The following is a 67960-nucleotide window of genomic DNA, read 5'->3' on the forward strand; positions in this document are numbered from 1 at the left end:
CTGTTTAAAGAAAGGAGAGGGGAGATAAATTATTTTGTTTTCATGCTGCTGATAAAGACATACCTGAAACTAAGAACAAAAAGAGGTTTAATTGGATTTACAGTTAGTCCCACATAGCTGGGGAGGCCTCAGAATCACCGCAGGAGGTGAAAGGCACTTCTTTCATGGTGCTGGCAAGAGAAAAATGAGGAAGAAGCAAAAGCAGAAATGCTTGATAAACCCATCAGATCTCATGAGACTTATTCACTATCATGAGAATACCATGGGAAAGACCAACCCCCATGATTCAATTACCGCCCCCTTGGTCCCGCCCATAACATGGGGGAATTCTAAGAGATACAATTCAAGTTGATATTTGGGTGAGGATACAGCCAAACCATATCATTCCGCCCCTGGCCCCTTAAAATCTCATGTCCTCACATTTCAAAACCAATCATGCCTTCTCAACAGTCCCCCAGGCTCACTTCAGCATCAATCCAAAAGTCCACAGTCGAAAGTCTCATCTGAAGCAAGGCAAGTCCCTTCCACCTACGAGCCTGTAAAGTCAACAGCAAGCTAATTACTTCCTAGACACAATGGAGGTACAGGTAGTGGGTAAATACAGCCATTCCAAATGGGAGAAATTGGCCAAAACAAAGGGGCTCCAGGGGCCTATGTAAGTCCAAAATCTAGTGGGGCAGTCAAATGTTTAAGTTCTGAAATGATCTCCTTTGACTCCAGGTCTCACATCCAGGACTTTCGCTGATGCAAAAGGTGGGTTCCCTTGATCTTGGCCAGCTCCACTCCTGTGGCTTTGAAGGGTACAGTCTACCTCCTGGCTGCCTTCATTGGTTGGTATTGAGTGTCTGCAGCTTTTCCAGGTTAATTGTACAAGCTGTCAGTGGATCTACCATTCTGGGGTCTGGAGGACAGTGGCCTTCTTCTCAAATCTCCACTAGGCAGTGCCCCAGTAGGGACTTTGTGTGGGTGCTCCAACCCCACATTTCCCTTCCGCACTGCCCTAGCAAATGTTCTTCATGAGGGCCTCACCCCTGCAGCGAACAATTGCCTGGGCATCCAGGCATTTCCATACATCTTCTGAAATCTAGGTAGAGGTTCCCAAACCTCAATTCTTGACTTCTGTGCACCCTGAGGCTCAACACCACATGGAAGCTGCCAAGGCTTGGGGCTTCCACCCTCTGAAGTCACAGCCTGAGCTCTACGTTGGCTCCTTTAAGCCATGACTGGAGCAGCTGGAACACAGGGCACCAAGTCCCTAGGCTGTACACACCATGGGGACCCTGGGACCCAGCCCATGAAACTACTTTTTCCTCCTGGTCCTCCAGGCTTGTGATGGGATGGGCTGCCATGAGGACCTCTGACATTCCCTGGAGACATTTTCCCCATGGTCTTGGGGATTAACATTAGGATCCTTGCTACTTATGCAAATTTCTGAAGCCAACTTGAATTTCTCCCCAGAAAATAGATTTTTCTTTTCGATCACATTGTCAGGCTGCAAATTTTCTGAACTTTTATGCTGTTTTCCTTTTAAAACGGAATGCTTTTAACAGTACCCAAGTCACCCCTTGAATGCTTTGCTGCTCAGAAATTTCTTCCACCAGATACCTGAAATCACCTCTCCCAAGTTCAAAGTTCTGCAAATCTCTAGGGCAGGGGCAAAATGTTAAAAGTCTCATTGCAAAAACATAACAAGAGTCACCTTTGCTCCAGTTCCCAACAAGTTCCTCATCTCCACCTGAGACCACGTCAGCCTGGATCTTACTGTCCATATCATTATCAGCATTTTTGGCAAAGCCATTCAACAAGTCTCTAGGAAGCTCCAAACTTTCCCACATTTTCTTGTCTTCTTCTGAGTCCTCCAAACTCTTCCAACCTCTGCTTGTTACCCAGTTCCAAGTTCGCTTCCACATTTTTGAGTATCTTTTCAGCAATGCCCCACTCCTGGTACCAATTTACTGTATTAATTTGTTTTCATGCTGCTGATAAAGACATAGCAAAAACTGAGGGGAAAAAAAAGAGGTTTAATTGGGCTTACAGTCCCACATGGCTGGGGAGGCCTCAGAATCAAGGTGGGAGGCCAAAGGCACTTCTTACATGGCAGTGGTGAGAGAAAAATGAGGAAGTAGCAAAAGCGAAAACCCCTGATAAACCCATCAGATCCTGTAACACTTATTCACTATCACAAGAATAGCATGGGAAACCGACCCCCATGATTCAATTACCTCCCCCTGGGTCCCTCCCACAACATGTGGGAGTTCTGGGAGATACACTTCAAGTTGAGATTTGGGTGAGGACACAACCAAACCATACCAGAAGGGTAAACAGGACTTTGTCTTGCATCTTGGATACCAGTTCAGCCACAGTGGATATGGTACCATTCAGGGTCGTGAGTCACCCATTCAAGACCCTAGTTCCCAGATGACATTTCTAGATACACCTTGGGCCAGAAGGAAGCCTGCTGCTGAAATGAAGAACCCAGTTCAGGGAAGATTCATCATCTACTGACTAAAGAGCCCTTGAGCCCTGTAAAAGCAGTGACAATATCCAGGTAGTATACCACAGGCCTTGGGTGGGTCTCTGAGACATGCTGGCTTCAAGTGAGAATGAGCATATTCCCAGCTGTGGTGACTACAGTGAGGGACTCCTTCTGCTTGAGAAAAGCAAACAGAAAAGTAAAGGGATTTTGTCTTACACCTTAGGTACCAGGTTGGCAACAAGGCAGTGGAACACCAAGTGTGCTCTTGGGGGCCCTGATTTCAGGACTTGGCTCTCAGACAATATTTATGGATCTGACCTAAGCCAAAGGGTAGCCTACTTTTCTGAAGACTGTACCCCAGGCTTGACAGCATTCACCAGAAGCTGACTGAGGAGCCCTGGGTCCTTAACTGAGCATCGTTAGTAGACTGGCAGTACTTCTCAAGAGCTGGTGGTAGTGGTGGTGGCCATGTGATGAGGCTCCTCTGACTGTGGAAAGGGGAGAGAAGAGTGGAAAGTTCTGTGTCATGTGGTTTGAGGGCTAGCTCAGCTGCAGTAGAATGGAACACCAGGTACATTTCTAGGGTTTTTGATTCTAGTCCTGTCTCTAGGATGGCACCTCTGGATGTGCAGGGGCCTGGGGAAACCCGCTGTCCTGAAAGGCAGAACACAGGCCTGGCTGACTTTGCCATCTGCTTATTGTAGACCCCCAGGTCCTTGAGCAAACATAGGCAGTAGCCAGGGAGTGCCTACAGCAGGGCTTGGGTGAAACCTAGTGCAGTGCTGGCTTCAGGTCTGACCCAGTGCAGTCCTAGCGGTGGTAGCCACAGGGGTGCTGCTCTGGCACTCCACCCCCAGCTCCAGGCGGCTCAGAACAGAGAAAGAGAGAGAGAGAGAGAGAGAGAGAGAGAGAGAGAGAGAGAGAGAGAGAGAGAGACTCTGTTTGGGAGAAAGTAAGGGAAGAGAACAAGAGTACTCCAGAGAATTCTCCCAGATCTGGTCAAAGACCATCAAGGTGTTACGTCTACGAGTCCATAAGAAACAGCATTACTGGGCTTGGGGTGCCCCCAAAAGCAGAAACAGCAACACCCAAGTTTTTTCAAATATCTGGAAAGCCTTCCCAGAACATCTTTCAAACATGAAAGAGAAGAAAAGACATTCTCAAACAAAATCTGAGGGATTTCATGAATATCAGACCTGTGCTACAAGAAATGCTAAAGCAGTACTTCAATTAGAAAGGAAAGAACATTAATGAGAAGTAATAAATAATCTGAAGTTACAAAAGTCACTGGTAACAGTAAGTACATAGAATGACATGGAATATTATAACACTGTAACTGTGGTGTGTAAACTACTCTTAAGTAGAAAAATAAAAGATGAACCAATTGAAAATAATATGTCTAACAAATTTTAAGGCATAAACAATACAATAAGATAGAAATAGAAACAACAATAAGCTAAAATGCAGGGAGATGAAGTTGAGGTACAGAGTTTATATTAGTTTTCTCTTTGCTTGTTTGTTTATTGATTTATTGATTTACACAAACAGAAGTTGTTATCTACTTAAAACTGTTATTTGATAGTATTTGCAAGCCTCATGGTAACCTCAAATTTAATAACTTATAACACATAAAAAAAAGAAAAGTCAGAAACTAAATTATATTACATGAGAAAATCACCTCAAATGAGAAAGGAAGACAGAAAGGAAGGAAAAAAGAAAGAGAATAAAACAAAACAAGGGGGAAACAAAACAAATGACAAAATGGCAGGAGTAAACCCTTATTTATCAATTATAACATTGAATGGAAATGGACTTATCTCTCCTAGCAAAAGGCATAGAGTGGCTGAGTGGATAAGAAAAGTAAGACCCAGTGATAGGTTGTCTACAAGAAACACACTTCACTTATTTCACCTATATCACCTATAAAGACACGCATAGACTAAAATAAAGGGATGGAAAAAGATACTCCATGCCAATGGAAACCAAAAAAGAGCAGGAGTAACTATACTTATATCAAACAAAATAGATTTTAAGACCAAAAGTATAAGACGACACAAAGAAGGTCACTATATAATGATAAAAGGGTCAATGCAGCAGGACGATATAACAACTGTAAATATATTAAAACACTAGCACACCCATATATATAAAGCAAATATTATTAGAGCTAAATCAAGAGGTAGATCCAAATACAGTAATAACTGGAGACTTCAACACCCCACTTTCAGCAGTGGACAGATCTTCCAGACAGAAAATCAACAAAGAAACATCAGACTTATTCTGCACTCTAGTCCAAATAAATCTAAGAGATATTTAGGAAACATTTCATCATATAGCTGCAGAGTACACATTCTCCTCCTAAACACATGGATCATTCTCAAAGACAGACCATATATTATCTCACAAAACAAGTCTTAAAACATTTTAAAAAATGAAATGCTATAAAGCATCTTCTCTGACCACAATGGAACAAAACTAAAAATCAATAACAGGAGGAATTTTGCAATACAAAAACATGAAAATTAAACAATATGCTCCTGAATGTACCATGCATCAATAAAAAAATTAAGAAGGAAAATGAAAAATGTCTTGAAACAAATGATAATGAAAACATGACATATTGGAATTTATGGGATACAGCAAAAGCAGTACTAAGAGGGAAGTTTATCATTATAACATCAACAAAAAAGAAAAAATTCAAATAACTTCAAATAAATATATAATGATTTCAAACAACTCTATAGGGAAAAAATCTAATAATCGGACTTAAAAATGGTCCAAAGATCTGAATGGAAATTTCTCAAAAGGAGACATACAAATAACAAACAGGTATATTAAAAGGTGCTCAACATCATTGATCATCAGAGGAATGCAAATCAAAACTACAGAGAAGTTATCTCACCCCAGTTAAAATGGCTTTTATCCAAAAGTCAGCCAATAACAAATGCTAGCAAGGATATGAAGAAAAGGGAACCCTTATAAACTGTTGGTGGGAATGAAAATTAGTACAACCACTATGGAGAAGAGTTTTGAGGTTCATCAAAAACTAAAAATAGATCTATCATAAGATCCAGTAATCCCACTGCTATGTATATACCCAAAAGAAACGTAATCAGCATATCGAAGAGAATGTGGACTTCCATGTTTATTGCAGCACCATTCACAATAGCCGTGATTTGGAAGCAATCTAACTGTGCATCAGCAGATGAACAGACAAACAAAATGTGATACACACAATGGAGTACTATTCAGCCGTACACAACAGTGAGATCCTGTCATTTCACACAGCATGGATAGAACTGGAAATCGTCATGTTAAGCGAAAAAAGCCAGGTCCAGAAAGACAAACTGCAAATTCTCATTTATTTGTGGAAGCTAAAAATGAAAACAATTGAATCCATGGAGATAAAAGGATGGTTACCAGAGGCTGGGAAGGGTAGTTGGGGGGCCGGGGGAATTAAGACAGTTAATGGGTACAAAAAATAGTTAAAAAGAATAAGACCTAATTTTTGGTAGCACAACAGGGTGACTACAGTCAAAAATAATTTAATTGTGCATTTTACAATAACTGAAAGAGTATAATTGGATTGTCACAAAAAGGACAAATGCTTGAGGGTGTGGATACACCATTTACCCTGATGTGATTACTAGGTATTGCATGCCTGTACCAAAGTATCTCATGTACCACATAAATATACACATACTATATAGCCCCAAAAATTAAAAATAAAAAAAGACATTTTAAAAAAAAGAATCACGAAGACATAACCAGGTTTATTTTTTAAAAAGGTCTATTTGGCCCTTCTCCTGTACTGATTTTCCCACAAGTGGTAGAGGACTAAAGAAAAATCAAATTATTTAACATAACAAATAGGGCCCTCTAGGAGAGAAGCAATCTAAAGGTTGTGTCTCTAACCTGAGGCAGATATTTGAGAGGTTTCTGCCAAATTGAAACCCCACCCTGCTACCTAAGCAATTAACACCTAGGCAATTCACACACAATTTCTGATAAACTACCTCAATTACAATTTTGAGCAGATCACCTCAATATGTGTCAATTCTAGCCCTACAAAAATCCACAGGTGAAAGTTGGCAATCATTCATTGAGGCCTCTGAAATTTCCTTACTTGTGCCAGTATTCCATTTAACTACCAAGTCAGGTGGGACTGATGCCAGCTTATTTGTCATTCAGTGTAAGAGTGAGGATTTTCTCCTGATATAAAATCAAGGGATAGAATCTTAGAATAGGAAGGAATTCGTAAAACTAAGAACTTACTCTTAAGAAAGAGATCATGTCCCTTCAAACAGGAGATGTTTTGCTGAGTTTCTTTGCAATTCAACACCCAGATTGGCAGGCTCGCCTGCCTTCTAGTTTGACACAGAACATAGAGGGAGGGATGAGTCAGGAGGCCCTGAGACGCTGAGCAGGCTGGAGGCAAGGGACACATTCTGACCCTTTCTCTCTCCACATAGCTGTCCATTGCCCAAAGGACATGTCCTGCCTGACCCGGGAGTATTTTCCCTCTCTATGATACAAAAGCTTTGGAAATGGCCTTCTTCCAGTATCAGGAACAGTTCTTTCCGAGAAAGAGCCCCTTTTACCTAGGAAGAAAAATCTCCTGCCAGGGACACACTTCTGCATATAGAAAACAGCCTGCTCCCCACAGACTTGGCTGCTGTCTTGGTCCATCACCGCCAGTAGGTGGCTGCCTGCCCCTGTTAATGTAATAGGTCCCAAGTGAAATGGAATCTTCCATCTTCCCCTTTTCCTACAGCTACTCTTACATCACTGTAACAGGGGCATTCCCTCATTTTCAGAAACATTCGCCGGAAGAAAAGAAAAAGAACTTCTTATATAACAGTTTCCGGAAAAACTAAAACTTATACTCATGTTTTACTTTTAATTGGTGGCTTTGTACTCTTAAAGGAAACTGATGAAAAAAACCTGCAAGGGAACAGAAGTCGGATGTATGAAGAGGCAGAGCAGGTTAATGAGGAGTGAAGAAGAGAGCACAGTGGAGATTTCTAAAGGAAGACGAAGGAAACTAATGTGATATGGGAGTGAAAATTGGGATCCAGAAAAACAGGGGGGCAAGGGCATGTCAGATATCAGAATCGAAAAATGGGTACTATGTACAGGTCTATTTCACTTCAGTTTAGGAGACAACTTCCCTTCCAGATATTTCTACAAGCTGCATTTTCCTGACTGAATATATAAACCAGATTTTTCTTTCATCTGGAGGGTGACTATTTTTCAGTGTTCTCTGGAACACTTCCCAGAATGGCATTACTTAGACTGTCATATTTTTGTAGGTAGTTACTGAGGGGTGGGGGCAGAGTTAGCTCTCTGCTCTGATATTTACATGTGTGCAAAGATAATAAAATGAAGTAATAACTGTATTTTAAGCCTTCAGTGAGAAATACTGACATTTAAGTGTTCTTAAATGTTTGTTCAACATTCACAACTACAAATATTTTCTTCTCTGTATTTATCTATAAAGACTAAAGTTCAGAGAAATTTGGTGAATTTCCTTAGATCACACAGAACTGCTGTCAGAATCTAATGTAGAATCCTACATTACATATTATGGGAAATGTTAAAAGTTTCATATATTAGGCTACTATTGAGTTTTTAAAAAGCTTTGATTCCAAAATTAAACAGATGTCTTCCTGGTCTTCTTTTAATTGTTGCATGCTATCATGTTTTGGGGGGCTAGTTTTTACCTATTTTTTACCTTAGATAGTGGAGAAAACTTCACTGATCCAGTTTTACTCTTCTGTCTTATAAATTGTCCTAAATGTTACATTTATTGCAATTTGGTTATTTGTGCATCCTGAAGAACTTGTGATTTTCATGAAATTACTGTTCTACATAGATGAAATATAAATTTAATCAGGAAGAATACACTGATAATGTAAAACAACAGAAGAATTATTGGCATACCTTTCCCTATTAGGAAATGAAATGAATTTATAACAGTAATACTAAAAACAATGTGATATAGGAGAAAATAAAGTTAGCAAACTTTTAAAGCATATAATTTCACCAAATACATGGTGAAATACATTTGAAATTATATTATCTCTAGTAATTATATTTAGGAAAAAGATATAGCTGATGTTAACATGGTGGAAAGAAGTTTTCAATAAATTATTTTAAAATGATAATAAAGGCAGAAATCCAATTGAAAATGTCACACTGCAAACACTAATAAAATCTTGATAGAACAGAGAATTGAGAGTGATATTACATTTTAAATAAGAATTCCTGGGGTATAATTTTATGCTCATAATAGCTAAATTTTTTAAATGTTGTTTTTGTTTTTGTTTTTGTTTTTTTTTAATGTACACAAATTTCTAACTTTTTCCTGTGAAACAGGGTATGGCTATAGAGACTTGGATGGCAAATTATGAAATAAAGCCTGGTGTCAGGATTTTCTTACCTAAAACAAAAAATGCAGGAAAGTTAGGTAAAATGTATAACACATAAACCACCACCAATGAATGGAAGGGAAATAATATTTGAAAAGAATTAAGACATTGATTAGAGATGCGGAGTGTGATGATAACATTTATGTGTCACCTTGGCTAGGCCAGGGCACCCATGTTTTGGTGAAACATTATTCTAGGTGTTCCTGTGAAGGTATGTTTTAGATCAGATTAATATTTAAATATTTGAGTAAAGCAGATTATCCTCAATAATGTGGGTGGGCTTCATCCAATCAGTTGAAGGCTTAAAAGAAAATGATTAATTTCCCCAGAAGCAGGGGGAATTCTGCCAGCAGACCACCTATGGGCTCCAACGGCAACTCTTCTCCAGGTCTCCAGCCTGCTGAATTACACTGCAGATTTTGGATCTGCCAAGCTTTCACAATCACGTGAGCAAATTCTTTAAAACAAATCTGTCTCACACACACACGTGCACACACATACACACACACACACACACACACAACCTGATGGTTCTGTTTCTCTGGAGAAGCCTGACATACACAGGTCGGGAAGCCAAGCCATGTCCACCTCCTAAATTTCTCCATCCTCCCCTCTAGAGGACAGAAGACTGCAAATGATACAATTTTTGTAATTTGTCTAAGGCCCTGGTCAACTCCCAGTTTGAAAGCAGCAAATCCAGATGTTGAGTGTGTAGCCAGAGGAAAGACTCAAGAGGCCCGTGTGCAGTTTGTAGGCTCTCCCTCCCTGCTACCTCAGCAATTCACACACACTTCCCAGTGAAATCACTCCATGAATATATGGTGTCAATTATAGGAATGCCTCTCAAACTCTACCAAAATTCATACCTTTGAATAAATAGACCTCACTAGCTCTCAGGGAACAGTAATGTTATTCTTTCACATTCCTTAGCTTCCATGGGAATTCTTCCTTTTGCTAACTAGGCAAGGGTTTTACTGTTGAATGGAAGAACTGTAAAGATCATTATTCAAAGTGACAGTGAGAAAATATTTTAATTTGTTAATGTTTGAACTCTGATATTAGGAATAAATCTGTGAAATTAAGGTTGTACTGCTGTTTTAATGCACCATTAAACATGAGGTTTCTGTAAGCAGTATTAAGTTCCAATACAAAATGGCAGCTCTACCTATGCCCTGGAGTCCCAATGTATGAGGATGGGGTGATCCTGGGGAGTAGACTGTTCTGCACAGTAGGGTGTGGGCAGATATTACATCTCTGTGTCCATATCACTGTGAATCCCAAGGAGCCCATGCCTTGACTGCACCTGGAAACTCATTCTCTTTGTAACAGACCAGGGATAAGGAACAAACTTGGACAACACTAGCATCTCTTCTTGCCAAGAAGTAGCTTTTTTGCAGCACAAAGAGAAATCTCCAGAACTGGTAGGAGTTCTCCATAGATCAGAAACCTGCCCTCCAGTCTTGATTGCTGCCCTTGTCACACTTGGTCCCAGGGGACTGTCTTTTTTGTTTAACTTCTGCTTTCTACTTTTACTTTTCTACTCTTTAGGGAAACCATGAAGCCAGAACCACAATAAAACAGAAAGCAGCTCTGTGTGAAAGGGCAGGACGATAAAGGGAGTGAATGACCAAGGAAACCCTGGTGATATGAGAGTGCATCCTGGAATGCTGCAAGCCAGGGAAGGAATGTACCAGGTGCCAGGATCAGTCAATATACATCATGTGTCTTCTGCAGTTCAAACTAGATGCTTCTCCTATCTCAGGAAAAGCAGCAGCCACCATTCCCTGACTGCATATAAAGAGGACACATCTTTGAAACGAGGAGTGACAATTTTTCAGCCTCTCTAGAATTCTCATTTTCTCAGTCTCCTTCCATTGGAGGTCAGTTACTGAAATATAGGACATAGTCCCTAAGAATTTTATAGAAAGACAAATATTATCATCTACAACTGTATGAAGAAAAATAGGAAAATACCTACTGTATTTTAACTCCTTATTTGATAGAAGATATTATCATAGGTGCTTTAAAATTCATGTGTTCCTTTAATATTCACAACTATAAAAATATTTTGAAACCATTTTATTTATGAGAAAACTAAGGCTCAAAGAGATTAAGCAGATTGATCAACAATACACTTATATCCAAGCAGAATGAAATTTTGGTGTCAAATTCTTTAATGTAAGTGATGGGTGATTTTGTCAGTTTTGTATTCCAGATTTCTGTTATAATTGCTAAATCTCCTTTTATTCATGAATTATACACAATTATACACAAGTCTTCCTTGTTTTCTGAATATCCATGGTTCATGTATTTTCACTTGGTGTTGACCAGTTTTTTTCTTTACCTTAGGTATTGAGAAAGAAAGTCTCTGATTGTTTCCCACTTTTATTTTGTGAGGGATGTTTGTCAGTCTTTATGTCCATAGTAATTCGGTTCTTTCTGGATTGACAAAGACTACAATATTCATGAAATCAGGAAGAATTACCAAAAGGTCTTCTTATATCTAGCACTACAAGAAATTAAGATGGATTATAAAGCTGCAGAAGAACTGTACTAAACCAGTGTGACAACAATGGAAGTTAACTAACAACAAATAAGGCCAAAACTTCCAGGTGTCATTATATCATCATCATTAATTATTTTGGTGAAGGATTGAATTAGTTATCTCTTACTCCCTAACAAGTTAACAGAAACTAGGCAGCTTACTAATAGTCAAAGTAGTATTAATTAAAACAAGAATAAATTATAATTATAAATAATATACCATGATTTAAAATAATATATTAAATATATTAATATGATTTGCTAGTACATCAGTTATATGAAATCTATCCAGAAAAAAATATTGACAAAGGAAATACTATGCACAGAAAAGGTAACCCATGTTCTTTCTTTCCCCCATCACATCCTATTTTTTCGCCCTCTTCAGAGTCACTAACTTCTCTTATTTACACTTCCAGCTGCTACAGTGTGGTTTGTTCTGATTTATTTTACCATAATAACTCTCATAAGCTTGCCAGTGTCATCTGTTTTCCCAAGGTAGTGGACAGTTTCAATGTATACCTTCTGGGAATCTACTGATAACTCTTTTCAGAATATTAATTTTCTTAAACTTTTTTTCCTAGTATTTTCTCCTGTTGTCCTTCTAATGTGTGGCCTTTCCATCTGTTTCTTTGTGGCTCTTTTCTTTCCTTCCTTAACTTTGGAAGGTCCTCAGAATCATGTTTAAGCCATTTTCTCCCTCAACACTCTCTCCCAACATGAGCTCCTCCATTTCAGTTACCGATATGAACCTCTAGCAATTGCATTCTTTATTAATTGCAAACTCATATATCCAACTGGCAGTGCACAATTGTGCTTAGATGTCCACCAGTTAGCATGTAGAGGATATCTCTGCGTTTAGTTTTATTTCCTCACATGCCTTGGTCTACCTTCTGGGGAGATAAATTCATTGGTTCTTTCTTCTCATTATGGCATTAGACATAACTGATATTAAGTATGATTACTGTTTTTAGGTTTCTTTCCCTACAAAAAACAAAGATATGAGAGAGCAGGAATTGTATTTGTTATGTTCACCTGGATATCTTGAGGGCAACATACAACTTAATTTAGACAAAGTTCATTTTTACTTATAATTTGAACGTACTAAGCATGGATAAAGGAATCGTACCATCCATTCTTTAATCAGTTTGCACAATCAGGTTTGGAGTTAAATTTTAAAGAATAAATAAATAAATATAAGAATTTTTCTATAATAAAAATTTAATAAACAAGGCAAAATAATAAATATAAAGAACATATTTTTGTTACACAATTCACAATGTAAAAGTTCACATAATATAATATGAACAAAACTAATTTAAGTCCTATAAATAGTTAACTAAATAAAGATTTAAATAAATAGATGAATAGATCCATCAGCATGGTCATCTGTAAGGGACTAGTGCCCATACAGATGAACAGGATGTTGCTTAACACTCCTGAAAATACTTGACATATTTGATTCAACTCATGGCATGGTTACAGCAGAAACAAGAGTCTTTGAAAGAACACAACTTTGGAAGTGTGAGCTGCCGTATTAGTCTATAAGAATCATTTCCATGTTGCACCAGGTCTTATTCCTTACTCTTCAATCTTTTTTGCAAGTTGATTGATAAAGAGAAGGATCTCATGATTTCTGCTCTGACAACCTCCCAGGCACAAGGGCTGTATTTCTTCTCTGTCAGATAGAGAGTGATTCTTCGGAAGTATTTCTTCACAGCCAGGATGGAGTCCTCGTACATCAGGTGAGTCTCTGTCACCCCCACTTCCTGCATCACACAGGACTCCAGGTCATTCAGCTGCTGGTCAAGTTCGATGTAGAATTCATCTAGAAGGGTCTCATTGAAAGCAGCAGATGAATTCTTTGTGTTGAAGAGGTTGAAGGTCTGCTGGATTATCTCATGGAGGACAGAGATGGCTTGAGCCTTCTGGAAGTTTTTGTCATCAAACTCCTCCTGGGGTAATTCAAAGTCATGTCTGTCCTTCAGGCAGGAGAAAGGAGAGATTCTTCTCATTTGTGCCAGGAGCACCAAGGGCCTCCTGTAACCCAGGCTGTGGGTCTGAGGCAGATCACAGCCCAGAGAGCTGAATGGCTTGTAGCTGAGCACCACTAGGGCCATCAGTAAATAAAAGGTCAAGGCCATTGTAGATGTTGCGGATGCTGCTGAGCTGGTTCAGATGGATGACCCTTAACTTTGGGCTCCAGGATCTCTGAAGACTTTGGTTTGTACACGGCCTTATATAGGGAACATACTCACTTCCATTTTCTGAACGCTACTGCATTTTTTTTCTACTTCTGTTTTTGCTTTCCTTTATGCACTCTCTACATGGGCTTAAGGAAGTGTTTCTCAACCAGTTTTCTTTTCATTACTGCATTCCCTTTCTCAACCTCCAGAGTCCTGTTTGATAATTTTTTTCTAAGTAAACCCCTCCTGATAATTTAATAACATAGATATATTAAGTGCATATATGGATGTACTGCATTCCTATCCACTTTAAAAAGCAAAGTGGACAGTTTACTTTTTTATGCAATGCAGCATTAAGTACAAATTTTATGCTAAAAGTTAAATATAAAAACTATTGGCATTTAACTTTATAAAAGTTATTTGCTGAGTGACTTCTAGTATATTTACTTATATAAATATTAATGAATCAAGTGAAACATGCAAAGTTATAATATATGAAAATATATAATACCAATATAATAAAAATACTTATATAAAAATATGTAATACCAATAGAATAAAAATACTTAAAAATCTCACAAAACTGCTAAGGGCCTATTTAAAATTAAATTATTCCTATAACATTTAATTTATCATACTTAACTTTTAGTATTGCTTCATATAGAAAATAATTTTTACCTTCACTAACTGCTAGATTTTCATCCAGATATTGTCAACATATTTTTCTTTTCAGCACTTGCTGTAAGTATTGATGTTTGAAAATGTTTTATACAATTTAATAATAAAATAAAAGCATTTGTATAAAAGAGTACAATACACTTGAAAGCACTGAGGATCAAACATAAGCTACATACCCAAGACAGCCAATGGCAGCCTATTCATATGCCAACGGAGACCACATCACATGGTATGACTCTGAGATTGAGCACATGGTGGAGAGAAAGTCCACCAATGACAACCATCTATTTCACATTGGTTTGCAGCATTAATCTCACATACATTTTGTGTATCTTCCATGAACTCAGTATCAATCTTTTTCATGTAATACATAAGAAAACCAAGTGAAAGAAAATAAATACTAAAGGATAAGGTTTTGTTAGAGTTCGGCATTGAGGGGCCATAAACGAATATAATATCTACAATATGTTCACACCACAAGAACTAAGGTTTGTACCCTTAGGAGCAATATCATCCCCAATGAGAATACACAATCGAGAAAACATCAATTTAATTTTTCAAAACAATTTTTGCATTAACGTTTAGATTTCCCAAAGAACCTGGGGACATCCCAATTCTAGTTCATTCTTATAAAATAAAAAAAGCCATCTGTTTCCTAAGGTCAGTAATAATATCTAAGTATGATAAAGTAAATGATGTATACAATTGTTCTACATAGCACGCAAGATACCAGATATCTTTCTCATTTCCTTTTTCACAGAAAGCAAAAGTTGTTGCTTTTTTGTATCCCAATAAATGAGAACAAAAAGAAAACAAATGTATATCTAAATGTGATAAAAATGTAAGAATGGAAGTAATATCCCACCGGAGAAAAAAAACTAAAAAAATATAACTTGGATATTCAGCCCAGGTTAGATGGACATTAAGGGGTGGGGAAGAGCAGAAGCAAAATGGTGGAAGAGATGTAGATCAAAGGTAGCAAATGGGCAGGAGCTCAAAGAAAATTAATCATTACTGGTCCAGAGGGGTGTTTTCAGCTTTAGTGAATTCAGCCTTACTAGACTGTTGAGGGTGATGAACCAAACACAAGATATTGTGCACTAGAAAGGCAAATTTGTGAGAGTACAATATTCTCTCTGTAGAATGGACAAATATAATTATCTCAAGTTCTCTACTAGTAGATGGATCAACTCAGAAGATCAATATATCTCATATTATCTGTTGTGATGGTTAACATTGAGTGTTATCTTGATTGAACTGCAGGATGCAAACTGTTGTTCCTAGGTGTGTCTATGAGGGTATTGCCAAAGGAGATTAAAATTTGAGTCAGTGGACTGGGAGAGGCAGACTCACACTCAGTCACTGTGGGCACCATCTAATCAACTGCCAACATGGCTAGAATTAAGCAGGGAGGAGAAGATGGAAGAGGAGACTTGCTGAGTCTTCTGGCCTTCATCTTTCTGATGGATGCTTCCTGACTTTGAAATCAGACTCCAAGTTCTTAAGCTTTTGGACTCTTGGACTTACACCAGTGATTTGGAAGGGGGTCTCAGGCCTTTGGCCACAGACTAAAGGCTGCACTGTCGACTTCTCTACTTGGGAGGTTTTGGGACTCGGACTGATCCACCACTGGCTTCCTTGCTTCTCAACCTGCAGACTGCCTATGGTAGGACTTTACCTTGTGATCGTGTGAGTCAATTCTCCTTAATAAACTCCCTCTTATATATAAATATATCCTATTAGTTCTGTCCCTCTGGAGAACTCTGACTAATATATCTATCTAACAAGAAGCCAGGGAATAGATGATTTCAAAGGAAACTTCTCTTGACTTAATAAAAAGGACAATAATGACAATACTAATAAGAAAAAGTTGCTAAATTTTATTGTATTTCTTATCAATCGGATATTGTTCTTAGCACTTACAAAAACTGTTTTCACTTCATTCAGTGAGATATACCCTCATTTTCATATTTATTGAACATCTACTATATGCCCATTCCTACTTAGTTGCTAGAGATATCAGTGACCAAAGCAGACACTGACAGGTTGTACTATTGTCCCCTTTTACAAAAGGAAAACACAGAAGCACAGGGAGCTATTGAGTTGTGGAGCCACAATTCAAACCCAGAACATCTGACTCTAAATCCTCAGTTCTTACATGCTCCCTGGGAATTATTTCTGGCCACAAGACCCAAAGCTGGTTTCTAGATGCCGGTCACTGTTTTCTTAGTATAGTCCCACATAAAGAAGGTCAAGCTTTTTCTTTTCAGCTCATTCACCCTCTCCTTCACTGAAAAGCCCTATTTGTTTATGCCTGATATGTTACATTATAATAAAGATGGGCCCCAATTTATTTACATGTTATATACTAGTTTTATTTTCTTGAGAATGTATATTCATAAACTTGAATGTAGTTGCAAAACTCTTTGTTTGCCCTAGTAATATATTCATAAACAACTCTGTAAAACCCTGCATATGTCCATCCTTTTATTCAAATATTCATAAGGCTTTAGATTTCTATCTTAGCACAAGTTTAAGACTAAGTCATGACAAGCTAGAGACATCAGCTAAATCAGAACTAAACCAATGAACTAAGGCTCAGAGTTCAGGGAGACCACATCTAGAAGGGCTCACTAAAAGGATTAAAAGTGGGAATGAAAGGACTTCTGGAGAAATGAGGAGAGTCCAGTGTATTATAGCAAGAGGACTGTGATACCAAAGTCGGAGTCACCTGACTTGCCAGCTGGTTGATGCCTTTTATGTTGCAGGCCCGCAGAGTTTGCTGCTGAGTTAATTTTACCACTTGTTTTGAGAAACTGGGCAATATATGGAGAGAACTAAAGAAAAGGGGTTGGAGGGGGCGGAGCAAGATGGCCGAATAGGAACAGCTCCAGTCTCCAACTCCCAGCGCGAGCGACACAGAAGACCAGTGATTTCTGCATTTTCAACTGAGGTACTGGGTTCATCTCACTGGGGAGTGCCAGACGATCGGTGCTGGTCAGCTGCTGCAGCCCGACCAGTGAGAGCTGAAGCAGGGCGAGGCATTGCCTCACCTGGGAAGCGCAAGGGGGAAGGGAATCCCTTTTCCTAGCCAGGGGAACTGAGACACACAACACCTGGAAAATTGGGTAACTCCCACCCCAATACTACGCTTTAAGCAAACAGGCACACCAGGAGATCATATCCCACACCTGGCCGGGAGGGTCCCACACCCACGGAGCCTCCCTCATTGCTAGCACAGCAGTCTGTGATCTACTGGCAAGGCAGCAGTGAGGCTGGGGGAGGGGCGCCCGCCATTGCTGAGGCTTAAGTAGGTAAACAAAGCTGCTGGGAAGCTCAAGCTGGGTGGAGCTCACAGCAGCTCAAGGAAACCTGCCTGTCTCTGTAGACTCCACCTCTGGGGACAGGGCAATAACAAACACAGCCGAAACCTCTTCAGACGCAAACGACTCTGTCTGACAGCTTTGAAGAGAGCAGTGGATCTCCCAACACGGAGGTTGAGATCTGAGAAGGGACAGACTCCCTGCTCAAGTGGGTCCCTGACCCCTGAGTAGCCTAACTGGGAGACATCCCCCACTAGGGGCAGTCTGACACCCCACACCTCACAGGGTGGAGTACACCCCTGAGAGGAAGCTTCCAAAGCAAGAATCAGACAGGTACACTCGCTGTTCAGAAATATTCTATCTTCTGCAGCCTCTGCTGCTGATACCCAGGCAAACAGGATCTGGAGTGGACCTCAAGCAATCTCCAACAGACCTACAGCTGAGGGTCCTGACTGTTAGAAGGAAAACTATCAAACAGGAAGGACACCTACACCAAAACCCCATCAGTACATCACCATCATCAAAGACCAGAGGCAGATAAAACCACAAATATGGGGAAAAAGCAGGGCAGAAAAGCTGGAAATTCAAAAAATAAGAGGGCATCTCCCCCGGCAAAGGAGCGCAGCTCATTGCCAGCAACGGATCAAAGCTGGACGGAGAATGACTTTGACGAGATGAGAGAAGAAGGCTTCAGTCCATCAAATTTCTCAGAGCTAAAGGAGGAATTACGTACCCAGTGCAAAGAAACTAAAAATCTTGAAAAAAAAGTGGAAGAATTGACGGCTAGAGTAATTAATGCAGAGAAGGTCATAAACGAAATGAAAGAGATGAAAACCATTACACGAGAAACACGTGACAAATGCACAAGCTTCAGTAACCGACTAGAGCAACTGGAAGAAAGAGTATCTGCGATTGAGGATCAAATGAATGAAATGAAGCGAGAAAAGAAACCAAAAGAAAAAAGAAGAAAAAGAAATGAACAAAGCCTGCAAGAAGTATGGGATTATGTAAAAAGACCAAATCTACGTCTGATTGGGGTGCCTGAAAGTGAGGGGGAAAATGGAACCAAGTTGGAACACACTCTTCAGGATATCATCCAGGAGAACTTCCCCAACCTAGTAGGGCAGGCCAACATTCAAATCCAGGAAATACAGAGAACGCCACAAAGATACTCCTCGAGAAGAGCAACTCCAAGACACATAATTGCCAGATTCACCAAAGTTGAAATGAAGGAAAAAATCTTAAGGGCAGCCAGAGAGAAAGGTCGGGTTACCCACAAAGGGCAGCCCATCAGACTAACAGCAGATCTCTCGGCAGAAACTCTCCAAGCCAGAAGAGAGTGGGGGCCAATATTCAACATTCTTAAAGAAAAGAATTTTAAACCCAGAATTTCATATCCAGCCAAACTAAGTTTCAGAAGTGAAGGAGAAATAAAATCCTTTACAGATAAGCAAATGCTTAGAGATTTTGTCACCACTAGACGTGCCTTACAAGAGACCCTGAAGGAAGCACTAAACATGGAAAGGAACAACCGGTACCAGCCATTGCAAAAACATGCCAAAATGTAAAGACCATCAAGGCTAGGAAGAAACTGCATCAACTAACGAGCAAAATAACCAGTTAATATCATAATGGCAGGATCAAGTTCACACATAACAATCTTAACCTTAAATGTAAATGGACTAAATGCTCCAATTAAAAGACACAGACTGGCAAACTGGATAAAGAGTCAAGACCCATCAGTCTGCTGTATTCAGGAGACCCATCTCACACGCAGAGACATACATAGGCTCAAAATAAAGGGATGGAGGAAGATCTACCAAGCAAATGGAGAACAAAAAAAGGGGGGGTTGCAATACTAGTCTCTGATAAAACAGACTTTAAACCATCAAAGATCAAAAGAGACAAAGAAGGCCATTACATAATGGTTAAGGGATCAATTCAACAGGAAGAGCTAACTATCCTCAATATATATGCACCCAATACAGGAGCACCCAGATTCATAAAGCAAGTCCTTAGAGACTTACAAAGAGACTTAGACTCCCATAAAATAATAATGGGAGACTTCAACACTCCACTATCAACATTAGACAGATCAACGAGACAGAAAGTTAACAAGGATATCCAGGAATTGAACTCATCTCTGCAGCAAGCAGACCTAATAGACATCTATAGAACTCTCCACCCCAAATCAACAGAATATACATTCTTCTCAGCACCACATCGTACTTACTCCAAAATTGACCACGTAATTGGAAGTAAAGCACTCCTCAGCAAAAGTACAAGAACAGAAATTATAACAAACTGTCTCTCAGACCACAGTGCAATCAAACTAGAACTCAGGACTAAGAAACTCAATCAAAACCGCTCAACTACATGGAAACTGAACAACCTGCTCCTGAATGACTACTGGGTACATAACGAAATGAAGGCAGAAATAAAGATGTTCTTTGAAACCAATGAGAACAAAGATACAACATACGAGAATCTCTGGGACACATTTAAAGCAGTGTGTAGAGGGAAATTTATAGCACTAAATGCCCACAAGAGAAAGCAGGAAAGATCTAAAATTGACACTCTAACATCGCAATTAATAAAGAACTAGAGAAGCAAGAGCAAACACATTCGAAAGCTAGCAGAAGGCTAGAAATAACTAAGATCAGAGCAGAACTGAAGGAGATAGAGACACAAAAAACTCTCCAAAAAATCAATGAATCCAGGAGTTGGTTTTTTGAAAAGATCAACAAAATTGACAGACCACTAGCAAGACTAATAAAGAAGAAAAGAGAGAAGAATCAAATCGACGCAATTAAAAATGATAAAGGGGATATCACCACCGACCCCACAGAAATACAAACTACCATCAGAGAATACTATAAACACCTCTACGCAAATAAACTGGAAAATCTAGAAGAAATGGATAATTTCCTGGACACTTACACTCTTCCAAGACTAAACCAGGAAGAAGTTGAATCCCTGAATAGACCAATAGCAGGCTCTGAAATTGAGGCAATAATTAATAGCCTACCAACCAAAAAAATTCCAGGACCAGATGGATTCACAGCTGAATTCTACCATAGATACAATGAGGAGTTGGTACCATTCCTTCTGAAACTATTCCAATCAATAGAAAAAGAGGGAATCCTCCCTAACTCATTTTATGAGGCCAACATCATCCTGATACCAAAGCCTGGCAGAGACACAACAAAAAAAGAATTTTAAACCAATATCCCTGATGAACATCGATGCAAAAATCCTCAATAAAATGCTGGCAAACCGGATTCAGCAACACATCAAAAAGCTTATCCACCATGATCAAGTGGGCTTCATCCCTGGGATGCAAGGCTGGTTCAACATTCGCAAATCAATAAACATAATCCAGCATATAAACAGAACCAAAGACAAGAACCACATGATTATCTCAATAGATGCAGAAAAGGCTTTTGACAAAATTCAACAGCCCTTCATGCTAAAAACGCTCAATAAATTCGGTATTGATGGAACGTACCTCAAAATAATAAGAGCTATTTATGACAAACCCACAGCCAATATCATACTGAATGGGCAAAAACTGAAAAAATTCCCTTTGAAAACTGGCACAAGACAGGGATGCCCTCTCTCACCACTCCTATTCAACATAGTGTTGGAAGTTCTGGCTAGGGCAATTAGGCAAGAGAAAGAAATCAAGGGTATTCAGTTAGGAAAAGAAGAAGTCAAACTGTCCCTGTTTGCAGATGACATGATTGTATATTTAGAAAACCCCATTGTCTCAGCCCAAAATCTCCTTAAGCTGATAAGCAACTTCAGCAAAGTCTCAGGATACAAAATTAATGTGCAAAAATCACAAGCATTCTTATACACCAGTAACAGACAAACAGAGAGCCAAATCAGGAATGAACTTCCATTCACAATTGCTTCAAAGAGAATAAAATACCTAGGAATCCAACTTACAAGGGAGGTAAAGGACCTCTTCAAGGAGAACTACAAACCACTGCTCAGTGAAATAAAAGAGGACACAAACAAATGGAAGAACATACCATGCTCATGGATAGGAAGAATCAATATCCTGAAAATGGCCATACTGCCCAAGGTAATTTATAGATTCAATGCCATCCCCATCAAGCTACCAATGAGTTTCTTCACAGAATTGGAAAAAACTGCTTTAAAGTTCATATGGAACCAAAAAAGAGCCCGCATCTCCAAGACAATCCTAAGTCAAAAGAACAAAGCTGGAGGCATCACGCTACCTGACTTCAAACTATACTACAAGGCTACAGTAACCAAAACAGCATGGTACTGGTACCAAAACAGAGATCTAGACCAATGGAACAGAACAGAGTCCTCAGAAATAATACCACACATCTACAGCCATCTGATCTTTGACAAACCTGAGAGAAACAAGAAATGGGGAAAGGATTCCCTATTTAATAAATGGTGCTGGGAAAATTGGCTAGCCATAAGTAGAAAGCTGAAACTGGATCCTTTCCTTACTCCTTATACGAAAATTAATTCAAGATGGATTAGAGACTTAAATGTTAGACCTAATACCATAAAAATCCTAGAGGAAAACCTAGGTAGTACCATTCAGGACATAGGCATGGGCAAAGACTTCATGTCTCAAACACCAAAAGCAACGGCAGCAAAAGCCAAAATTGACAAATGGGATCTCATTAAACTAAAGAGCTTCTGCACAGCAAAAGAAACTACCATCAGAGTGAACAGGCAACCTACAGAATGGGAGAAAATTTTTGCAATCTACTCATCTGACAAAGGGCTAATATCCAGAACCTACAAAGAACTCCAAACAAATTTACAAGAAAAAAACAAACAACCCCATCAAAAAGTGGGCAAAGGATATGAACAGACATTTCTCAAAAGAAGACATTCATACAGCCAACAGACACATGAAAAAATGCTCATCATCACTGGCCATCAGAGAAATGCAAATCAAAACCACAATGAGATACCATCTCACACCAGTTAGAATGGCGATCATTCAAAAGTCAGGAAACAACAGGTGCTGGAGAGGATGTGGAGAAATAGGAACACTTTTACACTGGGATTGTAAACTAGTTCAACCATTATGGAAAACAGTATGGCGATTCCTCAAGGATCTAGAACTAGATGTACCATATGACCCAGTCATCCCATTACTGGGTATATACCCAAAGGATTATAAATTATGCTGCTATAAAGACACATGCACACGTATGTTTATTGCAGCACTATTCACAATAGCAAAGACTTGGAATCAACCCAAATGTCCATCAGGGACAGATTGGATTAAGAAAATGTGGCACATATACACCATGGGATACTATGCAGCCATCAAAAAGGATGAGTTTGCATCCTTTGTAGGGACATGGATGCAGCTGGAAACCATCATTCTTAGCAAACTATCACAAGAACAGAAAAGCAAACACCGCATGTTCTCACTCATAGGTGGGAACTGAACAATGAGATCACTTGGACTCAGGAAGGGGAACATCACACACCGGGGCCTATCATGGGGAGGGGGGAGGGGGGAGGGATTGCATTGGGAGTTATACCTGATGTAAATGACGAGTTGATGGGTGCAGCACACCAACATGGCACAAGTATACATATGTAACAAACCTGCACGTTATGCACATGTACCCTACAACTTAAAGTATAATAATAATAAATAAATTTAAAAAAAAAAAAAAAAAGAAAAGGGGTTGGAAAAAAAAATGTGTTTGCATAGGTGGAAAGATGTTTGCTAAAAATGGGCATAGAATTGGAGCAAACTATGCCTTTACTCTTTCCGTTTGGCCTTCCATTTTTTTAGGTGTGTCTTAATGTGATAATTATGTCATCTTATCCAGTGATTTTTTAAGATTCTCCTCATACAAAAAATAAGGGACCATTTGCTTCTTGTTATCTCCATCCATTTTCCATGCAATAGTGGGGTCCATTTCTGTTTGATTTCCAAAATTTGGCATGTAATATTCAAAGTGCTACTTCAGGTGGAAAAAACCAAGATTTTGGATTTTGAGTCCTTGGTCAGATGTTTTTGCCTGGTAGTGTTCTTATTCTTCTTTATGCATGGTTATAATTTTCTCTTTTTTTGCTGTCACGGATGTCGCCTCTAGTGATCTGACCTATTTTCTCTTTAGAATATTTTATCAGGACTCCATAAGATACTTATGGACAGATACATCATCTTATCCAACCTTGTTCCCTGGCATCTTGGCCCAGTCCCTATCATTTCAGGAGCTCAGTCAAAATCCATGAAAAAGAGTAATCACTATAATACTAGTGGAAAGAATATTACCAATACATATTAAATACGTAATTTGAAAGGAAAATAAATCAAAAGATAATTTGTAAAATCTTCAAGGTTCTTCATTGGAAGTTATAATTGAAAATTATGTGGAATATTCAAAGAAAGAACAGTCATTTGATTGTAGAATCATTTTCAAGTTCGTGTTTTTAATAATTAGAATATCTGAATGAGAAATAATGACTTGGACAAATGGAAGACTCCCTCTCCACTTTTCTTTCAGTAGTCTTCAAGTACCTGCAGAGATATCTGTCATAGTTTCCTTGTCTCCTCAGACAATAAGGAAACAATTTCAATTTTACAATGTGTTCCAAGGCCTTATCCCATACTCTTGGCCTTTTTTCAACTTTAGCCAATGCCTTTGGGAACCAATTTAACCATTTATTTCAAAGAGTCAATGATGCCATAAACTCTAATAAATGACATCTGTGTCCACTTCCCTGCGTTTGAATTGTTAAAATAGATTTTGGAAAGAGTTTTTAATAGAGTATGTGAGCAAAAACATTGTTTTTTCCCTCTAAAAACAGCATTTGTACAAATATTATAAAAATGAAGATTAATCTTATTCAAAGAACTTTCCTTCTTCTCCTACTAGTCACCCAACTGGACTCCCTTTCACAACTTCTTTGTATCTTGGTATCCTATGAGAATAAATCCAGGCCAAGTTAATTTGGTTGGAAGAGATTCTTGCCCTGTAACATCTTGGCCTGTGAAAACATCTACACGTGATGTACCACACAGTTTAACCTTTGCAATTGACTAAAATAGATTCAAGCACCACAGCTACATTTGGGGTTTTATGTTGACGATAGCAAAGCCACAAAATAAAAGGTACTGAGATCCCTGAATAGCCAACCAGAGTCATCTGAGCAGGAAGTCCTGCATTGAGCTTTTATAGGAAGGAAAGGTAAATTTGCATATTGATCTAAATGCTAATTGTTTTCTATTTATCTGTTACAGCAGCTCTCATCAACTTAACTGACGAAGTCTTTTAAAATACTATCTTGAAGAAACTTTTCCATAAAAAATTAAATTTCCAACTTTGGAAATAGCAAATACCCCTCAAAGATTTAAGCAGATAAATAAAATTATAAATGATCATCTTGAGAAACTAATACATGTTCTTTTCTGCATTTTTTATAAATTTGTAATACACAATATAATTTTGATATAATCTACTGATTTTGGTTTCAGATTTTTCTAGCTGGTTAAAAAATCTGAGATGACTTTGCTTTTTTGGCTCAGGAAACAATAATGTAATTGATTAGAGAGAGTCATGAATATATAATAACTTTCTTGTTTATTTGTTGTCTTTTCTTTGAGGATTGTTAACGAGGGAAAAGCACCCTTCAATTTCTCCTCTGACAGCCTCCCAGGCACAGAGGCCTTATTCCCTTTACTTCACATAGGGAATGATTCTTTGGAAATATTTCCAGACAGCAATTCCTAAATAGAGACAAGACAGATTTTTCTACTTTTGTAGAAATTTACTTCTGTCAGCTGCAGTGGTTCTAGGCTGTGATCAGGTCTGGAGAGTCGTTTATTGAGGAGGATCTTACGCCAAGCAACCAGTGTGTCGTCCCTGGGGAAGAGGCTGAAGATCTGTTGGAGAGCTGACGGTGGAAACGGATGTCTGTCTTCTGGATTTGGGTGATATTTCCTCGTTTCCTAGAAAACTTGAAGTGGGTTCTGTCATTAGGCATGATTGAGAGGGGATACTTTTCAGCTGTGTAAATAGCACAGCGGTTTCCTCCTGCCTTTCTTCTTTTCTAGCCATGGTTCCAAGGCTTGTCCCTCCCAAGTGAGCAGGCAGCGCTGGACATGAGAACGATCACTCCCGCCATTACCAGGGAGGTGTGGGCCACTGCTATTTCAGAGATCCACTAGCCTGCCGCGAGGTCGGCGCGGGCCCGCTACGCAAAGAGCGCAAAGCTCCCAGCGCTGCGCACCACGGCCGCAGCGAGGCGCCAGAATGGCGTTTCCCGATGCCCAGGATTTGGGAACCGCGGGTTTGAGTTTCAGGGCGTCCGGCAGCCCCAGGGAAACGTCGTCGCGGCTTATCGCGCCAACTTTGTGCAGCTTCAACCTGAGTAAAAAAATCTCCTTTGCTGTTGAGGAGGCAGCACCGCCGTGGTCTCCCTTGAGACATCTTCCTCAGGTAGCCAGCAGGGCACTTTTTATTTTCGGGATTTCCCTCTGGGTTTAGGGCTTTTATTTCCCATAAAGACTTTAGTGAGACTTGTTTTACGGAAGGACCAGTTGATTCCGGGACTTGAGGGCTCGAGATCGCACGGGTTTAATCTTCGGGATTCCGTTTGTGTGGGGGCGCGGGGCAGGGACGTCTTGGGGAAGGGAACACGCTGGACCTTGGGGCGAGCGGACGGGTCCTGGGAGCGCCCGGGGCTGGGGACGCCGCGTACCGAGCCAGGAGGAGAGAGGCGCCCGTGCCTGCCCCAGGGTGTGCCAGGGGCTAAGCTTTCAGCTTCAGACGTCAACATCGCTGAAACCATAACTCAACTCAGGTATATTAAAACTCAACAGCATTATTTTAAATACTTTATACCAAAACAAGAATGTTGTGATCTTACTTCTCTAGCTTTAAAGGAAGCAAGCTCAGCAATGCTTTCAAGATCCCTACTTTGACATTTCCGGCGACTCAGGGACACTGAGATAATTTTATTTAATTTTAGTTTACTGAAAGGCCTTCCTCAGGACCCCACCTTGACTTGTGTTGCTGAAAAGAGAAATGAGCAGTGTTGCCTACAAGGAATAGAGAAGCAGGTCAGAACTTTATTTTCTAGGGTAAGAATTTTAAAGCTTGAGTGGAGTTTGCCATAATTTGTTACACTGGCCCCTCTCCTTTGTAAGACCCTCAGGGTCTTCTTACATTTCCTGCCTTTACTTAAAATTTTGATATTTGCCTCATCATTGATGTTTAGGCATTAATTTCCAATTTTAATACTGTATTAAAATACTATTTGAGTTTATAATTTAAGTATATATATTTAAATATATAAAGGATGTATATTTTTATATTGATCTATTTTATGTGTTTCTGTACATTTAAATACTTATATATAACATATTTATATATTTCAGCATATACTTTATATAAAATTATAACATGTATGTATTTATTTAAAAACACATAATATATAAAATGTAAGTACATATACTACATATTCTTACATATATAGAGATATATAGTTATAAACTAAAAATAAAAGTAAAATACTAAGCCACCCATTGGCTGAACACGCCCCCTTTTGGCCAATGGGACCCTGAAAACCTTAACTGAATTCTCAACCATGATGGGAAACAGGTTGGACACGCCTCATTATATCCCCCTCCGTTTTGGAGTTTGGACATCAACTGGCCAGCATTAATGTTATAAGAGAGACAATAAGACAAAACAGACTCTTTGTGGCAATAAGATAGCAAATTATAAGCAAGACCTAAGGCCATGCAAAGCAAGGGTTGAGTCATGCGCTGCAAACCATAAAATCTCCTTAAATGGATTTTAAAAAATTAACCCAGTAAAATGTGGCTCATTTTCTAACCTAACTGTCACATAGCATTGCATGGCAGATTGTAGACCCATTTGTCTTAATTTAAGCATTCTTTCTAATGACTTCAAGTCTTTAGACAAAGCTTAACTCTTTCAACCAACTGCCAGCTAAAGAATCCCTGAAACCCACCTGTGACTTTTAAATCCCCACTTTGAGATGTCTTGCCTTTTCTGGCCAAACCAATGTATACCTTCCATGTATTGATTTATGATTTTACCTGCAATTCGTATCTCCCTGAAATGTCTAAAACCAAATTATAACCCAACCGCCTTGGGTGCACTTTTTCAGGACCTCTTAAGACTGCTTCTCCAGGATATGGTCACTCATATGGGCTCAGAATAAAAATTTTTAAAATATTTTCTAGTCCTACAGACTATTTCCTCTCCTAGAGTTTCCATTTAGGAGGCGTCAGCGTGCAAGACCCTGAGAGTGTCAGGGGAGCTGCAATCAAAGCTTTTCTTGGATGGACTTGGTTGAATATGGACTATACAGATTATAAATATATGGTTGTATGTATATATATTTTCTATATAGTTCACAAATTCAAACTATATAGATTATATTTATACTAAAGGTTACTATCTGTATTAGTCTGTTCTCATGCTGCTACTAAAGACATACCCAAGACTGAGTAATTTATAAAGGAAAGAAGTTTAATTGACTCACAGTTCCGCATGGCTGGGGAGGCCTCACAATCATGGCAGAAGGTGAATGAGGAACAAAGTCATGTCTTACCTGGTGGCAGACAAGAGAGAGCTTGTGCAGGGAGAACTCCCATTTATAAAACCATTGGATCTCGTGAGACTTATTCACTACCACAAGAACAGTATGGGAGAAACCACCCCCATGATTCAATTATCTCCACCTGGCCCCACCATTGACATGTGGGAATTATTACAATTCAAGGTGAGATTTGGGTGGGTACACAGCCAAACCACATCACTATAATTTATCATGTTCATATTCTCAGCCAGTAATTTCCAAACTTCATTTCACTTAATCTTTACAGTTTCTAACATGACAACTACTAAAATATTCTCAATTTTTCAGAAGAGGAAACAAAAATCTGATGTTTAACTTGCTAAGAGTCTCAGATTTTGTCAGAAAGTGAAGCTTTCTACTGCCTCCCAACTCCCCTCTTGATTTGCTCTCAGTACTTCCTCTTGGCTGCACTGAGAATGCTAGTGCTTAATTAATCATAATCATGTCTTTAATGTCTGGCTTTTGTTCCCTAGAGGGCAATTATCTTCCTGTCTTATTATCCTTGAATCCACATTGCCAAGCACATTGTTTGTCCCATGTATGCAGTGAACACATTTTTAGTGACAGAATGAAGACAACTGGATGAGTTAACCATTGGTATGCCAGTTTTATGCCCCGTGATCTGTAGATTGTGATTTGTGGCTCCTGTAAAGAAAGGTGGAAGAAATCAAATCTAGTGCATTAACCCCTTAAAAGGGAAATGGAGAGAGGTGAGGAAATGTGTATTTCAGTGCAATTTAATAAGTAAAAATGGGCCAGGCACAGTGGCTCATGCCTGTAATCCTAGCATTTTGGGAGGCTGAGGCAAGCGGATCACTTGAGGTCAGGAGTTCGAAACCAGCCTGGCCAACATGGTGAAACCCTGTCTCTACTAAAAATACAGAAAAATTAGCCAGGCATGGTGCCAGGTTCCTGTATCCCAGCTACTTGGGAGGCTGAGGCAGGAGAATTGCTTGAACCCAGGAGGCAGAGGTTGCAATGAGCAGAGATCGCACCACTGTACTCCAGCCTGGGTGACAGAGACTCTATCTCAAAAAAAAAAAAAAAAAAAAAAAGTAAAAATGACATCTAAGATAAAACCTCTAAGTACCATTATTAGAATTTTAAGAGAAATAGATTAAGACTCAGACAGGTTTTTGTTTAAACATTGGTTCTCATTTGGATGAATACATCCTGTTAGATTGAGATTTCTGCCATTTTCGAAGTGTTTAATTTCGATTATAATACAAAAGAAGTGTTGAGGTCATGACATTATCTGAAATCCATAAGTAGAATAGAAAGTGAACAAAATGGAAACAAAATTGAGATAAGTACAAAAACTGAAAATCCTAGCCTGGTTATGTAATGGTCTCACAACCAGAAAGTGCTGAGACAGCTGAGTGAAGGCTCACAAGGGCCAGCCAGCTGCATCCCACCAGTGGCCCTGCCAACCTTTTCACTAGTGACACTGAGGATGATGTTTTCCAGCTTTCTCTGTACCCTTAGCTATGACCTGGCCCAGCCTGCCAGAAGCAGGAGACCTTCACAGTTCTTCACCAAATGGAAGAATCTTCCTTTTCTTCCTGTCTGAAGGACAAGAATGTTTTAAGGTTCTCCTGGAGCAGATGGATGGCACTAAATTCCAAAAGGCTCAGGCCACCAATATTGTCCATGAGATGATCCAACAGATCTCCAAAGTTTTCAGCACAAAGGGCTGAAATTCCTCACTGGGCTTGATCAGTAGCTAGAATTTCTGGAGAGCTGTTTGGAACAGGAAATGGAAGAGACCTTGAGTAGAACTCCAGTCTGGCTGTGATGGGTTATTCCCAAGGGACCAGTCTGTATCTGAAAAAGAAAAGTACATAGCTGCTGTGCCCAGGACATTGTCCTACCAGAAATAAAGAAGTAAGAATCAGTAAGTTATTTCTCAGTGCTAATAGGCTTATCAGAAAACTCAGAAGTTTGGAAAAGAGATTTAGATGTAAACTTCATTTTGGTCAGTTGGGTCTCATCTGTTAATATGTTGCTTTAAGCTCAGTTCAAAGACTTTCCTTCTGCTTCTATAATAAAATGTATTGAGTCATTTTTGTTAGACTTTTTCAATAAGAAGAAATTGTACAGTACTTTTGAATATAAGGAAATTACATTTGTAGTTTGTAACAATTACAATTTATCTCATTATACTTGTCTTCAAATTTTATTCTTTATAAATATGGTCAGCTTTGCCTTCTGTTTTTTCTTTTTTGTTTTTTTTTTAAATGTCCATAAACCTTTAATCTGCCTTCAATTTCAAAAAGAACATAAATGGTTTTATTTCATTGCTTCACAAAATATTTTGAGTATATCTTTTCAAGTAATGTACTTATTTAGTGAATATATTGGTAAATAAGAGAAATGTATTATTTCTGTAGTGGAGCACTCTGGAAAAGGTGACAGGTCTTATAGAGTAAGTAATCAGTAGGAACCCTTTCTAGGGCTATGAAAAAGATGCACCAAACACTTTGGCAGTTTTACTAGCTGGAACTAATTCAGTTTTACTTATGTTTCTTGAAAAAGGCAGAAGGATAGCTTGAGCCCAGGAGTTCAAGGCTGCAGTGCACTGTGATAATGCCACTGCACTCCATCCTGGGCAGCATAGCAAGACCTGTCTCTAAAGGAAACAAACATAAAAATTAAATGCTCTTTAACCATTCACTCCATGAGTCACTCTTATCATGGTGGCTCCTTCTGAGCAAATGTGTTTTTTTTTCCCCCCAAACAACTGCGTATTCTTTCTTGTACCCTCCTCCAACTTCTTGTGGGTTTCTTTCTCTCATTCATACCCCTGTGCCTTTCTTAAATGGGGCCAAATTGAGGCCATCATTTCTCTCCTTTCATTGATTCAATATCTGTGATTTTACTTGTGAGTATAGATATGAGATCCTCTTTTAGAGAAAGGGTTAATAATTATACTTGATAATTTTGTCTGTCATATATGATTTAAACTTGAAATATTGGGTCACAATCTAATGTATTACAGGTGCTACGTGAATGATATCATGATGAAGAGATCTCAGGTTATCATGGTTATATGGCAAGGTTTCATTAAAATAGTTTTTATTCTCCGCATTTGTTTGAGGATAAAGAACACATTCCTTGATGCTGCCTTTATTTTCTTATGGCACATTAATCCCGAATTGATTACTAATTAAATGTTTCAGTGTTGCTCTGATCATGACCACCAAGGGCCTGACAGACAAATCACACAGGCTTCTTTCAGCCTTTATCAAAAATGGTGGTGATGATGATGATGATGATAGCAACTACAAATTATTTTCCCCTTTCTGAGGGACTCATTTAATCCCCCCACCATAATCTCATTTACCAAAAAACTACATGCTAACAGAGTGTATATAACTAAAACAATCTAGTAAATAAAAGGCAAATCTAGGTTTCAAAACCTAGATTTTTGTCAGACTCCAAACTCCACCTCCTCCTCACCAACATGAACAAACGGGAAGCGGGTTTACAAAGTGCTGTCCACCTTTCAGTGGACAGGGCACCCCGGGGAAAAGGAAAACGTGTGCCCCTATGTAGGTGATTTTATTAAGTTTTAATGGTTATTTTTTCCTACAACAAAGTAGTTGAAAACACTTGAAAACTGAAAACTATTAAAACATGTGCTGAACCATCACTTATTTTCTAGAAAGCCCTACACTTTGCTTATAATACACTGATGTTCCTTTATGGTCTCCTACAATTCTCAAATTGATTACAAATTATCAGATACTTTCACCAATTTGTGCCTCACCTACAAATGTGTAGATGTGTTGACAAAATGACAAGGAAATATCTTGACTATTTTATATACTTGGCAAAATGAAATGAACAGTTGGTAATTATCTCTGAGAGTCTAAAATGTGATCAACAAAATTAATAATCACCATAATTATTGGATAAAATAACCATATTTACTGTGGCCCAGGTGGCTCTATAGTTGCTCAGTGAATTCTCACTGTAAGTTCACGAGGTGTGTGGGAGACAAGACCTGTGAGACTTATGACCTCTGGACCAGAGAGTGAGTTTTTTACAATTATTTCAGTGACTCCTGTAGAAAACAGAGCTAGTGGCTCTTGTGGGTGGAAAGGAGAGGATACTTACGCTTCCAATTTACGTAACTGTGGGAAATGATTGTGAAAATAGAAGATGACATATGCTGATGAGTGAAATGTGAAGGATGGAGTAGAGCAGGTGATGAGTGCCATCAGCAGAGATCAGGACACGGAGAATTTCCTTTTTTTTTTTTTTTTTTTTAAATTATACTTTAAGTTCTAGGGTACATGTGCATAACGTGCAGGTTTGTTACATATGTATACTTGTGCCATGTTGGTGTGCTGCACCCATCAACTCGTCAGCACCCATCAACTCGTCATTTACATCAGGTATAACTCCCAATGCAATCCCTCCCCACTCCCCCGAGAATTTCAATCACTAGGACAGCAGTGACACTGAGCGCGCGACCACTGCTAACAGCGCACAAAGCTCCCTTCGCTGTTCCAAACAGCCGGCAGCGGTCGCCGGACCAGCTGTAACGGACCCACCAGCGATCCTAACCCGCTGGCGCCGCTTCCTCAAGGAGACCCGCGCTCGGGGTCCGCTGAGTCGAGGCCCGGCGCTTGGGGATTAGGGTCCACGGGCCTCCCTCGTGAGCAGCGAGTAAACGCCGCCTCTCACGGTTCTGACTACAGAGGGAGAGTTCTACCGCCGCCTCCCCTGAGACATTTTTCTCATGAAACATTTTAGCGAGACCAGTATATTGTGCCAGTGTATTGAGGGGACTGACGGCTCAAAATCAGATTGTGCCGTAGTCTGTGTTAGAGATTCAGGGCCATTTCTACGGAGAAAGGCCCGAATTCAGAGAAAGGGGAAAATCATAAACAAACGGGAAGCGAGTTTACGAAGTACTGTCCACCTTTCAGTGGACAGGGCACCCCGGGGAAAAGGAAAACGTGTGCCCCTATGTAGGTGATTGTATTAAGTTTTAATGGTTATTTTTTCCTACAACAAAGTAGTTGAAAACACTTGAAAACTGAAAACTATTAAAACACATTATTTTAAGTTTATGCTAAGACCAGACTTTTTCTTTTCTTTTTTTTTTTTTTTGGTAAGTTTCTGATTTTAATGCAGGCAAACATTAGAATACTTTCAAAATTACTTTTCTGCTTATCTCATTTTCAATTAAGAGCATTACCATATTTAGCAATATCTCATGAACCAATAACTATTTTCATTAATTTCAACTTTCAGGAACTTTTAAATCTCGTTTGTTTTAAGCAAGGGCTTTCTATGAACCATTCAGCTTCATATGCTGTATAGTCATGGTTTTCATTGGAGAATTTTATTAACATTTTCCACTTGGTTCAAAATGTCATCCCACATAGATAAGTTGCATAAAAATGTGTAATCTGTTTGCATTAAGATGCTTTCCATTTCAGCATAATGCAGGTTTGCATTTGGTATCATTTACTACTTAATATTTATCTTATGTGCCAGTACATCGATTTTGATTTTTATGCCCTAGATATCCTTAAGTGTTTTTAATGTAGTGGTTAATACAGATATGATAATTTCCCATCTGCTAGTTGAATTCAAAAATGTATATATACCCTTTGTACAATACTTTTAAAAGGTTATCTTAATTCACAAATGCAGAATTTTACATAAGATTATGAGCTGAGTAAGGCACGTATGTCACATTACCATTTTGGGTGGGAAATAATGGCTTTTGTGCCTTTGTGTGCACCTCCCACCATTGCCCCGTTATCATATACTTGGCTAGTGTCATTTTTATGTCCGTATCATTTACTAGTTTATTAACAGTTTCATGAACTAGATATATTGAAGTTTTTCTTTCATTTAAAAAATGTCAATAAAACAATTGTTAACATCATTCTTAATGTGAACATAATGGACTATATATATTGTATAATCAAAAAATATTTTGTTTTTATATTCTTTCTCAATAGTGGTTTATATCTAACATGATTACCTATAACATTGTGACTCATTCTGAACTTTATTCACAAATAAGACTAGAACCTTTTTTATTATTAATTATATGAGTAACTATACGAATATTATAATAACTGAAAAGCTCAACTAAAATTGAGAATATTCCAGAGTTTGGGCTGCTAATACTCTGGGACCTTCTAAGAGGTTATTTTTTGCATAAAATAAAACAATATTGAAAATCACTTGCAAAAATTTGCTAACATTTTTATTTCTGATTTTATTGCTTCTGTAAGCATCATCTAGTAACTTATGAGATTGAAAGATTTTGTAAACTTTCTATTTTAGGAAACATGACGAAACATCAAAACTTCATGGTCACAAGTTTTGTTTGAGTTTTACAAATCTTTGAATATATTTTTGAGGTGCTAATACTTGATTACGTTGCATTACTGCTAAAACGTATGCATGGAAACAATTTTAAAAGGATTCTTTGGAATAAAAGAGGATGTCACAATGAATCAAATCTTCATTAGAATATTTTTACACAACCAGTTTTTTTGAAAACATTTAGCCATAATGGAACAGATTCTCAAAAAGCCGAATCTTGTCCTTGATCAAGCATGAACAACTTTTTAGAGGGCCTAATAGGACACAGCCATAGCAGACAAATCTATATACCATAGCAGATGAATATATATAATTACACATATTGTGGTATTTTTTAACCATGAAAATAACAAAGCCAGATGCGCTATCATGTGCCTGTAACCCCAGCTAATCAGGAGGCTGAGATAAGAGGTAGGAGGATTGCTTGAGCCCAGAAATTTGAGACTGCAGTGAGTTATGATTATGCCACTGCACTCCCACCAGGGCAACAGGATGAGATTCTATCTTAAAAAAGAAAAGAAAAAGTATAATACGCAGAAATTACAAGTATCTTAGGCATACAGCACAATGAATGTTCGTACACTGAATGCACTATGAAACTAGCACCTGTGTGAAAAATAAATAAAAGATTTTGCTCAGGACGTAGACGCCTCCTGAGTGCTGCCTTCTCATCACTACTTAAAACCAGCTTTCCTGTTTCTTCCCTGAAGGCAGAAGAAACTCTGACTTCTAACAGTCCTAATTATTTTTAGTAGGTATACTTTGATGCCTTTTGTGTGTATTTACTCATTTAATCCTTACAATAATCCTATGGAAAAAAAATACCAAAATTGTCCCCATATTAAAGAAGAGGAAACTAGGGAACACACGTTTAGGGTATTTTACAAGGTCAGACCTGGGATCCAGCCTATGAACTGTGGCTGCAGAATCATACTTTTAAACCAACAAACAATCCTATGACAAATAACGGTAAAGCTGGAAAAGTAGTCCAGTTCAACACAATTAGATATGTTGAAGAATAACCAGTAACATCCACTTAACACTTTGCAGTGGTTTTACACTTACTGTTAGCATTCATATTTTCTAAATTGTGTCTCAGAAGGTTGTGGGGAGCATGAGGCTCGGGGAAGAGTAGAGATTTGCCTGAAGGCCACAGCTGGCAAGGAACAGAGTCCAATTTGAGCACGGGGCAGAACCATTATTTTTTTCTCCTTTCTACAGAACAGGCAGAATCTGAGGCCAGGAGGGTTAAGAGTGGTAGTCTCCTCTCTCCAGTCAGCCTATCTCAGCACTCTGCATGTGGGGGATGTTAAACTAGTGTGAAAGTCACCCTTTGTTTCTGGACATAATGTTGAGAAGCACTCCAAACTCCCAGACTCCTTGGGGGAGCCTGGACTGCACTAGTGCTGGTGACAGAAGATTTGTTTATAACCTAGTTTCTAGGAGGATTAGAGGAGAATTAGGGGGAGGACTGAGGCACTGGGTGAGCAGAGCAGAGGTTCTCTGTAAATATGGGGCTTCACTAGGGTGACTTATGAGTACTTGATCTGTCCTGACAGCCCATGCAACTTTGGAGGACAGGATCATGGCATCTATTGTGGGCACATACTTTCACACAATATCAATATTTGGGTGAACTTAACTGTCAAAATAATTGTGTGTAAATAACACAGTTGTAATTTTTAACAAATTTGACAAATTCTATCTGTGCAGTCAAGAGCCCAGAATACCAGATTTTGCTGAGTTTCTTGCGTTCCAAGTTCTCAAGCTGCTTCTGGCTCTAGGAATATCTTCACAGTTCTTGATGTTCACTTTTCTTTATTAAGCAAATGAGCATCATATGACTTGTGTAATCTCCTCCTAGAGGAATAAGAACTTCAATGCACCTAAACAAATCCACAATGGATTTCTTTACCGGTTTGTGAAGTATAGATGTGTGAGCAGTGTTGGTACTGCAGACCCCTCTATTACTGCACTTCTGTGCTTGGCTGGTCATCTATGGAGACTTGTCCACTGCAATGCAGGGCATTGGCAGGCAGGAAGAGTCAAGGTGTATCTGCCTTCAAATTCAGCTTCTTCCTGCTGACACTGCACTATGATTCTGCAAAGACATTTGTGACCAATATAGTTGTGACCCAAGTTTTCCATCATCCTCTTCCCAAGTGAGAATGTGCCTTCAGTGGCTAAAGGCCAGAGCCGGAGAGAGACTTAGGCAGAGTGGATGGGTGGCTCAGCGCTGCAGTGGATCAGCTCTTGCCCCCAACTCTGCTGCTACCAGCGCTGCCTCGGTTCTCCAGTTCTTTTGAATATGGAGTTGACCCTGGAATAACACAGGTTTGAACTACTAGGGCCCACTTATAAGTGGATTTTCTTTGACTTCTGCCACCTCTCGAAACAGCAAGACAAATCCCCCCGTTCCTCTTCCTCTTTCGCAGCTTAGTGTGATGATGACTTTGATGATCCATTTCCACTTAATGAATAATAAATATATTTTCTCTTTCTTGTGATCTCCTTAAAACATTTTCTTTTTTTCTAGCTTGCTTTATTGTGAGAATATATATTACATATAGCATACAAAATATGTTAATTGACAGTTTATGTTATTGATAAGGCTTTCAGTTGACAGTAGGCTATTAGTAGTTAAGTTTTTGGAAAGTCAAAAGTTATATGCAGATTTTTCACTTCGAGGGGGGTCAGCCTCTAACTCCTGCATTGTTCTACAGTCAACTATGCATAAAGTTAATAACTCTTGATATGGCTGCAGAGATTTTCAGGGCAAAGTGACAGAACAGTTAGCTAGGACAATCTTTTCACACTAAAAATAACGTAACAAAATGAACAAAAATAAGTAAAATTATTCATATACGTATCAGTTATATGCATGCATGTGTCTATATGTATGTCTGTGTATGCATATATATACACACATATATGTATTATACCTAATCTTCTACAGCATTCCATGAATAGAAAGGATCATAATAATTGAAAATAGGTAAGGCAATCAAAGAAAGAAACAGAGATTCAAAAGTTGCCAAGCCTTTCCCTTGCTCCTAACCTGGTCCACCCAGAAGTAGTCATGGAGAAAAAGAAAAAGGACAGAAATATACTAAAATATTACTAAGACCCTCCCCTCCAATTTATAGGGAAGCAGGCTAAAGCATTGGCTAGGAAATCTGAAACAATGATTCAAGAAACCCTCCCAAAAATTGATGTCCCTTCCAGCTGCCTGAGCAATCAATGTACACACACACACACACATGCACACAAACCTCCTCATTAATGACCTCAAATACAAAATTGTGCAGGTTACAGTAACATCTCCTAAATTCTACCAACATCCATATGCTTCTATGAAAAAGCCTCTGACAGTTGGCAATGTAGAATTCTCTAACAAGTTCTTAAAATATATCTGAGCTCTCTATTTGACTAATGTGATGATGAATGTATTTTCAAATTATACAGGCAGACATTATCTGATATTCATAATGAACCTGTGAAACTGGAAATGTACTGTTAACAAAGATATTTCACACACTGTCAACTAGGAGATTTCCCACTGATTTAAACTACCACTGCACTTCCACACTGAGTTTTTCCAGCTCCACTTTATAGTGTGGTAAGGAAGGTTAGTCAGGAGATTGTGACCTGCACAACAGGCTGGAAGCAGGAAGTACATTTTAATTAACTTTACTCATTTCATTTATAAGTTCTAACAATGTGTGTATATGCCTGTGTGTGTGTGTAATCTTTAGGATTTTCTACATATAAGATCATTCTGTCTGCCAACAGAGATCATTTTACTTCCTCCTTTCCAATTTGTATGCCTTTTATTTCATTTTCTTTCTTTCTTTTTTTTTCTTTTTTTTTTTTTTGAGACGGAGTCTCTCTGTCACCCAGGCTGAAGTGCAGTGGTGCAATCTCGGCTCACTGCAAGCTCCGCCTCGCGGGTTCACGCCATTCTCCTGCCTCAGCCTTCCGAGTAGCTGGGACTGCAGGTGCCCGCCACCTCACCTGGCTAATTTTTTGTATTTTTAGTAGAGATGGGGTTTCACCGTGGTCTCCATCTCCTGACCTCGTGATCTGCCTGCTTCGGCCTCCCAAAGTACTGAGATTACCTTTTATTTCATTTTCTTACCAATTCCTCTGGCTAGGACTTCAAGTATTACATTAAATAGAAGTGGTGAGAGTGGAATTATTGCTTTATTTCTGATCTCAGAGTAAAAGTTTATAGTTTTTCACCACTGAATATGATGTTAGCTGTGGGATTTTCATATAATAGCCTTTATCATGTTGAGAGAATTTCCTTTTGTTTCTAGTTGAGTGTTTTTATCATGAAAGGGTATTGAGTGTTGTGAAATGCTTTTTCAGCGTCAGTTGAGATGATTGCAGTTTCTACCCCTTCATTCTGTTAATGAAGCGTATGACATTCACTGGTTTTTTTTTTTTTAAGTTGAACCATCTTTGTATACCAGGAATAAATCCCAATTAGTCATAATGCATAATCCTTTTAATGTTCTATTAAATCTGAGTTCCAAGTTTTTTGTTAAGGATTTTTGCATCAATATTCAGTAGGGATGTTGTTCTGTAGTAGTCTGTGTCATGTCCTTGTCTGGATTTGATATGAGGATAACGCTCTCGTTTTTCTTAATCAATCTAGTTAGGGTTTTGTCAATTTTTAAAAACTTTTCAAAAAACCAACTATTACTTTGTTAATTTTTAAATTACTCTTTCTCTATTTTGTATATCTTTGCTCCAATTTTTATAATGTCCTGCCTTGTACTAGCTTTGAGTTTAGTTTGCACTTCTTTTTCTAGTTACATAAGATAAAATTGGGTAGTTTACTTGGGCTCTTTTTTTCCTCTCTTTTCGTGTAAGCTTTTATAGCTGTAAATTTTCCACATAGTACTGCTTTTACTGCATCAGGTAAGTTTTGTAATGTTGTCTTATTATTTTCATTTATCTCAAGACGTTTTCTAATTTCTGTTGACTTCCTTCTTAAATTCTTATCTCATTTAGACATAGATTTATTTTATTTTAGGCCCTATGCATTGGGATGCAAAATCAGACTAGTTTTGCTTTCTACAAAAAGTAAAATGAGAAAGAAATATATTTGGTCTTGTGAGCACTATATGGAAATACTTTATATTCCAACGGTTTTATCATATTCATATCCCTTTATTAACATAAAGCTGAAGGTGAATAAAAAAAATCAGGATTAGCCAAACAAATTTGCATGGTCAAATACTACATAAAAAGTAAATATGCTTAAGTTCCCAGCAAAATCTGAATTGAATGTAGACAAAATGCTCATATCTCAGTGTTTGACAGACTAACAGTTTAAGCCAATAAAAATGTACTGACTGGATAAACTATTAAAAGTTGTTAATTTTTGCAATATATATTTCTGAAAAGAAAGTTTATCCGTTATAGAAATTCCTGTGCCCATTTAAGAACTTGGAGCATTAGAATTGTTTAATAATACAGTTTAATTGTATCATGAAAATAATCGATAATACAATTTATTTGGTTTATTTTAAAAAACTGATTGTTTCTGCTCTCTCTATATATAGACTGATTTTATGCTAATGTTGCCTAAAGATCATCAAATTATTTGAAGCCTAGGTTTCTGAGGGATGGAAAATGATGTCACAACTATTTATAGTTCACACACACATTCTGGGGATTTAATACATCCTTTACAAGTGCAGGAAAGGTAGAAGATTGATGATTTGGGGGAAGTAGGGCTACCACACCCCAGAGAGTGGAATGGTATGTTGTCTGTTGACAGCTGTGTGAATCAGAGAGTTTGAATTTAGACATATATCTTTGTATCTAACTACAGGCTAGTTATTTTCTTTTAAGACAAAGTAGAGGACAAATTACAGATGAGGTCATAATATAGTGCTAGACAAATGTTGAATATTATGCTGTTGTTGCAATTTGAATCCCAAGAGCTATATAAGCCTTAAAGTATTAGATATCCACTGGTTTTAGCAATAGGCTCAATAGGCATTATTGACACTCAGTAAGAGTAAAGTGAAAATATTAGTCATTATCTGTTTTAAATTGAGCAAATATGACCATGATGAAATAAAATACTTCATGAGTGTCTTCCAGTAGGAAGAGAAAATCTGAGGAATTGCTTCTGTAAAAATTATTTATTGAGTGAGTACACTAGGCCTGGTGCTGAGGATAATGCAATGAATAAGACAGTGTCCAGTTATTAAAAAGCTGAATGGCTGAAGATGATCCCATACCTACCATTTTTACATGAGGAGGAATCTAGAGGTTTGAGACAACATAGTTTCTTACGCAAAATAAACAGTAAGGCCAGAGTTCAGGATTAGGAGCTGTAAGTTAGTGCTTCCTATACTAATATTCAACATTTATCCAGTTTAAAATATAAGAAAAAGATTATTTTCTTTGTTTTATAAGAATTACCTTGGTTTGAAACATATAAAATTCCTTAGGATGTTTGAACTTTAATGAAAAAAATGCAAAACAAAAATCAAATTGATGATATTTTCTAAGTTGTGTAGTTTTATTAGAGATGGTAACACTCCCAAGCATGTGAAAATTAGTTTCTGAGGTGTGACCAAATATTACAATAGTTTGTGTTCCTGCAAAGCTTAATCCTATTTAACATAATCTTGTTCCCTAGTGTTCATTTCTCCAACTGTGTTTTCTCATGTATCACACAAGAAGCATTGACATTGAGTTCATTGAAGATAGAGAAAATACATGCAAGGTAAGTGTTAGAAACCCGTGATAAATAGAGAGCTTACTGGAGGACTTTCAGTCATTTGCTTAATCTCAAAGTCATATTGTGAGTGGTGGCCTTTACTTACTTGTGAGATATCATTGGCTATCTCCTGAATGTTGCTTATGTTTGAGCCTCATTCCTTCTGAGTGTAAGGTGGGCTTTGAGAATTAAGTGAAAATAGTTTGCATTTTATTATTTAGTTTTACTAATGTTTTTCAACACAACAATAATTATGTCAAGTGCTGAAAAGAAAAAAAATGTTGATATTTGGATGAATATCTAACAGCTGTGGAAGTTACAAATTATTTTCTCTGATGAAGCATAAGTAAAAGTAAAAGATATTAATACTCAGTTACAAGAAGATTATAAAACACCAAGCAGATTTAACACAAAGCAGATTGCCGCAAGGCATTTAAGAATCAAACTCCCAGCTGGGTGTGGCGGCTCACACCTGTAATCCCAACAATTTGGGAGCCCAAGGAGGGCGGATCACTTGAGGCCACGATTTCAAGACTAGCCTGGCCAACACAGCAAAATGCCACCTCAACTAAAAATGCAAAAATTAGCCGGGCATGGTGGCACACACCTGTTATCCCGGCTACTAAGGTAGCTGAGGAATGAGAATCGCTTGTACCCAGAGGTGGAGGCTGCATTGAGCCGAAGATCATGTCACTGCACTCCAGCCTGGGTGACAGAGTGAGACCCTATTGGAAAAAAAAAAAGAGAGAGAGAGAGAAAAAAGAATCAGACTCCCAAAGGTCAAGGATAAAGAAAAGATCCTAAAAGTAGTAAGAGAAAAGAAACAAATAATGTATACTATAGAAAATAATGCATCCAACACATCTGGTAACGGACTTTGCAGTGAAAGCTTCACAAGCCAGGAGAAAGTGGCATGATATATTTAAAATGCTGAAAGAAAAACAAAAAACAAAAACAAAAACAACAACAAAAAAAACCTTTCACCCTAGAATAATATAACTGACAAAAATATCCTTCAAAAAGAAAAGAGAAAAAAAAAGACTCCCAGATAAACAAAAGCTGAAGGCTTTCATCGACACCAGCCCTGACCTACAAGAAACGCTAATGGGAGTTATTCAATCTGGAAGAAAAGGATGTTAATGAGCAATAAGGAATCATGTGCAAGTACAAAACTTGTGGTCATAGTAAGTACAAGAAAAACACAAAATATTACAACACTGCAACTGTGCTGTGTAAACTACTCATGTCTTATGTAGAAAGAAGAAAAGATGAATCAATAAAAATAATAACTATGATGACTTTTCAAGACAGAGACAATACAGTAAGATATAAATAGAAACAACAAAAAGTTAAAAGTGGGGAGATGAAGTTTGATTTTTTGTTTTCTTTTTGGTTGTTTGTTTATGCAATCAGTGTTAAGTTATCCGTTTAAATAATGGGTTATAAGACACTATATGCAAGCCTCATGGTTACCTCAAATCTAAAACATATAATAAATACACACAAAATAAAAAGGAGAAATTAAAACACACCAGCAGAGAAAATCACCTACATTAAAAGAAACACAAAAAGGAAGAAAAGAAGGAAGAGAAGGCCATCAAATAATCAGAAAATGAATAACAAAATGACAGGAATAAGTCTTTATAAATAATAACACTGAATGTAAATGGACTAAGATCTCCAATCAAGAGACATGGAGTGGCTGAATGTATTTCAAAAAAAAAAATATTACACCCATCTGTGCGTGGTGGCTCACACCTATAATCCCAGCATTTTGGGAGACTGAGGCTGGTGGATCTCTTGGGCCAAGGGTTTCGAGACCAGCCTGGCCAACATGGCAGAACCCTGTCTCTACTAAAAATACAAAAAATTAGCTGAACATAGTGGCACATGCCTGTGGTCCCAGCTACTAGAGAGACTGAGGCACAAGAATTGCTTGAACTTGGGAGGTGGAGGTTGCAGTGAGCTAAGATCAATCGAGTCACTGCACTCCAGCCTAGGTGACAGAGTAAGACTCTGCCTCAAAAAAACAAAACAAAACAAAACAAAACACCCCTAGATCCAATGATCCATTGCCTACAAGAAGTATGCTTCATCTATAAAGACACAAATAGACTGAAAGTAAAGGGATGGAAAAATATTCCATGCCTATGGAAACAAACAAAAAGAAGCAGAAGCTGCATTTATATCAGACAAAATAGACTGCAAGACAAAAACTATGAAAAGGGAGAAAGAAGGTCACATTATATAGTGATAAAGTGTTCCATTTAGCAAGAGCATGTAACAATTCTAAATATATATGCACCGTATACTGGAGCATTCAGGTATATAAAGCAAATATTATTAGAGCTAAAGAGAGAGGCCCCTACACAATAAAAACTGGAGACTTCAACACCCCACTTTCAGCATTGGAGAGATAATCCAGACAGAAAATTAACAAATATCAAACTTCATCTGCACCATAGACCAAATGGACCTAATAGATATTTACAGAACATTTGATCCAACAGCTGCAGAATACACATTCTTCTCCTCAGCACATGGATAATTCTCAAGGATATTCCAAAGGCTATGTCACAAAACAAATCTTAAAATGTAGAAGAAAATGAAATAATCTCAAATGTTTTCTCTCACCACAGACTAAGAAAAAAATAAGTCCCAAATAAATACAATCAGAGATGAAAAAGGAGACATCACAACCAATACCACAAAAAATTAAAGGATCATTAGAGGATACTATGAAACTATATGCCAATAAATTGGAAAACCTAAACAAAATAGATAAATTCCTAGAAACATACAACATGTTGATCTGTTCAGGTTTTGTATTTTTTCATAGTTCCATGAAGAAATACAAGAATGGTTCTAGAAGAAATACAAGAATTGTTTCTTGTATTCCTTCATGGTTTTTGTATTTCTTCACGGAACCATGTAACAATGGAACCATGAAGAAATACAAAATGTGAACAAACCAATAACAAGTAATGAGACACATGCCATAAAAAAAAAGTCTCCCAGAAAAGAATACAGGATCTGATGGCTTCACTGATGAATTTTGCCAAATATTTAAAAAACTAATACCAATCCAACTCAAATTATTAAAAAAATAGAGGTGGACAGAATCTTTCCAAATGTATTCTATGCGGCCAGTATTACTCTGATAATAAAACCAGAGAAAGACACATTTAAAAGACAGAAAACTATAGGCCAATATCTCTGATGAATATTGATGCAGAAATCCTCAACAACAAATTAGCAAACTGAATTCAAGAACACATTAAAACAATCATTCAACATGACCAAGTGGAATTTGTCCTAGAGATTCAAGTGTGGTTAAGTACGTGCAAATCAATGGGTTTGATGTTGTTCAATGAACATAACATCCTCCAGCTCCATCCATGTTTTTGCAAGTGACAGAATCTCATTCTTTTTTATGACTAAGTAGTACTCCATTGTGTATAAATGCCATATTTTCTTTATCCATTCATCTGTTAGACACCTAAGTTGCTTCCAAATCTTAGCTATTGTGAATAGTGCTTCAATAAACATGGGAGTGTAAATATCTCATTGACATACTGATTCCCTTTCCTTCGGATGAATACCCAGTAGTGGGATTTCTGGATCATATGGGGGAAAATGGAGGTGGTTAACGGGCACAAAAATATAGTTAGAAAAAATGAATATGATTTAGTATTTGATAGCACAATAGAATGACTACAGTTAATGATAATTTATTATATATTGTAAAATAACTAAAATAGTATAAATGGGATGTATGTCGCAGAGAGAAATGATAAATGTTTGAAGCATTGGATACTCCATTCACCCTGATGTGATTATTATGAATTGTCTGCCTATATCAAAATATTTCACTTATCCCATAAACACAGATGCCTCTTATGTACCCACAAAAATCTATTTTCTAAAAAGTTGCTCTAAAATATAATTATCAAGTTAAGTAAAATGTCAATAGCCTTTTAATTTAATTTTTAATTGTTTTACCATTCTTTACAATAATAAAAAACATTAACTTTATACTTTTTAATTTAATGTATAGAATAGAGATATACATAGGATATGTAAATAGATACACAGTATATATGTGATTAAAATATAATGGGAGATTCAATCAGAAAAAGTTTCTAAAAAGGCTATGGGGTAAGAGAGGAAGGAAACAATAATGAAAAAAATGTGGTGAGAAAAACGGCTTAAAACCCACATAAGGAGTGCATAAAGAAAGCAAAAAGAGAAGTAGAAAGTAACACAGGGGCGTTTGGAAAATGTAAATGAATATGTTCCCTATTTAAGGCTAGGCACAAAGCAAGGTCTTCAGAGAACCTAGAGCCTAACATTTAGGCTCACCCATTTCAACCAGCCTAGCAGCATCTGCAACATCTACAATGGCCTTGACCTTTGCTTTACTGGTGGCCCTGGTGGTGCTCAGCTGCAAGTCAAGCTGCTCTCTGGGCTGTGATCTACCTCAAACCCACAGCCTGGGTAACAGGAGGACCTTGATGCTCCTGGCACAAATGAGGAGAATCTCTCTTTTCTTCTGCCTGAAGGACAGACATGACTTTGAATTTCCCCAGGAGGAGTTTGGCAACCAGTTCCAAAAGGCTCAAACCATCCCTGTCCTCCATGAGATGATCCAGCAGACCTTCAATCTCTTCAGCACAAAGGACTCATCTGCTGCTTGGGATGAGACCCTCCTAAACAAATTCTACACTGAACTCTACCAGCAGCTGAATGACCTGGAAGCCTGTGTGATGCAGGAGATGGGGGTGACAGAGACTCCCCTGATGAACAAGAACTCCATCCTGGCCATGAGGAAATACTTCCAAAGAATCACTCTCTATCTGAAAGAGAAGAAATACAGTCTTTGTGCCTGGGAGGTTGTCAGAGCAGAAATTATGAGATCTTTTTCTTTGTCAACAAACTTGCAAGAAAGTTTAAGAAGTAAGGAATGAAAACTGGTTCAACATGGAAATTATTTTCATTGACTAATACACCAGCTCACCTTTTTATGATCTGCCATTTCAAAGATTCATGTTTCTGCTATGACCATGACATGATTTAAATCTTTTCAAATGTTTTTAGGAGTGTTAAGCAACATTGTATTCAGCTCTTAAGGCACTAGTCCCTTACAGATGACCATGCTGACTGATCTACTATCTATTTAAATATTTTTAAAATATTATTTATTTAACTACTTATAAAACTTAACTTATTTTTGTTCATATTATGTCATGTGCACCTTTGCAGTGTGGTTAATGTAATAAAATATGTTTTTTGGTAGATTTATTTTGTCTTGTTCATTGAACTTTTGCTATGGAAACTTTTTGTACTTGTTTATTCTTTGAAATGAAATTCCAAGCCTAATTGTGCAACCTAATTAAAGAATAACTGGTACACTTCATTTATCCATCAATATTATATTCAAGATATAAGTGAAAATAAACTTTCTGTGAACAGGTTGTGTGTTGTACTCAAGATAACAAGGTGAACCCAACAAATACAATTCTGCTCTCTTGCGTATTTGATTTTTGTATGAAAAAACCTAAAAACGGTAATCATACTTAATATCAGTTATGGTAAATGGTATGAAGAGAAGAAGGAACAACCGATGATTTCTCTCTGCAGAAGGTAGATGGAGGCATGTGAGGAAGTAAAAATAAGACAGAGATATTCTCTTTGAATTGACTAGTATACATCTAGTAGAAACTGTCCATTGCCAGTTAGATATACAAGTTTGCAATTTGCAAGGAATGTGATTGCTGGGGTTTCATATGTGATAAGGGAAAGCCAAGAAATGAAGGTCACAATTTCAGGAGAGTGTAGAGAAAGAAAAAGGTTTAAACATGATTCTGAGGACCTTTCACTTTTAAAGGGAGGGGAGAGAACAGCCACAAAGGAAACAACCACAGCTACAAAGGAATGGCTGTACATTAGAAGGCAAGAGGAGAGAAAGATAATGAAAGTGTATTTAGGAAGATAAATGCTTGAACCCAGGAGTTCAAGGCTGCAGTGAGCCATGATCACAACACTGCACTCCAGCCTGGGAGACAGAGGGAGAGTGACCCCATCTCAAAATAACAAACAAACAAAAGGAAATAAATGTGCCGAGAAGAGGATTCAGTGGATTTGCCCAAGGTGTGGCTTGAAACTGCCTACTAATTGGGAAATAGATGGCATTGGCACCCTTAGTGAGAATCGGCTGGGTAAAATTAATACACAGAAACCATACTGGAGTAAGTGGAAGTTTAAATAAGATTAGTGACCTTAAGTGGAGAAAGAAAGAAAATGGGATTAGAAAAGAATGTGGGTTATTTTTTCTGTGCATAGTTTTTCCTTTTTGCAATGTATATTTTTCTGAATAGATTTCATGTAATTGAGGTACTGGCAAATGACATTAATATATTTCATATTTATTTTAAGTCATGGCATATTTAATTACAATAGTAATTTATCAGTTTTAATTAATACTACTGTGACTATCAGTAAGATGCCTAGTTTTGTTAATTATTTAGGCCGGAATAGATTACTAATTCAATCTTTCATCAAAATATTCAATTAATATTGATAATATAATGGTTATTGCAATTACTGGCTTTAATTAAGTTACTTACTTTGTGCCATTGTCATGCTAGTTTACTACAATTTCACTGCAATTCTCTGATAGAGCCAGATATGATAAGAAATCTTTTTTTTTGCATTTTTAAATATTTATTTTACTCAGAAATGTACCAGTTGTGCAAAGACATGTTAGAAAACACTGCATATGCACACACAATCTATCAATAATATTCCTCTCAAAGACAAACAATTTCCCATATATTTATTTAGAAGTATATTTTCTGTTGAATACATTTTTTTGATGCACAGATAGAAATACAGATATTTGATTATCTGTAAATTCTGGACATTTTTATTTTATCTTATTATATACTAATGTTTTTGCACATTTTTATAATTGGCATTATTCACATAATTTTGATAAGATTACTTATTTCCAAGATGATTTCATTTGTCTGATAATACCCATTGCATGTTTGTGTTACAAATTATATTCAAAATTCTGAATTGACCATTACTTTGTTCCATTGCTGTCAAGATTACTGTATCTAAATAATTGCTCCTATCTTTTTTTTTTTTTGGGAGTTTGCAGAATTTTTATTATTATTATTTTTATATTTTAAGTTCTAGGGTACATGTGCATAACGTGCAGGTTTGTTACATATGTATACTTGCGCCATGTTGGTGTGCTGCACCCATCAACTCGTCAGCACCCATCAACTCGTCATTTACATCAGGTATAACTCCCAGTGCAATCCCTTCCCCCTCCCCCCTCCCCATGATAGGCCCCGGTGTGTGATGTTCCCCTTCCCGAGTCCAAGTGATCTCGTTGTTCAGTTCCCACCTATGAGTGAGAACATGCGGTGTTTGGTTTTCTGTTCTTGTGATAGTTTGCTAAGAATGATGGTTTCCAGCTGCATCCATGTCCCTACAAAGGACACAAACTCATCCTTTTTTATGGCTGCATAGTATTCCGTGGTGTATATGTGCCACATTTTCTTAATCCAGTCTGTCACTGATGGACATTTGGGTTGATTCCAAGTCTTTGCTATTGTGAATGGTGCCGCAATAAACATACGTGTGCATGTGTCTTTATAGCAGCATGATTTATAATCCTTTGGGTATATCCCCAGTAATGGGATGGCTGGGTCATATGGTACATCTAGTTCTAGATCCTTGAGGAATCGCCATACTGTTTTCCGTAATGGTTGAACTAGTTTACAATCCCACCAACAGTGTAAAAGTGTTCCTATTTCTCCACATCCTCTCCAGCACCTGTTGTTTCCTGACTTTTTAATGATTGCCATTCTAACTGGTGTGAGATGGTATCTCATTGTGGTTTTGATTTGCATTTCTCTGATGGCCAGTGATGATGAGCATTTTTTCATGTGTCTGTTAGCTGTATGAATGTCTTCTTTTGAGAAATGTCTGTTCATATCCTTTGCCCACTTTTTGATGGGGTTGTTTGTTTTTTTCTTGTAAATTTGTCTGAGTTCTTTGTAGGTTCTGGATATTAGCCCTTTGTCAGATGAGTAGATTGCAAAAATTTTCTCCCATTCTGTAGGTTGCCTGTTCACTCTGATGGTAGTTTCTTTTGCTGTGCAGAAGCTCTTTAGTTTAATACTCCTTGGTAATTATTTTTCCTGATTTTATGAATATCACAATCTTACATGAATGCAAAAATAACTAAATTACCATAAACATACAAACTCACAAACTTCCTTCACAAATTAAATTGCGAAACTGGATCAGAGAATCTCTTCCTCAATACTTAAGGAAAAGAAAATAATTAATCAAACCAGCTAAAAATACAACCCGAAGCATGGAAATTCAGAACGTACCAAAGAGTTGTGTATAATTCACGAGTACAAGGAGATTTAGCAATTGTAATAGAAATCCAGAATACAAAACTGACAAAATCACCCATAATTTGCATTAAAGACTTTGACATTGAAATTTCATTCTGCTTGGATGTATGTGTGATCTTGATCAACCCACTTAATCTCACTGAGCCTCACTTTTCTCATAAAAATTGGTTTTAAAATATTTGTGTAGTTGTGAATATTAGAAACAAACATGCATTTTGAAGCACCTACCACTGTGTCTTCTATCTAGTAAGAAGTTAAAATATCATAGGTATTTCCCTATTTTCTTCATACAGCTGTAGATGAGGATAATATTTATCTTTCTATAAAATTCTTAGGACCTGTGTCCTACATTTCAGTAAGTGACTGCCAATGGAAGTGGCCTAAAAAAGCTAGATTCTGTCAGCAACTGTAGAGTGGTTGAAAAATGGTTACTCCTCATTTCAAAGAAATGTCCTATTTATATGCAGTCAGGGAATGGTGGCTTTTATAAATACCTGAGACAGGAGAATAAGCATATAGATTGAAGTGGAGAAGAGATGTGATGTTTATTTACTGATTCAGGCACCTGACACATTCCCTCCCTGTCTCTCAGCACTCCAGGAGGCATTTTCATATCACCAGGGTTTCCTTGCTCTCCGAGGTGGATTTCCCATGGGATCCTGGTCATTCATTCCCTTGATTTTCCTGCCTATTCACACAGAGCAGCTTTCTGTTCTATTGTGGTTCTGGCTTCAAATGGCTTCCCTAAATAGCAGAATGCCACAAGGAGAAAGCAGAAGTGAAATAAAATTTCTAGGTTTTACAGAAACACATGCAAGAGGGGCTTTCTAGAATCTCCATTGAATATGACATAATAGTAGCGTAGCAAAAAGGAAAGAGAAAGCAGAATTCAGTTTATACGTAGGCTCCTGCAAACCTCTCAGGGAAAGACAGTCCCTGGGGGCCAAGTGTGACAAGGGCAGCAACCAAAACTGGAGGGCAGGTTGCTGATCTATGAAGAAATCCTACCAGTTCTGGGGATTTATCCACATGCTGCAGAAAGGCTACTTCTTCGCCAGAAGAGATTTGTATGCTGTCATAGCATGTTTCCTTACACTTGGTTTATTACAAAGAGAATGAGTTTCTGGCTACAGTCAGGGCATGGACTCCTTGGGATTTCCAGTTATAGGGACAGAGAGACATGTATTCCCTGCCCACAGCCTACTGTGTAGACCAGTCTACGCTCCCTAGGATCACCCCTTCCACATATATTGGGACTCTTGGGGACACACAGAACTGCCAATTTGGATTGGAACTTAATACTATTCACAAAAATATCATGTTTCTTAGTGCATTAAACTCTTGACAGTGCAATCTTAGTTTCACAGATTCCTTCCCAATGTCAGAGTTCAAACTTTAACAAATCAACATTTTCTTACTGTAACTTTAGATAGTAATCTTGACAGCTCCTCAGCTCAGCAATAAAAACTGTACCTAGTTAGCAAAAGGGAAAAATCCCACAGAAGCTAAAGAATATAAAATAATATTATTATTATTCTCTGAGAGCTAGTGAAGTCTGTTTATTCACATGTGTCAATTTTGGTAGAATTTGAGAGGCATTCCTGTAATTGGTACCATATTTTCATGGAGGTATTTCCCAGGGAGTGTGTGTGAATTGCTGAGGTAGCAGGGAGGGAGGACCTGCAACTGCAGAGGGGTCTCTTGAATCTTTTCCTCAAGCTACACAGTCAACATCATATATCTATACATAAATATCTAGAAATTGATATATACATATATATGGCCATCATTTTCTTATTTTATGGATATATGGTTATTTTCTTATTTATACATATATATCAGCATATTGAACACTCTCCTCAAACTCAGTACCTACTATCTTCAAGAACGTGACAGTCTGAAAAACAGAATTCTTGGAAGCATTCTGGAGAAAACTGAAAAATAGTCGCCCTTCACATCGAAGGTAAGTTTGATTTGTATATTTAGTCAGGAAATGGTAACTTATGAAATACATATAATATATTTCATAATATGTTCAGTTTGTTTCCCTAAACTGAAGTAAATTATACATAATATATACGGGCTGATTCTGATACCTAGCAGAATTCCCTCCTTCTTCCCCTGTTTTCTTGAATCCCATTCTTCACTTTTGTTGGGGCTCAGAAAAAACAATACTCAAAATTGATGGTCTCAGAAGCAGCCTCAGAAGCAAATTTTCTCTCTGATCTTTTTTCCTCTCCTGTTTCTCACTCCTCATTCTCTAGAAGTTAGCCATAAAAACCAGAAACCCCCTTTCCCAAGGCTCCTTTTCCCCAAAGTAAGCCATAAAACCTAGAAATACTACTCTTACTTTTCTGTGTAAGAACTGACTCTAAAGAAATTCTTTGAACTATCTTGTTCAATTGTAGGTTATAAGACCTCCATTCCAAAAGGAGCTCTGCCCCATGCCAGGGAGGAAGGAATGCTGCACAGAGAGGTCAAGAAGAATCTGACCAGAAAGGCCTTGCTGGGTTTCCCCACTCAGTCTATTAGCATTAGGTGATGCCCTTTTTGTCTAATCACATTTTTTACACAGCTGTCTGTCCATTCTTCATTGAACTTAAGCATTAAAATGAATTTTTTTTTACGTAACTCTGGGTCTTCATTCTGAAGGCTCCCATGTCGCATAAAACTATAATTAAATAAATACGCTTTGCTTTTCTCTTGTTAACCTGTCTTTCTTTTGTTAAAGAGGTGCCAGCTATGACCCTTACGATAGGAAGGAAAGAGATCCACCATTTCTGCCCCTATAGTCCTGGTGATGAGGATGGGATGGCTGAAGCAACTGACTCACCTACTGATGAGGTCCCGGGACAACTGGCAAAAAGTTGGCAAAGAAAGGTAAGAATTTATATCAAGGTCTGTTCTCCTGGATCTCTGCCTATAGTGCCTGGTCAAGGATGGAAAGTAAAAATTTCTCTTTCTTTTTTTCCAAATTCAGGATAGCAGGAGAAAATTATTTGTTTGGATTGTAATTCTTGTGTAATTTTGATTTAAAGTACCCATTTGTTATTAAACCTTTCCCTTCCGTAGACAGCTATTGTGTCCCTGTTTGTCTCATATTGTGTCCTGAGAACCTGGCTTGGCTTGCTGCCTGTACAACACACCTGCATGTGCAGGTGGCCAAAAAAAAATGTTGGGGGCTCCCATGACAAGCTTACATGTCATCGACTGTTGCTAGCTCACAAAGTGTCTAAATCTTTCTTTTGGCTATTTTTAGGGGTAACTTTGTTTTTTTTTTTTTTTTTTTTTTTTTTTAAATTTATTTATTATTATTATACTTTAAGTTGTAGGGTACATGTGCATAACGTGCAGGTTTGTTACATATGTATACTTGTGCCATGTTGCTGTGCTGCACCCATCAACTCGTCATTTACATCAGGTATAACTCCCAATGCAATCCCCCCCCCCCCCTCCCCATGATAGGCCCCGGTGTGTGATGTTCCCCTTCCTGAGTCCGAGTGATCTCATTGTTCAGTTCCCACCTATGAGTGAGAACATGCGGTGTTTGGTTTTCTGTTCTTGTGATAGTTTGCTAAGAATGATGGATTCCAGCTGCATCCAAGTCCCTACAAAGGACTCAAACTCATCCTTTTTTATGGCTGCATAGTATTCCATGGTGTATATGTGCCACATTTTCTTAATCCAATCTGTCACTGATGGACATTTGGGTTGATTCCAAGTCTTTGCTATTGTGAATAGTGCTGCAATAAACATACGTGTGCATGTGTCTTTATAGCAGCATAATTTATAATCCTTTGGGTATATACCCAGTAATGGGATGGCATCATCACTGGCCATCAGAGAAATGCAAATCAAAACCACAATGAGATACCATCTCACACCAGTTAGAATGGCAATCATTAAAAAGTCAGGAAACAACAGGTGCTGGAGAGGATGTGGAGAAATAGGAACACTTTTACACTGTTGGTGGGATTGTAAACTAGTTCAACCATTATGGAAAACAGTATGGCGATTCCTCAAGGATCTAGAACTAGATGTACCATAGGGGTAACTTTGAATTCTGAGAGGGTTGCATCTTTGCATTTCTTTGAAGATGTCTTATGCATCCTTCATTAATCATAAAAGACTTAATTGGTTTCTGTTTGGAGTTACCTGGTAGATACCTTTGTTTTAAAAGAGAAAAGGAAAAAAAGAAAACAATTTCAAAAGCTAGAAATATTGGCTGCTTATTCTTGCTGAAATCTGATAAGAGATTTAAAATGGGATCCTGTTTCTCCCGTGGGAAGTTTCTTCAGTAGACCTAAACCTCTTTTTAATTATATGTTTGATCCCTCTGCCTCCCTTCTTGTTGGCATAATTTTTGCTGGAAAAAAAAGTAAAACTTCAATGGCCTTTCTGGGAAGCTTAAAGTCTTACCAATATGGCTCCTCTAAGACCTGTTCTTCCATTTATTCCTGCACTTCCTTCCTTCTGCCACCTTCAATTTTCTATCTAGGTCTCTTTTATCATGAATATGTTACCCTTCAAGCCCCTGCCCCCTCGATTTCATGGTCAGTGGACAGAAAATTACTAGGCAGAAACATCAAAGTTCTTGATACCACAAAAGGGGGTGTAGAAGACACTTGAAAAAAAACCTAGGGTCCCTTGAAGCATGCAAAAAGAGTGCCACAGACCCTCCACTACATGGGGTGTTCTGTTTTCCTCGTGGAGCTCCAAGAGTCATGTGCAATTTCTCTCAGATGTGGAGCTTTGCCTTGAGTTCCCCGATCTCTTTGGGTTTTGGGGGTATCAAGGGTAACTTCACACTGTAAGAGAGCCATCTACCTGCCAAGACCAGAGAGTGGCCAAGTCTGTTCTATGTATAAGTCTGTCTCCTTCCACCAGCTTTTTCTTCAGAGCTAAAAAGAGGAAATTTCCTGGAAACAACTGACCCAAATACTGGAATGATCCCATTTCAAAATTTAATTTTTGTTTATTCTGTAAAATATGGGTCAAGATTTATCATTTTTATAGAGATGTGTATCTCAGCACTATTTGTTTATTCAATTTTTCTTTTTAAAAATTGAATGCTTTTTGTGCTTGTGTTGAGAATCAATAAACAGTATATGTAGGCTCTATTTGTGCAAACTATTGTCTCTTTCACTGATGTATTTATTTGTCTTTAATACTTCACTGTCTTGATTACTTTAGTAATATAAGTCTTGAAATTAGAGATTATAAATCTCCAACATTTTTCTTCCTTTTCAAGTTATTTCAGTTAATTTTTTTTTTTTTTTTTTTTTTTTTTTTTTTTTTTTTGAGACAGAGTCTCGCTCTGTCACCCAGGCTGGAGTGCAGTGGCCGGATCTCAGCTCACTGCAAGCTCCGCCTCCCAGGTTTAAGCCATTCTCCTGCCTCAGCCTCCCGAGTAGCTGGGACTACAGGCGCCTGCCACCTCGCCCGGCTAGTTTTTTGTATTTTTTAGTAGAGACGGGGTTTCACCGTGTTAGCCAGGATGGTCTCAATCTCCTGACCTCGTGATCCGCCCGTCTCGGCCTCCCAAAGTGCTGGGATTACAGGCTTGAGCCACCGCGCCCGGCCTATTTCAGTTATTGTTGTTCCTTTACATTTCCACATAAGTATTAGAATCTGTTTGTCAACTTCTACAGAAAAAGTCTGGTGAAATTTTGACACTGCATTGAATCTATAGATCAATGTGATTATAATTGATATCTTAACATTACTGAGTCTTTTAATCCATTAGCTCAATATATCTCTCCATTTGTTTAGGTCTTATCTATTTTCTATCAGCAATATTTTATAGTTTTCAATGTACATGTCTTCCTATAAATTTATTCCTAAGTATTTTAAATGCTTCATAATATTGTGAATGATATTCTAAAGATTAAATTTCTGATTGTTGTGCATATAAAGAAATATTATTGATTTTTGTATATTGACTCAGATAAACTGACTAGTAAATTCTAGCATATTTTTAAGTTTCTGAAGAATTTTCTAGAGGATCAAGTCATTTTTCATAAACAGGTTTTACTTTCTTCTTTTCTATTTGGATGACTATCATCTATTTTCTTGTCTTATTAGGAAGCAGTGGTTATTTCAGTAATTTTTATTACTGAACATCATTAACAATGTTTCTAACATTGATTTAGCATTTTGGGGGTAATGTATTGGTAGCCTAATCGGCAGCTACAAGAAAAAACACCAAGGACAGATCCTAAAGCTTATGTTCATTATTTTTCATAGACTGAGAGGACTGCAGGACCATGTCATTTGGAGGACATCAAGCTATTTGATACCTGGCAATCTGGATGAAAGTAAGAGGAAATGGCCAATGAAAACTTAGTCATTAACACATATAATCAAAAGCCATGATATGATTAAACAATGAGAAGAAAACTACAATTATTTGGGGACACAGGTCATGATGATTCTCCCCATTAAAATCCACTGGATGCTATACATGGTTCCTTTAGACTTGATTCACTTTTATTTCATCATTTTTCTTTTGTTTCTAAGACTTGATAATTTCATTGTCCAATCTTCAAGTTCACTAGTTCTTTCTTTTGTCTACTCCAATGTGCCTTCAAATCCCTCTAATAAAATGTTCAGTGTTCATTTCAGTTATTTCACTTTTTAGCTCCAGATTTTTTGTTTGTGTTCTTTACAGGTTGTCTCTTTATTGATAATTTCATTTTGTTTGTGCATCGCTTTTGAGACTTTCTCCACATCTTCCTTTAATTCTTTGAGCATCTTTAACAGAGTTACTTCAAAGTCTTTATCTAGTAGATTTGCTATCAGATCATTTTTAGGTATGATTTCTGAGACCTTTTTTTGAATGGGCCATAATTTTATGTGTTAATATATTATTAACACAGAAAATTGTGATTATTTTTAATGTTGAAAACTGGACATTCAAATCTAATAATGTAGTAATTCTGGAAATAAGATTAACCCCTTACCCAGTCTTTAGTGATTGTTGATATTATTTTGTTTTTGATTTCATTGTTGCAGGCTGTCTCTGTGTAAAGATTGTCCTGAGGTATAATCTTAAGGTCTTCTCAGGGTATTTCTGAGTCTGCACCTTTCCCTAGGCATGTGCAGTCACTCTCTAACTTTCACCTTGAATGTCCTAGTTTTTAATGCCTGGTTGCCGAAAAGCGGAAAAAAATAAAGATGGAGATGGGGATGGTGCTGGCTGTTTCATACCTTGGAAGTCACTTCAGCTAGAGAGGGTGGGCCTTGCTACAAAGGGGATCAAAAATAGCAACCAGAAAATGGGCACAGATGCCTGATATTTGGAGGAAAGTATGCTTTTTGCCAACACTGGCTCCCGTCAGTGAGCAAGCTGCTCTTGGAACATGGGCACAGCTACATGTCTTGGAACATGGGCACAGCTACCTGCCATGGAGACTAGGGGTGGAAAACTGTAGAGGATCTGTTGATACTAATGTGATTAAAGCTAAAATTGACTGAAATTAATCACAATTTACCATCCAAGCCTTCCCCTGGAAATTCCAAGCCTGAAATATATTCCAGAGTTCCAAAATAGTTATATCAGGTAGATTTTGCTATTGCAACTGTTATCTAGATGGGGAGACTGAGTTCTAGTGTTTTCTAATCCACCTTCTTCACAGAATCCTCTACAAGACCTTCAGAGGGCTCCATCATCTGGGAGAACAACAAGAATTCCAAATTGGGGAATATGTGAGATTTGGATGTATATTTTTTGGTAATTAAAACAGTTGACTGATCTCAAGAGGGTCATCAATGCGACTAACAATGACCTAAAGGAGAAACGTCAGATCCTGCATGCTTAGGCACTGTCATGGTATAAATTGGTAGAAAGTTTTGTTCAGCTTTAAACTTACAAGAAAACTTCAAGTAAAGATAGATAAGCTTTGCCTCTATTCATTGGTTAAAACCTGGGAAACTATCCAACAAAAGATGTAAATTGTACTGTATGTATATTTTTAAAAAATCAACCACATTGGCAACAGAAACCAAGGTTGAATGGAGACTATGAAAAAATAATGTGATGAATATATGACATAACCCTTTTGAAAATGACAAATACTTTGTCCAACCATTTAGTGACTACAGACTGTAAGGCTGAAGATGAAAGAGTTGTACATAGATACTATGTTTAGGTGGTAGATTGGTTTCTCACAGGGATTCTGGTTAGTTGTTCTGGAACTACTTTACATGAATTACTAGGGTTAAATAAATAAGTAAAATCTTGTGGATAATATAAGCCAGATATCTCAGAACTGGGAAAAGAAGTTTCAAATAATCAAAATGGTAAGGCTAGAATAGACCTTATTATACTGGATTAGAATTTTGAAAATCGATATATTCTCAGTTTTTAGTATTTATTATTTGCTCAGCCAAATTGGCATTTAACCAATGTCCAATAAAATGCATGAGGACTTCTGGGAGAAATAACTGATTCCAGGTATAGGGCATGGAAGTACCAGGATACTCTGGAGTATCTTGTGGTATCAGAAGATAGGGAAGGGCCCAGAAACAAAAACTATAGGTGCACATCAAAAACACACAGGAGTCAACCTGAAAGAGCTTCCAATAGCCAAAGTTGGGACAAGTAGAGAAACAAAATAGTGATAGTATTTGATTATAACCCAAATAATAGAATAAATATCCATGAGTTCATACTGATATAAGTAAATGAGTGGGTGGATAGTCATAAATTGGAGAGGAGGGCCAACTCTTTCAGAAACATTTCAAATAACAAATACAGAAAGAATGAGAAAAATGGAATATCACAGAAAAATAATTGCAATAGGCAAGATCCACAGGTAAATCACAAAACAAGTGAGCAAAACTTTGAAGGAATTGAGGATGACTGCATATCTTCAATGTATCTCCCTCCAACAGATTTTAAAATTACTGTGATGTTTTAAAATATATCAACGAAGTCTTGGATATATTGTTCTTTATGTGGTAGAACTTAATTATCCTCCCTTTAATGTGGGCTCATATTAGTGACATGTTTCTGACACATGCAATATAGAAAGGGAAAAATAGTAGTTTTACATAGGAGAATCTTGGCAGACAACAATTTAGCCAAGTGATTAATATCAGCAGCAACAAGCTATTGATATTGTATGTTTCCTGTATTATTTGATGTAATGAGCATGTACTCCATTGTATTCATCCCTTAAATCTATAATGGAACCATTAGAAAATTCCACACATCGAAATTGACGAACATCCTACAAAGGAACTAAAGAATATTCTTTAAAAGTCTCCAGGTCATGAAAGTCAGGAAAGACTCAGTCCATGTTATAGACGAGAGGAGAATAAAGAGATGTGACAATGAAATGTAATATGGGACCCTGTATTGAATCTGAAATCAGAAAAAGGACATCAGTCAAAAAGTTAAGGAAATCACAGTGAAGCCTGAAGTTTAGCAAATTTTTCGTTGTTTGTTTTTTGTTTTGTATCTTTTTTTAAATTTTTTTTTGAGACGGACTCTCGCACTGCCACCCAGACTGGAGGTCAGTGGCACGATCTCGGCTCACTGCAACCTCCGCCTCCCAGGTTCAAGCAATTCTCCTACCTCAGCCTCTGAGTAGCTGGGACGACAGGCGTGAGCCAACACACCCAGCTAATTTTTGTATTTTTAGTAGAGACAAGGTTTCACAATGTTGGCCAGGATGGTATCGATCTCTTGACCTCCTGATCGGCCTGCCTAGGCCTCCCAAAGTGCTGGGATTACAGGCGTGAGCCACTGGCGACTGGCCAAGTTTAGCAAATATTAAAGCACCAGTTTTAATTTCTTAGTTTTGATCATTGTTTCATGGCTATGTAAGTTGTTAGCATTAGGAGAAGCTGAGTGAAGGGAAGAGAACTCCCAATACTATCTTTGCAACTCTCTATAGGTCTAGAATTGATTAGAAATACAAGTTAAAAAAAAATGGGCTTCCACAATTCTTAACATTACTGATTAAAATTTTAAAAATATATATTTCATTGATTAAAATCTTTCATTAAATAGTATTGTTTTCAAAAGACATAAAATTTAATCTCCCTTGTAACTGTTTAGCAGATAGTTCTGTCTCTTACCCCTTAAGTTTCTGATGACGACTCTGTCCTTCGCCAAACTTTAGTCAGGCTCCTACAAACTCTCTTGTTGGCTAGCTGGTACCTTGGCGTCCATTCTTAGGTCTGCCAAGTCCAGTTGTAGCAGGAATTTTACCACATCAGTTTTATGAGAATCTTTCCATGCTTGATAGCTGATTTAACCTTGATATCTGATCAAAATTTTCATCCCACACACTCAATATATAATTACCCTGGCTTGCCTTTAGAAAGAATTACGTTCAGTTTAGCAGGGATCCCCCTGCCTTTGATGTCTCCTTTTAGTGACTTTCTATCTGACCCCCTCATTCTGTTTGTTGGGTATACACCCCAGGCTGTCTTTGCTGATTTTTGAGCTGAGCACCAGTTGTTCTCTCTCTCCTATTGATATGGTTTGGGTCGGCATCCCCATCCAAATCTCACATGGCATTGCAATCCCCAGTGTTGGAGGCAGGGCCTGGTGGGAGATGATTGGATCATGGGGTGGTTTCTCGTGGTTTAACACCACCCCCTGGTAGTGTCATGGTAAGAGTGAGTTATTGCAAGATCTGGTTGTTTAAAATTATGCAGCACCTCCCCTGCTTCTCTCCTCCTGCTCCGGTCATGCAGGACATACCTGCTTCCACTTAGCCTTCTGCCATGATTGTAAGTGTCCTGAGGCCTCCCCAGCCATGCTCCCTATATGGTCTCCAGAATCGTGAGCCAATTAAACCTCTTTTCTTTCTAAATTACCCAGTCTCAGGTTTTTCTATATAGTAATGCAAGAACTAATACACCTATCGTGATAGTTTCAACACCTGTTGCAATACTTCTAAATAAAGCCTTCCTTACTGTTATACCATAAGTGTCAGCATAAATTTTTCTTCACCAGATCCTTAAATTAAGGCAGTACAATCAACACTGCAGCACATTCTGGTGGCCTACAATGTAAAAGGCATCAAGCAGTTGGCAAGTCAGGTGACTCAGGGTCTTTTGTCATCTCAGTCCTCATCCTCTAATGCCATGGACTCTCCTCATTTCTCCAGAAGTGTTTTCATTTCCACACCTTTAATAACCCCTTTAGTTAACCTGTCCAGGTGTGCTCTCCCTGAGCTCTGAGCCTTAGTTCATTGGTTTAGTTCTGATTTAGTTCATGTCTCTAGCCTGACAATGACTTGTTCTTTCTTAAATTTCTGCTACACAGGTGGAAATCTAAAGTATTGTGGATATTTGATTAAAAGAATAAATAGTACTGTGTAGAATTTTAAATTGACAGAAATATACAGGGTTGATGAATATATTCACTGGGTGAACAACGTGTTTTACGAATATGTTCGTGCTTATGATGGTGTATCCTCAAGAAGACAAAACTAGAATATAATGTGTAAGTAAAGTGGGGCCCAATTTAATTGCAATGTAACATGTTGGCATGGACAAATGGGGCATTTCAGTGAAGAAGACAAATGGAAACTGAAGAGAAAGACCCTGTCGTTAGGTACGCAGGACTCTACTAGGAAAACATTGATTGTCCTAGAAATCAGCTCCGGTTCTTATGTCCAGATATAATCCCAGAGAGCATTGAAGAGGTAAGACTTCAGAGCTGAATTTTCTCCATCCAAAATGTAGCTCCACAACTTAATAGCTCCCTGGGATTTCTTTTTTTTTTTTTTTTCTTTCGTAAATGGGGACAATAGTAAAATCTACCACTGTGTGCTTTGGTCAGTGATATCTCCAGTGAATAAATGGGGCTAGGTACTTGGTAGACGTACAGTAACTATGAAAAACGAGGGTATTCTTTATTGGCTAAGTGAGCATTGATTATGCAAGTGCTAAAAACAGTGTCTGACTGAAAATAAATAAAGACTTTCCACAATTTAGATATTTCATTCTTCTTCTTTTTTTTTTTTTCTGAGACAGAGTTTCATTCTTGTTGCCTGGGCTGGGGTGCAAGTGGAGTGCAATGGCGCAGCTGACTGCAACCTCCGCCTCCTGGGTTTAAGCAATTCTCCTGCTTCAGCAGGGATTACAGGCATGTGCCACCACGCCAGGCTAATTTTGTACTTTTAGTAGAGACGGTGTTTCAAAATGTTGGTCAGGCTAGTCTCGAACTCCTGACCTCAGGTGACCTGCCCACCTCGGCCTCACAAAGTGCTGGGATTACAGGCGTAAACAACTGCGCCCAGCCTGATATTTCATTTCTCTTATTAACATTATCTTTATTATATAACTCTATTAAGTTAGGGAAGTGTCCTCTGAAATTATGAATTCTCTTGTTTCTTACTAGAAATATAAGAAGAAAAAAAGCTGACCTTCTAAGTTTACTTATCCAATAGTGGAGAATTTGGTGCAGTGAACACTGACCCGTTTTCCAGAGAGAATATTGTACTCTCAACAATGTGTCTTTCTTGTGTATAAACTCTTGCCGTTAGTATATTTGCAAGAAGGGGTTCACTAAATCTGAAAACAACTTGTGGACCAAGAGAAATTACTTTTCTTCCAGCCTATACTTATTTGCTACCTTTGACCTACATCCCCTCTACCATGTTGCTTCTGCTCTTTCCCACCCCTTAACCTGCACCATGTTGGTCAGGCTGGTCTCAAACTCCCGACCTCAGGTGATCTGTCCGCTTTGGCCTGTCAAAGTGCTGGGATTACAGATGTGAGCCACCGTGCCTGGCCACTTGTGTTGTCTTTTTGTCCCCATTCATTAGGATGCAAAAAGTGACAACTTTTGCTTTCTATGAAAATGAAATGAGAAAGAAAGGTATCTGATGTCTGGCATGCTATGGCAAACAATTGTCAACTTATTTATGTTACTACATTTACATCCTATTACGTGCATTTAGGACAAAGATGGTTTCCTTTCGTTTGCTAGGAAATCAACAAAGATACTCTGAATGTACTTTGGAAATTTGAACTTTCATGCCAAAAATTTTTTTAAATCAACTTGGGGATTTTTTTTTCAATTATGAATTCTCATTGCATATGATACTACTCCCAAGGGTGTAGAAGTTACTTCTTGGGAGTGGGAACAAATCTTACATATTTAAATGGTTTGTGGCCCTCCAAAGCTCAACCCTATTTAACAAAATCTTATTCCTTAGGTTTTTTTTTTCTCCATTGGGTTTTCTTGTGTATCACATGAGAAGCACTGATATTGAGTTCATGGAAGATACACAAAAGGTATAAAAGTTCAGCATTACAAACCTGTGGCAATTGAGTAGCTGTGATTGGAGTACTTTCCAAGGTTTATTAGAACTAAAAGTCATATCATAAGAGGTGTCCTCTGCATACATATGGTTTGTCACTGGCCATCTTATAGGTATTGCTTATGTTTGATCCTTAGCATTTCTGTCTGTGTTGTGGGCTTTGAAATGAAATATAAATAATTTATATTTTAAAAATTCTACTGAAGTTGTTCAACCCATCAATATTTAGGTCAAGCATTGAAGAAAAAACTCTTGACAATATCTAGGTGAGTATCTAGCAGCTAGTGAAGTTAAAAATTTTCTCACATGCAACAAAATTAGAAGTATAATAAAATAAATGATAAAAATATTTAAAAATTTTAAGGCTTTATCAGTTTCAAATAATTTGTAAGCATTCACTACTTAGATGTATAATGTCTTATCTATAAATATTAGATAATATTTATAATTTGTTAATTTGCTTATGTAATTTAATACATTACAATTTATATCAGTAAATAAATTACATTGAAGCCCATAAGCAAATTTAGTTATAAAGTTCAGTTAAATTTGAATAGAATTTAAATCTAATTTTTAGCTTAAAATTTTCATTTGGTTATTTTTAAACCTGCATTGAATTAAAAGATTAAACTTTGTGCTTTTTGAGTATAGAGATATACACATAGTACACAAATAGATACATACTATATCTGTGTTATTAAATTTTCACAGTGGGTTCAATTAGGAAAAAAATATTTTAAAAGTCTCTGGGAACAAGATGGGGGAGGCAATAATGAAAAACCAAATGGTTGAGAAACACTGGTCTCAACTCATGTAAAGAGTGCATGAAGGAAAGCAAAAACAGAAATGGAAAGTGGCCCAGGAGCATTAAGAAAGTGGAAATCAGTATGTTCCCTATTTAAGTCATCGGCTCGAAGCAAGGCCTTCAGAAAACCTAGAGCCCAAGGTTCAGAGTCACCCATCTCAGCAAGCCCAGAAGCATCTGCAATATCTACGATGGCATTGCCCTTTGCTTTACTGATGGCCCTGGTGGTGCTCAGCTGCAAGTCAAGCTGCTCTCTGGGCTGTGATGTGCCTGAGACCCACAGCCTGGATAACAGAAGGACCATGATGCTCCTGAAACAAATGAGCAGAATCTCTCCTTCCTCCTGTCTGATGGACAGACGTGACTTTGGATTTCCCCAGCAGGAGTCTGATGGCAACCAGTTCCAGAAGGCTCCAGCCATCTCTGTCCTCCATGAGCTGATCCAGCAGACCTTCAACCTCTTTACCACAAAAGACTCATCTGCTGCTTGGGATGAGGACCTCCTAGACAAATTCTGCACTGAACTCTACCAGCAGCTGAATGACTTGGAAGCCTGTGTCATGCAGCAGGAGAGGGTGGGAGAAACTCCCCTGATGAATGCGGACTCCACCTTGGCTGTGAAGAAATACTTCCGAAGAATCACTCTCTATCTGACAGAGAAGAAATACAGCCCTTGTGCCTGGGAGGTTGTCAGAGCAGAAATCATGAGATCCTTCTCTTTATCAACAAACTTGCAAGAAAGATTAAGGAGGAAGGAATAACACCTGGTCCAACATGAAAACAATTCTTATTGACTCATACACCAGCTCACACTTTCATGAATTCTGCCATTTCAAAGACTCTCACTCCTGCTATAACTATGATCATGCTGATAAATTGATTTATCTATTTAAATATTTATTTAACTATTTATAAGATTTAAATTATTTTTGTTCGTATAACGTCAGGTGCACGTTTACACTGTGGCTAGTGTAATAAAACATTTTCCTTGTATCTACTCAATTCATTATTTTATGTTGTTCATTAAACTTTTACTATAGGAACTTCTTGTATGTGTTCATCCTTTAACATGAAATTCTTATCCTGACTGTGCAACCTGATTAGAGAATAAAGGGTAAAATTTATTTACTCGTCATTATTATATGAGAGATGTAAGTAAAAATGACCTTTCTCTAAACCAGGTTGCATGTTGTACTCAATATGTAAAGGTAGATACAATAAATCTATTTTCTACTCTCTTGCATATTTGATTTTTGTAGGGAATCAAACTAAAAATAGTAATAATATTTAATATCAGTTATGCTAAGTACTCTAAGGAGAAAAAAGAACAAACGACGATTTCTTTTGGCAGCATGTAAACTGAAACATGTCAGGAAATAAAAATAGAGATATCCTCTGTAAGTTGACTGGTATAACATGTGGTAGAAACCGTCTGTTGCCAGTTGGATACATGAGTTTTCAAATTATAAGGAATGCAATTGCTGTGGTTTCATATGTGGCAAGCAAAATCCCAGAAATGGAAGTGCTCATGTGTGGAGAGAGTGTAGAGGGAGAAAAAGACTTAAGCATGATTCTGCGGGACCTTCTACCTTTAAAGGGAGGGAAGAGAAAAGCCACAGAGGAAGCAGAGGGATTGACAAAAAGAGAGAATGGTGATTAATATGGTCTGGATCTGTGTCCCTGCCCAAATCTCAGGCAGACCAGCCTCTAGAATATATATATATACACACACACACACATATATATATATAGTGTGTATATATAAAACATATATGTATACATGTGCTTTTCTTATTTTATAAATATATGGTTATCATTTTCTTAATTACTACATATATATCAGAAAAGGGACTGGGTGCAGTGGCTCATATTTGTAATCTCAGCACTTTGGGAGCCGAGGGGGGTGGATCACTTGAGTTCAGGAGTTCAAGACCAGCCTGGACAATATGGTGAAACTCTGTCTCTACTAAAAATACAAAATTTGGCCAGGCATGGTGTTGGGTGCCTGTAATCCCATCTATTCGGGAGGCTGAGGTGGAGAATCACTTGAACCCTGGAGATAGAGATGGCGCCTCTGCACTACAGCCCCTGGGTGACAGACCAAGACTCCGTCTCAAAAAGAAAAAAAAGAAATAGAAAAAGAAAAAGAGAAAATGGAAAAGGGAATGCTCTCTCCTTAATCTCCATAACACACAATAATCTAAAGAGCAGAATTCTTGGAGTATTCAGGAGAAAACTGGAGAATAGTCACCCTTCATACTGAAGATAAGTCTGATTTGTATATTCAGTCAGGATACAGTATCTTACAGGAAAATCTGGAAGAGTTTATTTTCTTAAACCTAAGTGAAATATACATATCATTCACTTGCTGATTCCGATACCCAGCACAGTTCCTTACTTCTTCTCTAGCTTTTCTGGATCTCATTTTCACTCCTACTGAGGCTCAGAAATAATACCCCAAAGTGAAGGTCTCAGAAGCAGCCTCAGAAGCAAAGTTTCTCTCTGGCCTTCTCCTGCTCTGCTGTTTGTCACCCCTCATCTCCTGACGGAGCCCCTTTTCCCCAAAGCCAGCCATAAAATTTGAAAATATGACTCTAACTTTCCCTCACCTTTGTGTGTAAGAACTGAACGGGCCATAAAGAAATTCTCTAACCTACCTTGTTTGATTGTAGATATTAAGACCCCCATTCCAAAAAGAGCTCGGCCACATACCCAAGAGGAAAGAATGGTGCATGGAGAGACCAAGAAGTATCTGACCAGAAGGGCCTTGCTGGGTTCCCCTACTCAGAATATTAGCATTAGATGATGCCCTTTTTATCTAATCACATTTCTACTCAGCTGTCCATTCTTCATGGAACATAAGCACAAAAAGGGATAGTTTTTTCCTGTACTTTGGGTCTTCATTTTGAAGGCTTCCATAGTTATACAAATCTATGATTCAATACATGTGTTATGCTTCTCTCTTGTTTAACCTGTCTTTTGTTATAGGCATGTCAGCTGTGACCCTTTTGATAGGAAGGAAAGAGATCACACTGTTTCTGCCCCTATAGTTTTGGTGATGAAGATGGGATGCCTGAAGCACCTGACTCACGTACTGATGAGGTCCTGGTAAAAGACTGATAAAGAACTTGCTAATAAAGGTAAGAATTTTTACCAAGGTCAGTTCTGAATTTCTGCTTGTAGTGTCTGGTCAAGAACTAAAGGTCAAAATTTCTCTTTATTTCTTCCTTTCCAAATGCAGGTCATCAGGAGATCATTTGTTGGAATTGTTCTCTTGTGTAAATTTGGACTTATGGGACCCATTTGTTATTGATCCTATCCCTTCAAAAGACAGCTGTCGTTTTGTTGTTTTGTGTCCTGAGAACCTGACTTGGCTTGCTGCCTGTCAGGACACTCTTCAGTCTGTGCAGGGGGCCAATCCAAAAGTTGGAGGCTCCCATTGGAAGCTTACATATTGACTATTGCTACCTCTCAAGACGTCTAAATTTTTCTTTCTTGTGGCTATCTTTAGAGGTGGCTCTGAATTTTGAGAGGACTGCATCTTGGCATTTCTTTGAAGATGTCTCATGCATCCTTGGTGAAGTCATAAAAGGCTTGGTTTTTGTTCTGAGGCACTTCTTAGGTGTCTTTGTTTTAAAAGAAAAGAGAAAAAAAAAGGAAGTTTCAAACATTAGAAATATTGATTGTTTGTTCTTGCTGAAATCCGATAAGTGAGTTTAAAGTAATTTTAAGACCTCTGTATTCAATTATTAGCTTAATTTAAAGCTGATATCAAGGCTACCATTTTTTAAAGGTCTTTCTGATTTTCTCCTTGTGATCTTGTATATCCCATGTAAACTTTTTTTCTGTAAACTCAAGTCTTTTAAAATTATATATTTGAATCCTCTGTTTGCTTCCTTTCTTGTAGGCAGGATTTTTGCTGGAAAAAAAAATGTATAACTTCATTGGCCTTTTGTAGAAGCTTAAGACCTCCCCAGTCTGGCCCCTCTAAGACTTGTTCTTCCATTTACTTCTGCCCCTCCTTCCTTCTGCCACTTTCAATCTTCCATCTAG

General features: G+C 37.9%; 3 protein-coding genes and 1 long non-coding RNA gene across 6 annotated transcripts; 3 read left to right on the forward strand and 1 right to left on the reverse strand.

The window, feature by feature from the left end:
• Positions 1-12575: 12575 nt before the first annotated feature.
• On the reverse strand, positions 12576-13651 carry IFNA8 (interferon alpha 8). The gene has a single exon (XM_050761163.1). The coding sequence runs from the start codon at positions 13590-13592 to the stop codon at positions 13023-13025; it is 570 nt and encodes a 189-aa protein (XP_050617120.1). The 5' UTR covers positions 13593-13651; the 3' UTR covers positions 12576-13022.
• A 12267-nt stretch (positions 13652-25918) lies between these two features.
• Positions 25919-58018, forward strand: LOC126937620 (uncharacterized). Of its 3 annotated transcripts, XR_007719789.1 has the most exons (7): positions 26291-26461; positions 41292-41378; positions 51656-51776; positions 52222-52351; positions 52545-52693; positions 56060-56130; positions 57451-58018. It is a non-coding gene; the product is annotated as an uncharacterized LOC126937620 (long non-coding RNA). The 3 variants fall into 3 exon arrangements; XR_007719791.1 differs by lacking the exons at positions 26291-26461; positions 41292-41378 and adding an exon at positions 25919-26097; XR_007719790.1 differs by lacking the exon at positions 41292-41378.
• LOC126937613 (interferon alpha-2) lies at positions 45474-46842 on the forward strand. Its single transcript, XM_050761165.1, has one exon. The coding sequence runs from the start codon at positions 45773-45775 to the stop codon at positions 46337-46339; it is 567 nt and encodes a 188-aa protein (XP_050617122.1). The 5' UTR covers positions 45474-45772; the 3' UTR covers positions 46340-46842.
• Positions 58019-64098: 6080 nt separating the features above from the next.
• LOC126937607 (interferon alpha-1/13-like) lies at positions 64099-64755 on the forward strand. Its single transcript, XM_050761158.1, has one exon. The coding sequence runs from the start codon at positions 64099-64101 to the stop codon at positions 64666-64668; it is 570 nt and encodes a 189-aa protein (XP_050617115.1). The 3' UTR covers positions 64669-64755.
• The last annotated feature ends 3205 nt before the right edge of the window (positions 64756-67960 follow it).

The sequence above is a fragment of the Macaca thibetana genome, chromosome 15 (genome assembly GCF_024542745.1).
Source record: "Macaca thibetana thibetana isolate TM-01 chromosome 15, ASM2454274v1, whole genome shotgun sequence".
NCBI lineage: Eukaryota > Metazoa > Chordata > Mammalia > Primates > Cercopithecidae > Macaca > Macaca thibetana.

Coding starts and splice junctions, on each gene's coding strand:
- IFNA8 (XM_050761163.1), bottom strand. CDS start 13,592: ATGGCCTTGACCTTTTATTTACTGATGGCCCTAGTGGTGCTCAGCTAC.
- LOC126937613 (XM_050761165.1), top strand. CDS start 45,773: ATGGCCTTGACCTTTGCTTTACTGGTGGCCCTGGTGGTGCTCAGCTGC.
- LOC126937607 (XM_050761158.1), top strand. CDS start 64,099: ATGGCATTGCCCTTTGCTTTACTGATGGCCCTGGTGGTGCTCAGCTGC.